Source organism: Papaver somniferum, chromosome 7 (assembly GCF_003573695.1).
Source record: "Papaver somniferum cultivar HN1 chromosome 7, ASM357369v1, whole genome shotgun sequence".
Taxonomy (NCBI): domain Eukaryota; kingdom Viridiplantae; phylum Streptophyta; class Magnoliopsida; order Ranunculales; family Papaveraceae; genus Papaver; species Papaver somniferum.
Genome location: NC_039364.1, coordinates 151403232 through 151475320, shown reverse-complemented (window position 1 = coordinate 151475320; position 72089 = coordinate 151403232). Strand labels below are relative to the sequence as shown.

General features: G+C 36.2%; 4 protein-coding genes across 10 annotated transcripts in view; 1 reads left to right on the top strand and 3 right to left on the bottom strand.

Annotated features, from left to right (window-relative positions):
* The window catches only part of LOC113298760 (dihydrolipoyllysine-residue acetyltransferase component 1 of pyruvate dehydrogenase complex, mitochondrial-like), a 7258-nt gene extending 7196 nt beyond the window's left edge, over window positions 1–62 (top strand). For all 3 annotated transcript variants that reach the window (XM_026547588.1, XM_026547589.1, XM_026547587.1), the window contains one exon: window positions 1–62. This exon is cut by the window's left edge and continues 357 nt beyond it. The gene's annotated coding sequence lies outside the window, so the exon portion shown is untranslated.
* The window catches only part of LOC113298761 (uncharacterized protein HI_0077-like), a 1495-nt gene extending 11 nt beyond the window's left edge, over window positions 1–1484 (bottom strand). The window contains exons 1-4 of the mRNA XM_026547590.1: window positions 1219–1484; window positions 1008–1127; window positions 698–928; window positions 1–516 (exon numbers count right to left, since the gene is read on the bottom strand). The exon at window positions 1–516 is cut by the window's left edge and continues 11 nt beyond it. Of these exons, the coding sequence (XP_026403375.1) occupies window positions 124–516; window positions 698–928; window positions 1008–1127; window positions 1219–1389 (915 nt within the window). The 5' untranslated portion in view covers window positions 1390–1484 and the 3' untranslated portion in view covers window positions 1–123. The remainder of the gene's footprint in view (window positions 517–697; window positions 929–1007; window positions 1128–1218) is intronic.
* A 48725-nt stretch (window positions 1485–50209) lies between these two features.
* LOC113298759 (3-phosphoinositide-dependent protein kinase 2-like) lies at window positions 50210–53797 on the bottom strand. 2 transcript variants are annotated; one of them, XM_026547585.1, is made up of 11 exons: window positions 53365–53797; window positions 53092–53272; window positions 52934–52986; window positions 52719–52820; window positions 52542–52650; window positions 52330–52408; window positions 51964–52129; window positions 51754–51882; window positions 51556–51677; window positions 50767–50986; window positions 50210–50689 (listed from the first exon to the last, which is right to left on the bottom strand). In XM_026547585.1, the coding sequence occupies exons 1-11, from the start codon at window positions 53569–53571 to the stop codon at window positions 50672–50674; spliced, it is 1386 nt and encodes a 461-aa protein (XP_026403370.1). In that variant the 5' UTR covers window positions 53572–53797; the 3' UTR covers window positions 50210–50671. The 2 variants fall into 2 exon arrangements, with proteins under 2 accessions (XP_026403370.1, XP_026403369.1); XM_026547584.1 differs by having other exon boundaries at window positions 50210–50684; window positions 53365–53793.
* A 1533-nt stretch (window positions 53798–55330) lies between these two features.
* On the bottom strand, window positions 55331–60125 carry LOC113298757 (glycosyltransferase family protein 64 protein C5-like). 4 transcript variants are annotated; one of them, XM_026547582.1, is made up of 5 exons: window positions 59326–59727; window positions 58935–59057; window positions 58624–58687; window positions 57390–57557; window positions 55331–57267 (listed from the first exon to the last, which is right to left on the bottom strand). In XM_026547582.1, exons 4-5 carry the CDS (start codon window positions 57540–57542, stop codon window positions 55585–55587), a joined length of 1836 nt encoding a protein of 611 aa, XP_026403367.1. In that variant the 5' UTR covers window positions 57543–57557; window positions 58624–58687; window positions 58935–59057; window positions 59326–59727; the 3' UTR covers window positions 55331–55584. The 4 variants fall into 4 exon arrangements, with proteins under 4 accessions (XP_026403367.1, XP_026403368.1, XP_026403365.1 ...); XM_026547583.1 differs by having other exon boundaries at window positions 58640–58687; XM_026547580.1 differs by lacking the exons at window positions 58624–58687; window positions 59326–59727 and adding an exon at window positions 59736–60125.
* Window positions 60126–72089: the final 11964 nt, after the last annotated feature.

Below are 72089 nucleotides of genomic sequence, written 5' to 3'. Positions count from 1 at the left end.
ATAAAATAAATTTATTACTCTTCTCATTTTGTAACAAAGCTAGTGCAATAAAATCAATTTTTTCATATGGATCTTGTTACATTTAGTAAACAACGCACTGAAACTTTGTAGAGACTCGAGTCATCACTCTTTAACAGCTAGAGGTTCATACCATTGAGGTCCAAATCCAGCAGCTTCCCTTGCTTTTGCATTGAAAGGAGGCTTAAGTGGTCCCCTGAAATGAGACCTAACAACTTCATGAAACCTCTGAATCACCATTTTGGTGTCACCTTCTTCTGTTTCTTGCTCTGCTTCCTGGATATCAGTTTCTCTATCCTCCACAGCTCCAGAACTTAAGCCAGTACTGAGCACCTGATCTTTACCTCTCAGGCAAAGATACTTGAACCATTTTACTCCAGCAGCACAGTGAGTTATCTCCTCCGGGTAGACAACAGTTTCTAACAAGTCTGCCGTCTGATTATCACCTCCATTGCGGAACCGGGAGATGGTTGTAGGAAGCACATCAAGTCCCCTGGCCTGGGTTGGAAAGCCAGTCAGAATTGATTTTATATTCGGTCTTTTTGCTTTTGAAAAATGCTGGTACTAGTGATTTTGAGTCATAATTTGTTTTTGAAAACTCAACTTTGTATACTGAATCAAGCAGGCTTAAGCAGGATATCAGCACCTTAAGAGGGACAAGCAAGTAAGTCAAACAAACCTCATGAACGCAATGCTCGATTGCCAAACGAGCCAAAAGATCTTTGGAAGTAGAAGTGGCAGAGTCCCAAAGCCCGTCATGAGCTGGTAAGGCTCCATAGAACGAACCCAGTTCTTCTAGACGTGCTGCAAGGAGTGTGAAATGATGACCTTCGTCCTGAGCCACCTTAACGAAATCTGTGAAGAATTCTCTCGGCATTGATTCTTGCTTACCAAAACGAGCTATAATGTCCTACACGTCAAACAGAAATCAAAGTTTACTTCCAATCTGATCAAATAAACATTAGCAACAGTAACAATTTGAATCATACCCAAGACAAATCAATTGCCCAGCTTTCAATGTGCACAAGACTGTGAACTATAGCTTGTCTACTCTGTAGACTCCCAGCTTTGCCGAGCTTCGGCATGAGACTTGGCGACACCAACTTCACCTGCACAGCAGTTTAATCAACTCGCTGAGGCATTTCATCAAACACTTAACTGAGCTGAAAACTGAATTGCAAATTTTCTGAATATGCTTACGTTGGCGAGTCTCGCTGGTCGATCTGGGACATCTAAATCAAGAGATTGATTATAGGGTTCCAGAATGGAACCTTGGAGCCATTGAGTAGCCACAGCATCTCCTAGTTTCGCTTTCTCCACTGGATCAGATGTGTTTAATACTCTTAGGGCAGCTTCAACAAGTGTTTCCATCAGTCCACTGAAACTTCTCTCGTCGCTCTGACCTAGCTGAGAACTCGTTCTTAAAATTCTCTCTCCCCCTCATGATTCTAACTCAACTTCATTGGTAGTTCAGGTCATGGGCAGTGGCGGAACCAGAAAATGAATGTTTGGGTGGCTTGAAAACAAACTGGTTGGACTTGGGCTGACTTAAGCCTAATATTTGGGCTTGATTTGTTATAACCAAACACAATTACACTACAAAATGTAATGTTTTTCTAGGGGTGAGCATAAAAACCGTAACCGCGGATTTGACCCGTATCCGTCCGCAAAATTGCGAATTTCACCCAGACCGCAAGATGTATGGGCCGGACACGGGTGGAGTTCTCAAATCCGCACGCGGTGCGGTTGCGGTTGTCTTTTAAAAACCGCGGATTACCCGCACCGTTGGGTAGTAAAGTAAAACTAGTAAGCCCATAACTCAAATTGAAAAACTTAAGATATATTTCTTGCTCTTGAAAACTTATGATTCATCTTTAGTCGCAGTTGAAAAAGTAACTTCTTAGATTTGTCACTTGGAAGGAGCACCGAGTGAAGAAATTATAATTAGATTTCCGAGATAAACTGATTAGACAAAGTTTGCTGGAGCTACAAGTGACTGACTATACTAGAGCTGTTAGTGGGCTTGGCCGAAATGGAACATTTTCTGCTCTAAAATTAGTGGGCTTGCCCTAACAAGTCCGCCGTTAATCCGCAACCGGCCCGTACAATCCGGGGATCCGCGGATGTAAAATCCGCGGGTGATTGGGCCGGTCACGGTTTGATTTTTCAAATCCGCAACTTTGACGGTTTGGTTGCGGGTGACCCCTAATCCGTAACCGTCCGTTCGTTGCACACCCCTAGTTTTTTTGGACTTTGGGCTTGCTTAAGCCAGCCCAAATCTCTACATAGATCCGCCCCTGGTCATGGGCCTAAGCCGCCTACGAACTCAAGTAGGGGTGATCAACTGTTGGGTGGATGGCTGGATGCGGATTTGGCATCACCGGCGCCACACCGAATTAATAAAAGGGAAATGCATCCTCATCCAATCCATTATCGGACGGGTTTAATATCCGCGGGTGAGCGGATGAATCGAGTATTATAGATATATAACTCCACACATGCTAGTGGAAGTGCATGATAGAAATAATCCTAAACTAAAAGTAAATTGTTTACTGTAATTCATTGATCAACACAGATCGTACATATGAACAATTGCATATCATGACCGATCAACAATATGCCTCCTAGTTAGCAAGTTTGCGAATTATCAAGAATATAAAACACAGTTTGACTAAGTTAGTCTATGTAAATGATGGTTGAGATTTACTCTCCCAATACACAAATTTATCGCTAAATTTATCGTTGTAATTTCTTCCATAAAACTATATTTAATGGCCCATTAAGGGAAATATAATTATAATAAATATAGTAAATGATTAATATAATAAATGCTTAACTAATTAGTGTTTCACACTAATTGCTGATATAATAAACGATTTATTAATTCCTCAGAATAATGTTTATTTTACTAATTACTCGTACTAATTTTTTCATTATAAATTTTTTCCTAATTAAATTAATAAATTTGTATCTTCATTAATAAATAATTTTGTTAAAAATAAAAACAATATCAATAGTTGCGGTAGTAGGTGGTAAAAGCGGTGGCGGAGATCGAATGAATCACTAACCTGATAATATTAGTAGATATTAGTTGCGGCATGGGTACTTTAAGCCCTATAAACACATAATTAACCGCTAATCTAAGGACCAAGTACAAGAGACTTGGATCTGTCCGGTAACTCATTTAACGAGTCAGTTTATGTTTTGTTTATGCAATCTCATTAAGCAGAAGGGCTATTTTGTGTTTCCTCCCTCCCAAGATCGCTAATTAGCGTTTCCTCCATAAATAAATCAAAATTAGTGTTTCCTCCCCCTCGTTACTTTTTCCGTCCACTGTCCAGTTAGCTGAGTCAGTAATGTTGCACGCGTGGTAAGGAGTTTTTTTTAACGAGCTACCCAAAATACCCTCGTGCTCACATAAAGATCATCTCCTTTCATTTCCAAATTTCAGAAAAGAGAACCTGTAATCACCCTACTGCAATCGATTTTCAATATCCGCAACATCTACAATTAAATCTTCGTCGCCATTCCAATCTCCAAATGAATCTAAACCGTATTATTCACAAAATGAATCTAATTAAACCAATCTCCAAAATCGATTATTATCTGCAATTATTATTTTGGACTGAAAAATGAGAGATAAGAACGGGGAAAAACAAAAGTGCTTAATTTTTATACCTAAATCCTTCCCTGCGATTTCAAATTCACAACAAACCCACTTTTAATCCATATCAATCTCGTAAACATTCATTAAACATCACTATTTATCCAATATTTCAACGGCTGCAAGCTTTATTTCAATAGCAACATACTCCTTCTTCACTGATTTTTAGTTCTCAAAAATTGTCCATTTTTCAATCCAATGCAAACTCAACACTCTAATCACTCTAGGATTCTCGAAGCTTCAAAAACATGCAACAATATTCTACATCTACTACCAACATCAAAGGCAACAGTTCAAATCAGTTTCATTTGAATTCTAAAATCGAAATTAAAAGTAGTGTTTTTGATGAGATAGAAACAACTAATGCGGTATAATGTTTAGTAAAGGATACTATAAACTACTGGAATGATGGATTTTGATAAGATTCGAGAGAAGAAGACGGCGGACAGAGAAGGAGAGAATAAGACGGGCTGGGAATAGAGCTGGCAAACGGGCGGGCCGGGGCTGGCTTGTTACGGGTTACACAGGTACGGGTTAACACGGGCCCAAGCTTGCGGGTCGCTATTCTTCACGGGTCGTCATTTCTTCAACCCGCGCCTGTAACGGGTAAAACTTGCGGGCTCACGGGTTAGCTGGTTTCTGGAGAGTCAACTCAGGTCAACGTCAGTCAAGGGGTCAAGTGGGAGAGAGTTAGTTGGTGTTAGTCGGCTGAATCCCCGAGTTAGTGTTCCGAGTCGCACCTGAACTGAATTCGGAAGGATTCAGTCTGTTTCTGGTTAGTTTCCGACTGTTTTTTTAACAGCTCTTCCCTGCAATCGTTCAACATCCTAAACATACATCTAGTTCACAGTTCATTCCATTAACAATAACATACTCAATCACTCCCTTCTCATCTTCCAAAACCCTCTTCAATCTATTGCACCTGCACTTGCTGTTTCTTCTCAGTTCTTCTTCACTAAATTGAACACAAGTACACAACCCATGTCTCAACATATACCAACTCCTTCTCCTCCTTCCATGATTTCTCTGAAAACTCGAATTTCACCATCTCAGCTCACCTTAATCCATTAACAATAATTTCATAACACCACAGATCCATTTCTTCAAGATTCTTCGATAACTGCTGAAACCCATCTCCAATTTCTTCAACACTGGATACCCATCACAAACAACAACATATTCAAAGATCGAAACGTAATTTCATTCTTCTCCTTGTTGTGAATCTCAAACCCTTGATAGCAGCATCTCTTATATTATTACCAATTTCTTCTTTTGTTCTTCGTATCACGACCTTCATCCCTGATTTCTTAAGCAGCACCGCCAATTTCTTCTTGAACCAATTTTTTTTTTAACATTGAGCAGCTATTGTTTTGTCCGTCAGGGAAAGAAAATAAGAAGAAAGGAGAAAAGAAGAAGACTATTGATTATCAGAGTATTAAAAATAATCAGATCTAAGAATTAATCATACAAATACAAAAATTACAGAAAAAATCGAATAAAAACTCCAATTTAACACTGAAATCCGAGTTTCTTAACCCAATAACTTAAATTGAATCACAAGTTCACAACCCTAGTCTTCTTTTTCTTTCATTAACTCAATTCTCTTCTCAATTTCATAAAACCCCAAATTCAATTGAAGCCCTAATTTCTTCTGGATTTCTCAATTCTAGTTCTTCACTGAAATTAACCCTAACTATTAGTATGATAATCTTCTTCTACATATTCTACTTTTGAAACACACCCTTAATCACTCACTTTTCACTTCCAATCCCCAACTCAGAACCCACATCAGTTAGCCGACTAAAACTCAGCCCAAAAACAGAAAGAAAAGAAAAGTGAAGAAGCAAATCCCCACATCAATTAGAGCTTAAATCCATTATTGTTAAGCTTCAATTCACACATGCAAAGATCAACAGACTCATATAAGAAAGTGTTTTCTAGGATTTTTTATTTTGAGAACGCGCAAAGAGCAGAGTGGAGAAGAAAGAAAGAAAATGAAATATTCTAGGGATTTTTTTGAGTTTTATATCATAAACGAACGACCATGATTAGATTTAGTAATCATACGGTGGAAATTATTAGGACCAGACGGGTTGACGGGTTTAATCCGCGGTTTTGCGGGTCGGGACGGGTTAGCCCGTTTTTCCACAAGCTAGCATTTCTCCAACCCTAACCCGGCTTGTTTAGACACCAGCCGAGCCGGGTGCGGGTTTTTTACGAGCCGGGCCGGATAAACCCGCGGGTTTTGGCTTGTTTGCCAGCTCTAGCTGGGAAGGAATAAGATGGAAATTAAAGAAAATAGGAGGCTATTTTGGATATTTCATTGGACACATCTTTGATTTTTCCACATGGATATCATTGCTGACTCAACTAACCGAGACTTGGACGGAAAAAGTGACGATGGGAGGAAACACTAATTTTGATTTATTTAGGGAGGAAACGCTAATTAGCGATCTTGGTAGAAGAGGAAACACAAAATATTCCATACTTTGTTGCTTCACTTTCTTATTATTAACATCCAACTACAATTACAGCTTAATGGAGACTAAGTTCCTTTAAACCAAAAGGAAAAAATAATAATTTACTGTGTTCTCTTAATCTTCTTCCACCAAAACGTACATCTCTGACCAATCAAACTACTACGATGTAATAAAATTTGAAAAAACCCTTTCTTTTTACACTGCTTCATGTATGAATTTTTGGGGTTTATATCATTTTCTTAAATTTCATTTGTTGTATATTTAGCTGAAGTATACATTTTCAAAGATAGCCTACTTGATTGTGATAATCCCATGGTTGAAATTTAGGGATGTATGTATTCTGTTATTAGCCAGATTATGAAAATTGGGCTACCGCAAGCCTCCAGGTTTTTAATATATTCACAATTTTTTGGTTTAGAAATGTGAGGTTTTCTCAAGTATCAAATTTTCCTTTGTGTTTTTTTAGACTTTAGTGGAAGTAGCATTTTGGTTTCATCTTGATAGATACACTTAAAGAGAAACTTATAGAATTATTTAGATTACACATCATAATTTGACAACCGATTGGTATTTATAAAATGATCATGTATGAACGCCACGTTATTCAGGCTTCTGTTTCAAAGTCCAGAAGGATTTGACTAGAAACTATTTTCAATTAATAATCTAACATAATTATATGTAATTTATATAACACTGGTGCTTAAATCCTAGGCAGGTACACTGGCTTACTTTCGGGGTTTATTCAACTTAAATATTAGTATAAGCATTTTACTAATTGGTGTCTCACTGATTTCTCATAATGAATGATTTATTAATTTTTCATTTCCTGTAATCAACCTAATTAATTCATAATTTCATTAATAAACAATTTTAACAAAAATTATATAAATATTTTTTGGTCAATCAACAAATTTCAATTCATTCAAATCGAAATCGTGATTACATGATCACTTACAATAATAACAAAAACATCAAAGTACAATATAATCAAAACCCTAATACAAATGAAGATATCAATTACAAGTAAATCGCGAAGAGAAAGAGCCATTATATCAAAAGACACTATTAGTGGTAGTGGAGTAAGTGGGGGTGGTAGAAGCGGTGACGGGTGTTAGTGACTGGTGGATGCGGTGGAATATAGTAGAGCAGGTAATATTAGTGCTGGTAGAAGAAATAACAGCGGTGGACGGTTTTTATGGTGGTGGATATCGATGATTAATCGTGGACAATATTAGTTTTGTGTCTATAAAACCCGGGTAGCATTGTATTGTGAAAGATATAATTGGTTATTTTTAGCATGATTGACAAAGGCATATACCAAATATTTCAAGGATGATAACATATCATATAGGAAAAAATAATCATGACCGCTGGGTCACCCAAACGGTACCCATGCTATCTTTAGTACCCGATTGTATAAAACTTGTTTTTTACTATTAAAGTAAAACAAAATGTAACAAGGAAAAAAACATGATTGAATAAATTAATTGACGATTTAATTTTGTTTAATCTAAATTTTATGAAGGACCTTTGTGATTAATTAAATTTAAAATCACGCCGAATTGCCTACGACGGGTGGACGTCACTATTGGTGGTGAAAAGGGTGGTAGTAAATCGTTTTGTAGTGGTGGAGGGTGTTGGTGAGTAACAATAGATTATGTTAATTCGTTTCGCCACATAATGGATAACATTATAGAGTTTAAGATGTGGCTGATCGACCTAATAATAAATAAACTCGGTTAGAATACATGAAAATTGAAAACAAAAAAAGAACAAAAAGAAAGAAAAAAACGCCGAAATGTCAGTACATGATAGCTACAAATGAACGACATGAGTCAAAGTCAGTATACAATTGTTTTTTTTTAATTATTGATCCCCTCTGTTACTGCACAGGTTACACCCTAGCTAGGTATTCTTTTCTTCCTATTTATTTGTTCTGTATTACAAAGAAAAGTTTCACTAAGTTAGGCAATATAAAGAGATGTCTTGATTTTTCCTCCTAATTAATATATCCATGTTTGATATCGATCCTATTAATACACGCTTTAATTGAAAAATAATGCATTACATATTCTCTTCTTTTCATCTCAAAAATCAAAATCAAAAGGTAGAAATATGGTCGACCGAAGATAAAAAACCTACCTTCTATAAAACTAAACAACTGGATTTCTCTCACACATCCAGTAGGAGAACTGGATTTAAAAACTCTAACTCCCCGCTTTTGAGTAAACAATTATCAGAAAGAAATTTAGAAGGAGAGATAGATTGCAGAGAGGAAAAACTTAAATCCAAAAACACACATCTAATCAATCTTCTTTCCATATTTTTTCAATCTTCTTCCGCCTAAACATACATCTCTGACCAATCAAACTACTATGAGGTAACACTTTTTGAGAGAATTCTTTATTTTTACACTGCTTCATGTACGAACTTTAGGGGTTCTTTTATTTAATTTCATTTGTTGTATATTTAACTGAAAGTATACATTTCCAAATATAGGGTAATTGATTACGATAATCTCATGTTTGAAACTAACGGGTGTTTTTTTTTTTTTTTAATTAACTAGATTATGAAAATTTTGCTATCGCATGACGCCAGATTTTGGGTTTCAATGTATTTGGAACTTTTTGGTCTAGAAAGGTGAGATTTTCTCAAGTACCAATAATCTTAATGATTTTGCACTCTTATTAGATTGTTATGATAATACTATTTTTGGGAGAGATGGGTTTAAAAATAGGGCATAGCTCTAATCCAGGGACCATGAGTAAGCATTGAAATTGAAAACAAGAGGAAACTTCTCTCCTCCAAATAAGATTTCATGTTGTAGAATGGCTTCATAATCAGTAATGTTATATTTTGTGCACTTGGATGAGAGAAGCAATATCTGAAATGCAAAAGGGATAGGTTCGTTTAGGAATCGACTTTTAGGAATACAAGATTTTTTTTTCAATGAGAGACAACAACTAGCTAGGATCACCATGGTGATTGGGTAATTCAGTCTCAACGTAACTAAAAAGGGAAAAATACGTGCAAGTACTAATATTTTGATTTAGCGTAAACTTGTACAATATTTTGATTTTCTTTCTCAATTTTGTACTTTACGAAGTATTAGGATGAATTTCTTTGTTCTCCACTATTTTTATATTCATTGGTAGCATTACAAAGATTTGATTGCAATGTAAAAACCAATAGCAATAGTAAGGAAGTTACTTACATGTAAAACTTTCCATTTTTTATTTGAACATATAATTGTGAATTTTAGTTTCCAAAGCGAATATTTTTCTCACATGAGCAATTATGCACATTAAACAATTTGTTTCAAAGAGATGTTATTTGGGTTAGGCGCGTGCAATACTAATCAGTTATTGATCCATGAACTTTTTTTATTGTATTAGATAGATTTTAGACTTTTGAATTGTATTTTTTAATTAGTAATGTGAATGTAACACTGACCAATTATTAATTAATCATGATGTTTGATCTATGAACTTCCTTTATACGCAGTATAAAATTCCAGACTCCATTATTGCTAACAATAAAGTGTTAGAATTTTGAATTGCATTCCCTGACATCTGAATTCCTGTTTTAATGGACTGTCTTATGGAACCACGTTTGGACTTTGGATGCTCTAATTATAACGTTCTGTTTAGATATCAAGTCGTAAGGGGCCTACAAGTGAATTTCACCACCAATTTCTAGCGCCTTTCAGCTATAATGTGTGAAATTTTTGTGGCATAATATGGAAGTCCATAGGTGAATTGAGTTACTTTTTTAACATAACATAAATGACTTGAGTTGGTTTCAGTTAAGGACTATTGATTCGGGTGTCATAATGCCCCGTTTTTCGGATTTCGTTTCAAAGTTCGAGAGGATTTGATTAGGAATCCACTAATTCTCGATAGATAATCTAACATAATCATCAAAAAATTTATATAACGCCCGTGCCGTTACGACACGAGATAAACTCTAGTACTCATATTATTCGCGAATCCGTCTGTATCTGCCGAATCCGTACTTATCGTCCTTATAACTGGAACCCCGATTTAGATTCGCGAATTTGTAGCTTAAAATGAATTATAGGCATATTTACAAATTACCGATTCATACGGTCCATAATATACTTTGCCACATCATCACTAATTATTATTATTTATTATATTTTTGACTTTTCGAATTTTATATACACTAATATGATTCCAATACCACTAACGTACATGTTATTTGATGATTGTAATGCACATATCATATGTATAGTTCATTAAATTACGGTATCTAAGGAGAGATTGAATTAAAAATAATTTTTTAACAAGTTAATATATGCCGAATTCATATCTCTAAGACGAATTATACACATACGTATACCGTTCCGTAATACTGACGAGTTCAGAACTATTGACCGAATTTAACTTTTACGGATCCGTAAAATACTCGTACATATCTCGTTCCGAACATTCACGTAGCCCAAATTGCTAGCTAGGTATGCGTTATTATTTATTCAACATTTCTCATCTCATGCTGCAAAAAATAACTCATTGGTCCCATAATAATAACATTTTTCCATTTCTACGTTTTAAAGGTAGCTTCCATTTTTGAAGGTAAATGTTGATAAGTTTAATTGTTAAAGCCAGATCAAATAGAATCATACTACTGTTTTTAATAGCTTTAAAAATGATTACTCTGAATGCAATAAGGAGATAAGTTCATGGGATGGACTCTGAAGAAAGGAAACTAATTGATATTTTTCTAATTTGCAACATTGGATATTAGTCCACCTGAACTAACTCTGCATGTCACAATCTTGCCAAATATGTTAGTTGACATAACTTTTACAGGACCGGTGTCCAACGGATGCGTGATGTATGATCCGTGTCCAACCCGTAAAAATAGCCGGTTTTAGAAATTAACTCATGTCCAATCCACTAAATCGAGGATCGGGTGTGCACCCTCTAAATTTTGGGTTGGTCCGGATGAAATTCGTGGGTATGGATGTTTTGCTCACCCCTACTAGGAAGCATGTTTTTTTATTTCTTTCTGGGTACCGCTTGTATTTTTGGGACTACTTTGTGAATTAACCATCTAATGTAAAAGGATAAGGGGCGTCCTAGAATTAAATGTCGGAACTTCGGCTTCATAAACATCATTTAATTAATTGTAACATAATGGTAACTTCCCTTATGTAACTTCCCTTATGTTAAAAGCATTCGAGACCCCAATATTAACATATTCTATAAGGTAGATAAACAACATATATACAACAATCTGATCATACTGAAATATGAATGACTTAAGTACTGGATCATAATGTATGGATCAATACATCATAGATAATTCTTTTTAAATTGAGCAACATCAATTAGAACGACATTATAATGTGATACGCATCACTATAAGTTTATAAGAAAGGAACCTAGCATCATCAATAGAAAATGAGTAGATTAAGCCTTTATTTGTCTTTATTACTGTTATTATAAACATTAAAAACTAAACTAAAACAAATCAAAACAAAAAGCTAATTCTTGTATTATCATACTTCTTCATTTGGTTTCCTGAAAGGATTACATCGTTGGCGATTAAGCACGAGGTGTATTCAAACATAATTATAGAAGCCTATTATCCTTTCATAGTTTTAATTGATGAAGTTGGTTAGGATTAATATAAAAGTTTCAAAAATGGGTTCAACTAAGAATCTTTTTATTTTCATCTTATCGGGACTTCAGTCCGTTCTTCACATACGAAAAACGACATTGTGATTTGGCTTGGAATTTTTTCATGACCCAGTTGAACCTCAAGGTTGTCTTCATATTTCATATGTATGCGAAGAAAAGACCATGGTTTGACTAGGAATTATTTTCCCGACCTAGACGAACTTCTTCATATGTGCAGAACATAGTGAGGTTGGGATGGAAATAAAATTACAACCAACCCAAACGTCGATATTTTTCTTGGTACCTAACTCTCTCTATCTAAAAACTATTGCTCTAACCTTCTAAATTTTTTTCTTTTTTTTTGGCTTAATCATAAAAAATTTATTGCTGAATATTTACAAAATTATAACAAAATGTTCATGAAAACAGGCTAAGACCAACCGTAATTATGCAAAAGGAAAAACAAGACCAAACCCAAACCCAAATCAACATAAAACATGCCTAAATCCAGCAAAACTTGAAATAAGTAACTTAAGGAAATTCAAGGCACACCGGAAAATCTAGCTGCTCACTACACACATTTATCTCCGTCTACTCATTCTTTCTCATTTCTTAACAAACTTATTAGTAGAGACGAAAATTTATACAGCTGAAAGCATTTTTAACTTTATACCACCTTGCTTGAAACCAAGGGATATTATTATTCAAGAAGAACAAAAAGCACTGCATGCGAATCAAAAGAAAAACACATATTTTGATGATACAGAACTATCTCCGACCCCCAACACAAATCAATGTTGTAGCTTCATCTATAAATCGAAAGATACACCTAAACCATCAGCAAAAACACCAAAAAAAAGTACCTTTATGATATCTTCCAACAAATCCATATCCGAACAAACCAAGATTTCCCCTAGAAGCTCGGTCATAACATATACGGACTTGGTTTCCGAGAGGGGAATCTGAAACATATCTCTATCACATATATGATGTGTACTTTCCTAATTCTGATGCCAAAGAAACTACAGAAACTGCATAATCTTCCAATCATAAACCGAGATCCTCATTCCACCTTTTGATATGCATTAACAGTATTTTATGAAATGGATGATTATTAACTTCACCATTTTTAAATTGGGCTAAACTGAATTATGCATAATCTTGTATCTCAACATATTTTCCAACCATAACTTTGAAACTAGAAAAATACTACATCTCTTTAATTACAACAGTTTGATGTTCTGTTCACTTAAGTATATCTTCAAAGGAGTGAGGATCCGTAGAACTATTCCATCCAACCATTGCTACCACAAGTGGACAAAACATGCTCAATATTATCTTAGCAATATCATCAGAAATAAACATTTAGATATAGTACTTGTTAGAGCATCGCTCGGTCGAACTCACAAGTATTGCTATCTCAAGCTTATTAGATGCATAAAGCTATACATTGATTTCTATCTATTAAGGTCAAATATCAGATTAAAGCATGATAGTTGAATATTAGATATCACTGAATAACCCTCGAGGATTGAAGATTAAACAAAAAATGAAGACATTTGCGATAATTTCATCTACAAAGAGGTATGTGCTATCCTATTTACTCATGGCATATACCGTTCTATTTTATGATATGATGTCATATGATTGTGGTAGATTTAATTTTACAAAGAAAATATTTTCAAATTAAAGTTTATCTTGGTTAAAATATCAAAATTTGATTCAAACAATGGATGTTCTTGGATCCTTAGCAATCCTAGATACAACAATTTAAGGTTCACAAACTATTTTTGTTTAAGATGATCACTTGGAAATTGTCTAAGAAAAAAGTAGATATTGTCCGGGGATATTTCAAATTTAAGAATGAGATATTTCAGAACTTCATATTACAAGGTACATATACCTAGTCAATATGAATTATATGAATAGTAGATGTTTGCAAACCCCTTTGATCTGACTTGAGGAACTGACAGAGATTTGCAAATCCAGTTAGCATACCCCTTGAGCCGGACTTTGCAAACTTCAAAGAAGTTTGCAGACTTGGTTTGCTAACCTATCCAAACCTACCTAACTCTATATAGCAGAAGATCACGAACTGTTTTATATGACTGAAAAAGCGGGGGTCTAACAACACCACCAAAAATTTCGCTTAGCAATCTGTATGGAATAACTCCGAATTACTTTCTAGAGAATCAACTAGACAGTCAAACTCAATCTAGGTAAAAGTATCTCAAGGAGTTAGTATCTCTCTCTTGTTTTGATTTACTCGAGCTAATAGAAATCAGCAAGTCTTTAATCAAATACAGGGAATAACTTGGATTGTACCAAAGACCAATATCTAAGGATCAATCAATTTAAATCAACAACCAAAGGTTGGATATTCTAATTGATGATCTAACGCACAACCTGTATTATTCAATAATAAATATAAACCAATATAATGCGAAAATTAAAATAACACAGACACCATAAATTTTGTCAACGAGGAAACCGCAAATGCAGAAAAACCCCGGGACCTAGTCCAGATTGAACACACACTGTATTAATCCGCTACAGTCACTAGCCTACTCCAAGCTAACTTCGGACTGGACTGTAGTTGAACCTCAATCAATCTCCCACTGATCCAAGGTACAGTTATGCTCCTACGCCTCTGATCCCAGCAGGAAACTGCGCATTTGATTCCCTTAGCTTATCTCACCCACAACTAAGAGTTGCTACGACCCAAAATTGCAGGCTTTGACAATAAACAAATCTGTCTCCCACAGACAAGTCTATGAAAGGATCAATCTGTCTCCCACAGATAAACTCTAAAGGTTTTGTTCCGTCTTTTGATAATAATCAAGGTGAACAGGAACCAATCGATAATCCGGTCTTATACTCCCGAAGAACAACCTAGAGTTATCAATCACCTCACAACAATATTAATTGTATGGTAGCGAAACAAGATGTTGTCGAATCACAAACAATGAGACGAAGATGTTTGTGATTACTTTTATATCTTGCCCATCGGAGATATCAATCTCAAGCCAATCAATCTGATTGTACTCGTACGATAGAAGATGCAAGATCAGATCACACAACTACGATAAAAGTAGTATCGGTCTGGCTTCACAATCCCAATGAATTCTTTAAGTCGTTAACCTGGTTTTAGAAGAAGAAAACCAAAGGTTAAAGGAGAATCGACTCTAGCATGCAAACTAGTATCACATGTAAGGTGTGGGGATTAGTTTTGCACAATACTAGATGTCTCCTTTATAAAGTCTTTCAAATTAGGGTTTGCAATCAATGTTAGCTTAGTAAAAAAGCATTCAATATTCACCGTTATATGAAAACCTGATTTAGATTCAAGCTAATATTTCTCAACCGTTAGATCGAAAACTTAGCTTGTTACACACACTTGACAATGCACGCTTCTAGGTTTGTTAACTGTACCTAAACGTATGCACTTGTTGGTTCAACAATAGTTAACCAAAAGGTTAGCCATATGAGCATTTCATATCAACCATGTTCTTCTTCACCATAACTAGTTCAAATGACTTCAAATGAACTAGTTAGAGAGTTGTTCAATTGCAAGGAAATATCATGTACTACACAAGAAACAATTGAAGCAAATATGATTTGATTCACTTGAATCGGTTCATGAACTTTTATATCCACGGTTTGCAAACTTCATTCCTTAGTCTTTTTAAAGTTTAAGTTCAGAAATCATCTTCAGATATATAACTTTCTCAAGTTCGCAGACTAGGTTCGCGGACTTAAGTTACCGGGCAGAGTTTACAAACTCCGGCAGAAATTCTCGGGTTTGAGAACTTCGTTGGTCCGCTGACTGGGTTCGCGGACTTATCTTCACGCAAGTAGTTTTTCAACTCCAGCAGAAATTCTCGGGTTTGAGAACTTCGGCAGTTCGCGGACTTGACTTACGCCATTCTCCCGGTTCTCTTGATCAACAAAGTTCGCAAACTTTGGTTCAATGAATAGGACTTATACATAAATGTGCTTCCACAACAATGCTTATGTCCACCATTGGTTATGTAATCTAAACTCTCATTTCAATCATTTAAACATTCTTAGAGGACGTTATACGGTTGTTACACTATTTCTCGTCAAAGTGATTGAAACATATCATGACTTTCTTCACTAGGTAAAGATAAACTTGATCGAAGCGAAAATCTTACCAACACATATTTCGAGATATAGATAGGCGAGGTATACTCGGCTCGAAATACCAAATGTGTATAACCCAAGTCTATATATATAGCATACGACTTCTTGTCTCAAAGAGTAGGAGATAAAGTAGATAGACTTTTGAGTGACAAATAAGTTCAAGTCTTCACATACCTTTTTGTCGAGAAGTTCCACCGGTTCCTTGAGTAGTTTTTCTTCTTGTATGATGAATCGCCATGAAGTCCTTGAGCTCAACTACACTTTCTATCCTAGTCCGTGACTTAGCTATAATAGACTAGAAATCAAGACTTATAGTTTTGATCACTAACATTGACAAACATGCTTGAGATAGCAACGCATGCGAGTTCGACCGAGCAATGCTCTAACAATCTCCCCATTTGTCAATTTCAGTGACAAAACTATCAATACATATGGAATACAAAAAAGATAAAGAAACTTTAGTAGATCCTATTCCACATGTCTAATCTTCAACATTCCTTGAAATCTTCGTCACTTCCAAGTACTCCAATGATCCCAAAGGATGTAAGTTTAGCATCACCGCTGTTGAAGATCCGTAGCTATAACAATGAGAAAGCATCGGTCTCGATCATTGTTATACAGTGTAATAGTATTATTACACAGTATCAAAGTCCAATTGTAATGCAACTTCCACAATAATACTATGATGATATGTATCACTCCCCCTTAGTCAACACTCCATCTCACTTGGAAACCACTCCCCCTTACACAATGATCCGAAAACCATATGTATTTGTAGTGTGAACTACATATTAATTCTCCCCCTTTTTGTCAATAAAATTGGTAAAGGTACAAGAACGGGATCATAATGAAATTTCCGAAAGAGACATTTCATGACTAAAGGAAAAAATACATACCAACTAATTTAGATGCAATCATAAAGCCGAAGCTAAATGCATTCATCAAAGAGTTTAAAGATACAAGATAACCCCTCTAAAATTCCACAGCCCCACACCCCTCAAGATATGACCATTAAGCACAAGTTCAAAAGAACTCTCCCCCATTTGATGTCATTCCCGAAAGAACAACAACGAGCGACCTTAATTTCAAACGAAAAGAAAGATTTTTATTGGACACCAAAAACCATGAGAATGATTTTCTATATCCAAAAACTCAATCAAATTAATCACAAGTAAGCCCATGATTAATTTAATCGGAATGCGCAATCAAATTAAACACAAAAAGTGACCAATTCAATTGATTGTGCTCAACATAAGATAACTTACGGAGCTACGACTAAGTTAACCATAAGAAAATAATTAGCTTAACCGTTCATATACTCAACACAAGAAAAACTTATGGAGTCACGAAAATACTCAACTAGATTAATTACAAGAGAACCCATAATTAATCTAATTGGAATACACAAGCAAACTAATTACAAAGGTAATAAATTTAATTGTCATTTGCTCGACATAAGAATACTTACGGAGCAATTACTAAATAACCAAACAAGATGATTAATTTATTTAGTTTAATATGCTAGACATAACATATCTCACGGAACACCAACTAAGCTAAGAAAATCAACTTGGTTGTATAATAAGATACATTACGGAGCCTCACAGTAATACAAAAATATATGGATAAGGGATGATCAATACTGCGGAATACACAAGGATTCATTCTATCTTCACTATTTGCATAACGACAATAATAGACATAATCCTTGAAAACAAAAGATTTTAACCTATCTTCCATCAAATAATTGACAATATAGGCTTAACTTTTGTATTTTCCAAAAGTCCATTCATTCTTTTACCAGTACGTGAATACGAAACACGAACGACTTTATTTTTGATAAAGTATGGGACAAAAATAGTTCACGGATGTAGACACCAATATCTCATAACAAATTTCAATATATCAAATCATAAAGATTAATACCGCAAACCATCATCCTCCAAATATTTTTAGAATTTAATACCAATAAACCTAAAAAAAAGAAGATGAAACATAATAGCTATGTGTAGTCACAATCATTGCTATTTAAGCACTAGTTATTCTTCCAAAAAAATCAAAAAGAAGACATACTAGGCAATAAATAAACTTCTATGATGCATTTCACTTACTTTGAAAATTCTTCTCATATTCCCTATATTCATCAAGATCATTTTCGATTAGATCAATCCTAGATTCAAGATTATCCATCTTTTCTTCAAGTCTTTTGGAGGAAGCTTCGAGTTCACTTTTCAGGGAATGTACTTGATCCAAGACAAGATTCATGGTTAAAGAGAGCTTATAAAATTGTGAGACTGAAGGATTCTCATCAGACAATGAGATATGCTTGTCATAACACATCTCATTATCGGAAGAATCAAAACGAATCTTCTTAGAGGGAAACATAAAAATCCATACATCACTTTCTTTGCTTGAAAGACTAGAGGAGGGCATGATAGAGAAGATAAAATGAAATGATCATCCAGAAGAGGAGAAACTTCATTTTAAAGGAATGAAGATGAAGAATTTCCAAAAAAGACCTTTTACCAAACCCTAACAGGATTCGGTTATCTCCATAAAAAGTCTTTTAAAGAGTCAGAAACCGTACATGAACAATAACGGTACAAGAGGAGAATAAACAAAAGCCAAATACTCTTAGAGAATTAACAGATACATTCCAATAGAACCCTCTCGAAAATCATGATTCTTGCCTAAGATGGATAGACGAAAGAATCATGAATAACAAGATTAAAGATCATAATCATTCCAATCCAATCCAATATAGGACTGGGATATATCTCGTGGGGGGGGGGGGGGGGGGATTATTTGTTAATCCAAGTTTTTGCTTATTCTTTATGAAAGAAGAGTTATGCACATCATTTTATTCCCTTTTAATTGCAGTTTTGAAGAACTTGATTGTTGATTTGCGCAAATCCTGCATCGTTTTAGAAATCACTTTTTGAGGGAAAAAGGATTTCACAGGAGATTTCTTCTTCTTATTCTTCTGCACACAGCGTTTAGCAGAGCAGGACTGCTTTTGATCATTCGTGCTAAGATGGTCCTGATTTTTACACAAGGAAACCGAGAGTTTTGGTAGCATCTTGTGTTTTTCTGTATCACCCTTGTTTTTAAGATGACTGGAGAGTGATACATAAACGGGTGACATTTGCTGACACCGCTTATGAGACACAGTCGGAGTTATTCGACATGTCGTATAAGAATCACGATTGTGATTTTCAGCAAAGATATTAAGAGAACAATCACAGATTTCATCCTAAGGACAATAATAAAGAGTATTCATCCATGATTTAGTTATCTTATTCACCTCAGTATTTGGACCTTTAGAAGTATAAACACTTTTACAGCACACGAGACCAGTTTCGCTAGTACAGTTTTTCTGAACTCTCTTATCCTCCTTTTTGATTGATCGAACTTCTTTTTGAGACTTTCTTTTACTTTGTCTAAGAATTTTCTTAAGATGTTGTATAAACCGGGACAATGTAGAAACAAAGCGATTCTCATTTTTCTTATCAATCAATTTAGGACAATGAGATTTTCCATCAGGAGTAGTAACATGACTACTAGACAAGTGATGTTTATCTCTTGATTTAAGTTCGCGATCGAAAATTTTAATCTTCCTGACAAGCGTATTTCGCGAAAGAGTATCAAGGTTATTTCCCTCAACGATGACATATTTTTTAGATTCGTATTTGGATGGCAGCGATCTGAGAATCTTCATCACAATTTCTCTTTCAGGAATAGTCCTACACAATGTACAAGATGCATTAACAATTTCAGACATTTTGTGATAAAATTCATCAAATGACTCTTCTTCTGCCATAAGAAGGTTTTCCCAATCGGAGTTAAGGTTTTGAAGCCTAGCTTCCTTTTCGCTGGTGTTACTTTCAAATAAAGTTTCTAAAGTATCCCAAGCACGAAGATCCTGGGTAATGGCATGCATGATGGCATTCAAACCGTCGGAGTTTTGCTTTGCAACAAGTGACTCAACAGCAGTATACGTACCGATGTTTTTAGGCATGGTAGCATTTTCAACTATAACAACGGGAACCTCGTAGCCATTAACAACATAAACCCATGATTGGAAATCACGCGATTGAAGAAAAGTACGCATGGAAATTTTCCACCATTGGTAGTTTGAGCCATCGAAGACTGGTGGTACGTTTACTGAGATAGTACAACTGTCCATAGAGTCATATGGCTACAAACACAAACTTGTAAGGTCTTAAACGTGTTTGCCTGCTCTGATACCAATTGAAAAAGCGGGGGTCTAACAATACCACCCAATATTTCGCTTAACAATCTGTATGGACTCACTACGAATTACTTTCTAGAGAATCAACTAGACAGTTAGACTCAATATAGGTAAAAGTATCTCAAGGAGTTAGTATCTCTCTATTGTTTTGATTTACTCGAGCTAATAGAAATCAGCGAGTCTTTTATCAAATACAAGGAATAACTTGGATGGTACCAAAGACCAATATCCAAGGATAAATCAATTTAAATCAACAACCAAAGGTTGGATATTCTAATTGATGATCTAACGCACAACCTGTATTATTTCAATTATAAAGATAAAACAATATAATGTGGAAATTGAAATAACACAGACACTAGAAATTTTGTTAACGAGGAAACCGAAAATGCAGAAAAACCCCGGTACCTAGTCCAGATTGAACACACACTGTATTAAACCGCTACAGACACTAGCCTACTCCAAGATAACTTCGGACTGGACTGTAGTTGAATCCCAATCAATCTTCCACTGATCCAAGGTACAGTTATGCTCCTACGCCTCTGATCCCAGCAGGATACGGCGCACTTGATTCCCTTAGCTGATCTCACCCATAATTAAGAGTTGCTACGACCCAAAATCGCAGGCTTTGACAATAAACAAATCTGTCTTCCACAGACAAGTCTATCAAAAGATCAATCTGTCTCCCACAGATAAACCCTAAAGGTTTTGTTCCGTCTTTTGATAATAATCAAGGTGAACAGGACCAATCGATAATCCAGTCTTATATTCCCGAAGAACAACCTAGATTTATCAATCACCTCACAACAATATTAATCGTATGGTAGCGAAACAAGATGTTGTGGAATCACAAACAATGAGACGAAGATGTTTGTGATTACTTTTTATATCTTTCCCATCGGAGATATCAATCTCAAGCCAATCAATCTGATTGTACTCGTACGATAGAAGATGCAAGATCAGATCACATAACTATGATAAAAGTAGTATCGGTCTGACTTCACAATCCCAATGAAGTCTTTAAGTCGTTAACCTGGTTTTAGAAGAAGAAAACCAAAGGTTAAAGGAGAATGGACTCTAGCACGCAAACTAGTATCACACGTAAGGTGTGGGAATTATTTTTGCACAATACTAGATGTCTCCTTTATAGAGTATTTCAAATTAGGGTTTGCAATCAATGTTAGATTAGTAACAAAGCATTAAATATTCACCATTATATGAAAACCTGATTTAGATTCAAGCTAATATTTCTCAACCGTTAGATCGAAAACTTAGCTTGTTACACACACTTGACAATGCACGCTTCTAGGTTTGTTAACTGTACCTAAACGTATGCACTTGTTGGTTCAACAATAGTTAACCAAAAGGTTAGCCATATGAGCATTTCATATCAACCATGTTCTTCTTCACCATAACTAGTTCAAATGACTTCAAATGAACTAGTTAGAGAGTTGTTCAATTGCAAGGAAATCTCCTGTACTACACAAGAAACAATTGAAGCAAAGATGATTTGATTCACTTGAATCGGTTCATGAACTTTTATATCCACGGTTTGCAAATTTCATTCATTAGTTTTTTTAAAGTTTAAGTTCAGAAATCATCTTCAGATATATAACTTTCTCAAGTTCGCAGACTAGGTTTGCGGACTTAAGTTACCGGGCAGAGTTTACAAACTCCGGCAGAAATTCTCGGGTTTGAGAACTTAGTCGATTCGCGGATTGGGTTCGTGGACTTAGCTTCACGCAAGTAGTTTTTCAACTCCATCAGAAATTCTCGGGTTTGAGAACTTCGGAAGTTCGCGAACTGAGTTCGCGGATTTGACTTACGCCATTCTCCCGGTTCTCTTGATCAACAAAGTTCGCAAACTTTGGTTCAAGGAATAGGACTTATACATAAATGTGTTTCCACAATAATGCTTATGTCCACCATTGGTTATGTAATCTAAACTCTCATTTCAATCATTGAAACATTCTTAGAGGACGTTATATAGTTGTTACACTATTTCTCGTCAAAGTGATTGAAACATATCATGACTTTCGTCACTAGGTAAAGATAAACTTGATCGAAGCGAAAAGCTTACCAACACATATTTCGAGATATAGATAGGCGAGGTATACTCGGCTCGAAATACCAAATGTGTATAATCCAAGTCTATATATATATATCATACGACTTCTTGTCTCAAAGAGTAGGAGATAGAGTAGATAGACTTTTGAGTGACAGATAAGTTCAAGTCTTCACATACCATTTTGTCGAGAAGTTCCACCGGTTCCTTGAGTAGTTTTTCTTCTTGTATGATGAATCTCCATGAAGTCCTTGAGCTCAACTACACTTTTTATCCTAGTCCAAGACTTAGCTATAATAGACTAGAAATCAATACTTATAGTTTTGATCACTAACACTAACAAACATGCTTGAGATAGCAACGCATGCGAGTTCGACCGAGCATTGCTCTAACAATGACTATGTTCACTTTTGCTACAACTCTCATAGACACTTCTAAGACAATTTTATTCACAAATTTACTTTGGGCTTGTGGATCATTGGTTTAGTTTTCAGTATTATTGAACATTGTTATTGCTTGTTAGTTCAAAGGCTACTTAGCCATCATGGACTATCATTATGCACAGTTCCAGAACTCCATACAATATGTAGTGCATATTCTTCTAAGTAATTTCAAGGTGGAATTTTCACATGCTTACATAAATTCCTAACTAGGAATATCATCTAAATTGATAAATTCTTTTCTTGAATATCAAGCAACCTTAGCTTGAATTAATTGTTATATGTGGCCTTGAAAAATATATAAATAAAGAGATTCTTGCAACTAGATTTTTTAATCTCCGACACTCTTGAGTCCTAGTTGCATATCTATAGTTGTCCTCTATAACCGAGGTTTTGTTATGAAACTTTTCTAGGTTACGACTCTGAAGACTTCACTTAGGAATTTGTGAAGCCCGGTCAGTGATAGATACATTTTTGTGTCTAATTTGATCTCAATTGATTATTTTGTTAGCACTCAATTGTGTACTTATTGTGTTATTTATGTGTTTGTAGGTATTTTTGGGAATCAAAAATTTGCGAGAAAAGTTGGCTCAGAAAAAGTGATAAAGGCACCCAAGAAAATTATTAAAGTCACCCTCATATTTGATAAGGAAACCCAAGGCACCCTAGTGTTAAAGGAACCCACATATTGGATATGGGGCGCTCCTTCTTCTTCATTAGTTGGACATAATTTGGCGGGAATCTTCATTTTGAACTACGTGGTTTTCTGGATCGAATTTTTACGAGATTTTCATGAAGAATCTCTTGGATTTGTACTAGGATTTGTTTAATTAATCGAACCATGGTTGGCAATGCTTTCGGAATAGAAAAATAAATAAATTTTCATATTTTTCTTATCAAAACAGGGAAAGAAATACACATGACATGGTTGAAGTAACTCTTAAGACGGAAAGGATGTTAGCTAAGGGAAAGTGTGTATGGTCTTGCGAGAGATCCAAGAGACATGAGGAGCACGAGTGCAACTGAATTTCTTGGAGGGTTACTTCGGTCTCAATTACATTCCATTCTGAAGTCTGATAGTAAGCTAGTGTCTCTAGTGGTTTATTTGTGGTGTTCAAAGATGGACTAGGTCCCAGGTTTTTCTGCCAGTGTAGTTTTCCTCGTTAACAAAATTCTGGTATCTTGTGTTTTTCTTTTCCGCAGAATACTGCATAATCTTTATGATATGAATATCATAAGTAGTACGTAATCAATTTAGATAGTTTGTCTGAGATCAAAAACAAAACTTGTTATTGTTGAATTCATATCATGAAAGATAGATTGCAATTTTAGTACTTGTTATAATTCAGATCTTAATAATTCGGGTACAACTAGATTGATCTTGGATATTTATTTTTGAGATCGTCCATATTAATCGCAGAAGAGAAAAAGGAAAACTCTGTATACAATAGGATTTTGTGGTCTTTGTTTTGACCTACTTGTGATTGTATTAGGTTTTTCCTTACAGGTTGCCGAACGAAAAGGTTAGTTACTTTTTTCATTCTCTTTGTACTCTCTCATTTCATTATCCTTTTTCATCACATTCTCTTTGTAGCACAAATAGGCAGTGACTAAATACAACCCACATTTGGGTTAAATGCAACCTAAATAGTACTTTTTTTTGTAAGTTAAAATGCAATAAAAGAACTAACTTAGGGAGTTAGTAACCCTTACATCACGATGAGTAGCCATCTATTGCTGGGCATCTATGCGACACCCTGGAATTAGATTTATCTACTTCTAGAGCATACTGAATACAAGAAAGAGGGTTGACACTCCAGTTAATAGTAGTTTTGAAGAGTTTTGCCTCCTTAGCTAGTGTGTCAGCTACATTGTTTGATGCTATAGGAATAAAATGGCAACCGTTAAAGTTGTGACAAAAAGAAAATTCATGATGCACTTCATCCATGATGGATTGGTTCTGCCAGGTGATTTGAGATGGTTCTCCATTTAGATAATCAAAAAGATTCTTACAATCTCCTTCCACACTAAATCAGATAGTTTAGTAGCCCTTGCCCATTTAGCAGCCTGAAGGAATCCTAGAGTTTCCGCTTCTTCTGGGGAAGTTACTGAGATTGGTCTTGCTCTTCCTTGAGTGAAGTCACCTGCATCATTTCTGAAAATTATTGCAAAACCTGCTGGGGTGCTACTTGAGATCCAAGCAACATCCAATATCCTAAATAAAATAGATACATTTAGTAGAGCCGCTGGACAACTTATTTTGAAAAATCGGGGGTCTTTTTTAGTAAGAAAGTTCAACCCAAACACCAAAGGATTATTAGTAAAATTATTAAAATCAAACACATAGATCTAAAAGACTCTTACCTAGATACGCCCCTCTTTGTAGATAAAACTAAAATAAATCTTTTTGAAGACATAATAGAAAAATTGGAACAAAGAATTCAAGGTTGGATAATAAATTTTTTAGATCAATCTAGTAAGATGATTCTAAATAAAGCTACCCTAGCAAGCTTGGCTAGTTATCAGATGAGCTGTTTTATACTGCCCAAAAAGATAACCAACAAAATAGATGCCATACAAAGAGATTTCTGGTGGGGTAAAGAAACAAATTACAAAGGCTATTACCCCAAATCATATTCCTGCTTATGTAAGACTATTAACAAAGGAGGCCTTGGCTTTAGAAATTCCCATAAATTCAATTTAGCCCTTATAGCTAAACTTGCTTAGAGAATTCTGAATGAACCAAAAGCACTCTGGGTATCCCAATTGAAACCAAGATATTTCAGGAAAACTTCGGCTTTCAGACCAAATATTCCTTCTTCTAGTTCTTGGATATGGAAGTGCATATATAAAGGAATAAAATTAGTAGAACAAAATATCATTTGGGAAATTGGAGATGGAATGAAAGTCAATATTTGGGAATAACTGGATACCAAAATTGACAGAAAACCTTAGACAATATAAAATTGTTCATAATTCCTTTTTAGTACTAGTTAAGGATTTAATAAATACCAATACTAAAGGGTGTAATGAATACTTAATCCATTCCCGGTTCCCCAGTCATATAGCTCAGAAAATTTGCAAAATTAGATTAGCAAGAGAAGATACTTTGAGATGGCTTCTTAATAAATCTGGTAAATTTACAGTTAAGTCTATGTACAATAAGCTAAATGAAAAAACTCTAAATAACTATAACCTAGGCCAACCTGATGTATTCTAGAAGAAACTCTGGGCTACACAAACTTCTCAAAGAATAAATTTTTATGCTTGTAAATGTTTACAGAATGCAGTATCAACCAACTATAAACTGTCTAGGTTTAAAAGAGACATTTCCCCTACTTGTTATCTTGGTTGTAATGAGGCTGAAACAATAGAACATATGTTCTTACATTGTAAGTTTGCAAAATCTGTATGGGCTACTGATCCCTGTCCTGTAGATACACATTTTGCCAGAACTACAACTTTTGTAGATGTTTTTAAAAGAATGGTTAGAGAAAGATAGCCCTTTGATTCCTATAGAGATTATAATGACCAAAATTTGGTTCATTTGGAAGGAAAGATGCAACAGAGCATTTGATGACCAACAACAAACTCATCAGCAAGTAGCCTTAGAAATACAGAGACACCTAGCTTTTTGGCATAAGGAAAACTATCTAGTCAACAAAAAGATTTGGTAACAGGAAACAATGACAATGGTATCTGGAAATTCCCATAATCATGCCATAATAACCTAAATAGTACTTTTAGAATTTTAATTTATTTTATTTTCAAAATAACTAAACACACCCCACAAAATACCTAACTCAAATCTGCCAAAAGATAACATTTTCTTTATCAACCCTAAGATTTGGTTTTAGGAATCGTTTAATCCAGTCTCCTGTCCGTTTCTTTGAACCCTAACAAAGAAAATTAATGCTTGTTAGTGGAGATTAAACAACGACATAATCAATCGATTTCTTTCATGTGACCAAACTACATTCCTCATTAATTTAGGGACAAAGTAACAATTTGAATCAAACAGTGCATAAATATGCGATTGCTATATTTTGCCCATGGGTTTTAATAATATATAATGCTAACTATTTAATTTAGTTAAGGTCACTTCACTCAACAATGTTGATCGTAGTGTAAACCCAACCAGAGATCTTAACATAATGGCATATAGTTAACGATTGATGTTAATCATCTCATATAATTGATCCTTAATCTTTTTTTTTTGAAGGAAACTAATTAATCCTTAATTATTTTATTAATTTGTTGTGTGATTTGATTGAGATTGATAGTAAGTGAATTTAGTTAATCATAAAAGAATACAATTTTTTATATCTATTTTAATTTGGTTTGTGATGGGGATGCTGAATGCGGAAGTGGGATCCGTGAGAGTCGTGGTTGTGCTGTCAGCGGAGATACTACAGTGATGGTGGTGGTGGTAGTAAAAAATAATTAGGATTGTGTTTAGCTAATTACATAATTGATGTGGTTGTATTTAGTTAGGATTGTATTTAACTTAAAAGTGGGTTGTATTTAGTCAATGCCCACAAATATTATTGACTATTTTTCAGAAATTGCTTAAAAAAAGGGTGAATACTAGGTTCCAAACCTTCTTAATCCAAGAGAGCTTAGGTATCTTCAATCTTATCCTTTGAACCGCTGAACCAACAAAATTTTTCCTAGAAATATCATGCTTGGAAGATGCGCCAAGATTAATAAACTTTTACATAGAAGTAGGAACCTACCAATTCTATTACTTATCAAATCAGAACCTTTCAAATATTTATGAGATTGAATAAAATCATCATCTGGAAAGTTATAACAAATATATCTATCAGAAACCACATATCTTCCTAAAAAAACTCAAATGCTTAGAGCCTGTTCGATACAATTTTTAAAAGCAGTTTTCAAAAATTGTTTTCCACTGTTTAAAAACATACCTTTTATTCCTTGTTTTCATTTTCTAAAAATTGTTTGGTAGGATAAAAACTGTTTTTGAAAACGAAAGAACATCAACTAAATCAGATCAAATGTAAAGACTTGTCTAAGAGATAGTGATACTAGCCATGACTCACTTGCAGTCATTCCCTCGATCTCTTACTTTGTTCTGAAAAGAAGAAGAAGAAACAAAAAAATAAAAAAGAGAAAACACATAAAACAATAATTTGTTGTTTTCATTTTTTGTTTTTGTTTTCAAATACAGAAAATAAATAGAAAACATTTTCTGAAAGTGTCTCTACCAAACGCGTTTCTCCTGTTTTTTGTTTTCTCTATTTTTAAAAACAGAAAACTATTTTTGAAAACTGTACCAAACAGGCTCTTATATACCTGATTCATTTAGTTTGATCTGAGTATCAAATATAGTTTAATACTAATGATTCACAAATAATAACATAAGAGAATTTCGGACATTAAAAAACATATAAATAAAGGACGAACCTTACTGCATAATAACCTTATTTTGTCTCTTTCCTAGCGTCGCTGTAATACTTCACGACTAGGTGCATATGTTTCTTGGCCAATAATTGCTGCACTACAACTCGATTACTCATTTCTCAATGGTCTTAGATTAGATTTCAAATTGTTTGATTTTTTTATTTTATTTTAATAATCAAAGATTTGAACAAGAGTCATATGTTCAACATTATAGTTTGTAAAACTAAACTGAAATATGAAACTAGTAGGGTTGCATGTGGTATGGTTCGAATTTGTTTTGACTGAACCAGAACCTAAATCGAAGACCTCGATTTTCATAATTTCAAAATCGATAATTACCATTACATAATTCATTTTGGTATATAACTTACCAGTTTTCGTTAACCAACAACGTTAAAGACATTTTCATTTCGTCTTTAATAAACATAATACATATCTTTACATTTTGAAAGAGAGAACACATATCCATTTTCACAATATGATACAACAGTGGGGAATACTGAACCGAAGATTAAAATTTTTCACTATGAATCTATATGAAACCCCACCATGAACGTAACACTAATCACTTTTTGGGGTAGGATTAACACTTTAGTTTTAGTTTTAGTAGTTGTAATGAGTGCTGCATAAGATATAGAAAAAACCAAACCGGGGCAAACCTATTTTTTCCTAAACCAAACGGAACCGTTAATAAAATTGTAATCAACTTAGATTATAGAAAAATCGAAATTTCTCGGGTCGGTAACAGTTTACCTTGGAAATCGAACCGAATTCATCGGTTTTAAACTGATATATGAGTAGTTAGATCTTAATAAATTAAAGTCTAATATTACCACTAACTATCAACATTTATTTTATAATGATAAATTCGGTTTATTAGTTGCATTATATGATGATAATGCTCGTCATAATAATCATTTATAGTAAAAAAAAAAGTTTGGAGCTACAGTTAAAGGCGAGATAGTACTGTAAATGGTTGCAGTCAGAGTGTATATGAGATACAAGAGATGGCTGTAGAAGATTGGCTCGAGTATGCTGTGCAATGATCTGCAGGAACTGAACTGAAATGATGCAGGTGGAGGTTATGGAGCTGTGAATGATTAATTGCAGCTGAGTACAAGGAATTGGCTGAGTTATCTAGTGGTAGATGCAGGAAATGGAACTGGTGGAATGAAAATGCAACAGTGACATAGTTGGTGGTGCTGTTATGCTACTGCAATTGACTGGCAAGTATATGCAGTTACAGATGGTGTATGAGATTTGAATTGCAGTTGAAGCAATGGGTTATGTGTTGAATGGCTGATAGAGAAGCTGCTTTAAGCTGAGCTGCAGATGAACGGTGGTGGTACAAGTTTTATGAGTAGTTGTTGCATCCAGTGTGAATGATGTTGCAGGAGAGGGCTTGTTGGTGCTAGAATAGCTTGTCAGTGTCACAAAACTGACGAGCATTTCAAGTAATATGTTTTAACTAGGAATTACCAATAGGTACCATTATAGTATTCTTAGTTAGTGGCAGGTCCACCCATTAAAGCCCACTAATCAGAGGTCCATAATTAAAAGAAAACATGAAAATGGACCAAATTTTTTAAGCCCAGGTCCTGTACACGTGTGGAACATATGAGGACGTATTTTTAAATACCGATAACACCCTTAAGTATATAAAGCAGTAACCAAATCCATTTCTTCTTCATTTCTCGATCTATTCTTCTTCTTCTTCTTCTTCTTCATTTTCTCATTTGTGGTTCGGTGAAAAGCTCCGGCTATGAAGATCTTCTGAGGTGTTGATCAATTCGTGAATTCAAAATAAGATTAATTGGTAGGTTCACTTCCTTACTGTTGGTATAGTTTAGGTTTTCATTTTTCCTTTCTTCTTCAAAAGCTAATTTTAATTTAGGTTTTTTTTCTTCTCGGATTAGAGAAATTTTTATGTTTATAGCAAAATCTAATGTTTAGGTATTAGATCTGATGTTGATTCGGTTATATTCAAAGTTTTGTCATTGTTTTTGGATTCTATCAGCGTTTTTTAATTGATTTTTGGGTTCGATCCATGAGTACGTATATGTAATACTGAAATATTTGTTTTGATTCTGAGGTATTTCGTAAGTTGATTTACCTATACTGATCTTTATTTTAAGTTTTTTATTGATTCTATCTTAATCTGAGATCCAAATCTCTTGATTTCATGGGAAAAAGAATTCAAAATTCAGATTTTAAGGTTCCGAAAAGAGGAATTAAATTCAGTTTTTTTGTGTTTATGATCTTCATGCTTGATTCGTTAATTTTTTACTTCAATTTTGGTAAAAATACTTTAGATCTAGATAGATAGTGATGTTTTATGTTCATTTCATTATTAGATCTGATGTTTTTACTCGGTTTTGTTGGTCTTTGGTTTGTTTTTAGTTTGCTTTTGTGTATTAATCATCAGTACATATATGATGTACTGAAGGTTTTTGACGAAAATAGTCTAGATATAGTTATAAAATCATGTTTTACGTTTGTTTCGTTTGTAGATCTAGAATTTTAGTTTCATTTTGTTGGCTTTTGGTTTGGTTTCAGTTTAGTTTTATGTATTAACCATCAGTACGTATATGACGTACTGATTTTTCTGTGTTTACTATGCTTCTATATGTTTGGTTTCAGTTTTTGCTTGTGTATTAAACATCAGTACGTATATGACGTACTGTTTTTATGAATCTTGATCGTAATTATTCGAATTTTTGGTTAGATTTTTTGATGGTTTTAGCTTATTTGAACTCTCAATTTGATTTTCTAGTTATTTTCTTTCTTTGTTTTCTCAAAATCATACTAATCATACTTGTTAAGAGTACTAAGAAGCTCTGTGCTGTAAGTTTTGTTGATTTGAATTGGATTGTTTTAGGAATTGTCATGATCTTCGTTGTTGTTGCAGTTTTTGAATCGTTTTTTTGGAATTGCTATTATGGATTATAGAGTGAAAATTGATAATAAATGTGCATATCTGGTGGTTCACTTGTTTCAGGTTATGCTAGATACAATAGGCCCTGAATTGCAAGTTCTTAATAAAAGTGAAAAATCGATTGCACTGAAGGCTGAATCATCGGTTGTTTTGACTCCGGATCAAGATAAAGAAGCAACTTCAGATATATTGCCAATCAATTATGATGGATTAGCAAAGGTGTGCTGAAATTTTGGTTAAATCATAGTGTAATTTCAGTTTGGGCTTGGGAATTGTTGTCACATAATTCGAATATGTTTGCGTTCTGTTGATGTATATCGTAAAATTGGAAAACAATGATTAGGAAGAAGGATGACAGTGTAGATGTTCCCTTGAACCTTCCAATTGTTGTCTTTGCGATACCTGTGTGACTATGTTATCCTAAGCTATATGATTCTGTGCAGGCAGTAGAGACACCATCTTTCTAGGTCAATACATGTTCACAGGAAGTGAAACTACATCAGTTTGGCTTGAGGTAAGGCACTGAACTCTGACATTTGGAGGATTCATCAATTCTTTTTTACAGGCAGTTGATTTTTATTTCATGAATACGCAGTACGTATAAGGCGTACTGATAGAAACTTCTTTCGATTCTGTTTTATTCAGAGTTTTGTCACTTTTTTTTGTTTGATCCATGAGTACGTATGCACAATACTGAAATATGTGCTAATTTATTTATAATTGATTCTAACAGATATGTACTTTACCTGGAAGCGGTGCAGCAGATATGTACTCGAATTGTAAGCAGCGGATATATACTCGAATTTGTAAGCAGTGCGACAGATATGTACTCAGATTTGTAAGCAGTGCGGCATATATGTACTCAAATTTGTTAGCATATATGTACTCGAATTTGTGAGCAGTGTGCCAGATATGTACTCAAATTTGTAAGCAGTGTAGACACACACGTTTGGTAGTAGGGGGTATTATGGTCATTTCTATTTTTTAATTAATTTTGGACCTTCGGATAAAAAAAAATTCTGGTTGGACCTTACTATAAATAACTATATGGGCTTTGGACCAATCAACAAATTTTCCATGTTTTAAAGGATAAGGCCGAAGGGCTCTGAATTGTGGGCTTTTTCTAGCCGAAATTAAAACAAGTTCGTATGGCTTGGATACAGATAAGGAAGAATTCTATCCTAATTGGATTATCTTTTACTTCTGCTTTGTTCTAGGGTTTAGAAACATGATAGAACTTCTTTTTCTCCTGGTTATGAACTCCATTGATATGAGTAGTTAATCTTATTATTGGTTATGGATTAATTTGATTTCACAAAGCATGCTTCTTTTATTAATAAATTAGTTTGTCTCATCATTATCGATCTTGATTCACTATATATATCGCCATGTATGATTTGAATATTTATTTAGTTGAGTGGCCAATTGATTGAACTCGTATTCACATCTAATGCTAGTTTAGGGTGTTTCATACGTAAAAGTGATGCATCTTGAATACAAGTAGCACAAATATGGTTATTGCTTGTAGTGATATATCCTAGTAATCATATGTGAACTATGACCTTTGTTAAATCAGATTAGTGCTTTTACACGTTCAGTTGCTTTGATTGGCCTGATTTCATAGAACTTAGTGCATCTAGGGAATTAAACCTGATTAGTGCTTTTACACGTTAGGTTGTTCTCTTAGGTAGAAATGTAGAATTCATATTCGCATCTTTTAATGTGTTTGTTGATGACAAGAGGAAATTAACGGGATATTCTTGCGATCAAGGTACCCTAGGGACTTTGATAATGAGAGATTAAATATCAATTCTAGTTATTATGACAAAAGCATGTTAGTGAATGAAAACGAAATCCTTAACCAATACTTTCACATATTTGAATTGTGTGCTGTATTTCTTTGTTTTGCTTTTATTTTATTTTAGTATATAAAAATCAGAAAACCCCCCATTGTTATTTATAGGAAACCGAAACAACTTGACAACCTTAGTACTCTCTGTGGGAACGATCCTTTCTTGCCCTTGCTTCATAATATATTTTGAGTAGTAAGAAAGTATAATTATTTTTGACGCCTACGACAACGTTCAAGGATTTAAGAGTTGCTTGAGATTAGCTGTTGTTAACTCTGGACCTTCCACTTCTATTTCAATCTGAAGATAACTCTAACCAAGCTTGTCTCGAATTACCACCTTCCATATTATAAATTCTGTCTGGATACCACCCTTCACTGGTTGGTACCACAAACCCCACATACGACTTAAAAGAAATTTACCCCTATCAAACACAAATGAACTAGAAGACTCCAGAAATTTAGTAAAGATGTCAGGAACCCTTGGTGGTAACTCTCTAGTACTAAGATATAGAGTTAGTAAGAACCCACGTAAACTGATTCCCGCACAAAAGATTGCACCACCATGAACCTGTACAAGCACCTTCTTGATCCCTACTACTCTTTCAAGAGATTCCTCCGAGCTGAAATGTAATGTGTGACTACAACGGAAACTGGAGTTAAGGTGTTTAAGTAAACTCATACGAATCAAAATGTAACTACCAAGATTTCCACTGAGATTATGGACCTCAGCTTTCCAGAATGGATGGCTCGTACAGTTTCATTTTACGACCAAGCTTTCCACTGAGATCAAACCCTTACAAATCCAGCTAACATTTGTCACGCTCCAGAATCCAGTTAAAACCAACTTGAATTTCCACTTCAACAGAACCACTAACCTCGACATATTGGGAACATGTGTGAAAGTAAGCAGAGGTTGTATTATCTCCATCCTTTCATAGTAATCGAACTTGGTATAGCCTATCATTGTTCGCATACCACATACAACCATTGAACAAAATACAAGGAGAGAGTACTATCCGTGGCAGAGCTTAGATATCTGAATATTTTTCTACCAAGTGGTACGATTTCTGGAAGTCACCGATGTAGAAGGACTAGTACTTGGGTGATAAAAGTATTGGGTTTGCACACTTGTGGAAACCGAGAAAAGAAGCACCAGCAGATTGTTAAACCCCTTCAAAAGAATCTGTAGCTCATGAGTTTCATCTAGAAAACCAGATGTTATCCTTAATAACTTAACCAAGAAAATTTCTGTAGGAGTATACAAGTGTTTATTCTTTTCACCCCATTCCCCAGTTGAAACCATTCTGAACTTCCACCTCAAGAACCCTACCCATAACAAGATTTTAAGAATTTGGGACACCACCAATATCAGCACTCCTGGAACTTGAACTCTGTCGAGCATATGTTGTAGTCCAATAATATTTGCATGAAGATCTGTCCTGGAGTAACCCATCTTTGCTTGATATACAAGACCCTGCAGTCTATGACTGTAAAAATATTTATGTAGAAGAGCGTGTAAAGAAACAAGACCATCCATGCTAGTAACTGTGAGAATCATCTTTTGAGCATCATAACGAAATCTAACCCAATCATTATCGGAACTCAAGAATCGTATCACTTGGGTAGATAATTCAGTTGCTTGCATATAAACTTCGTTACGAAGAATCTCAAACCCAACACCCTTGAGATGCACTATCAATAAACATCATCCAATCCAGTTCATATAATTCATTTCTTCTTACTCATGTACTTCAACAAAAAGTTCATGTGCCTTCTCAGTAATCCACATTTGAATAGATATTATATCTTGGACTACACTGCTTGCAAGTTGTTTATGATTGAAAACTGTTTCTGCTGGTTTTGGTAAATTTGGGGTGTGTGTATGAATGAGAAACAAATCTAAACCCTAAACAAATGCACTGCAGGGGAGTGCTTTTAGATTCGAGAGATCAATCTGTACAATTCTGGCCTAAACCAAGAAATGGTCGTTCCAGACTTGCTTCGGTCACAAAGTGAAGGAGATGGGGTTGATCTTTGGGAAGCAAGCGAAGAAGGTGCTGAAATTGTGAAGGTGTTGGCTATTTATGACTTGTATCGGAATGTTGAACTGGCTTGCATAATGTAAGCTATCAGTTCTGGGTGTTTTCTGGATACTGTGATGACAACACTTGGTTTTTCAGTGTTGTTTAGAAATAGGTTGGAGAACCTATCAAGTCATTTTAGCGCAATCCTCATCTCGTAGGAAGTGGAGGAAGTTAAGCGCTGGAGTAGCGGGGTCGTGTAGATGATTGTCCCACGATCACGCCTTTGCCCACTTCCCTCATCATCATTAACCGTCCATCTTTCCTGACACATTCTCGTAATGGGCGCATTGCACGCCGCACGTTGTAAACCGCCAGACCAATACCTCAGTAAGTATCCCCCAGTTTGTGAAATGTTTGATGTCTCGAATGAGCGGGTCAAGTCGTGGGACCCACCGCAAGAAATAACATACGGTGCTATTAGGTTAAATAACTAAGTTATTTATGGAATTGATATTCATAAATATCGTGCATTCTCGATGCATGTAATGCATTGCTTTTAAGCAAGCAGCTCAAAACAATCGATATGCATGAAACATCGTTGTTTTAAGGCTTGATTGAGTAAGTCGCGAACTCAACGTCTTAAAATAGCAGCACGTCCAACCATCTTCGAGTGATCTTTTGGAGGCCACATGGGTGGGCCATCATTTGGTCGATTACTCCCTGTGACAGAGTGGCAGACGACGATCATTGAGGCACTTCATTGATTGTCTAATTTTTAATCCAAGTCATCCGACCAAGCTGGCAAAGTTGGACGGGCGAGATGATTTACGACACATGTTTGCTGCCATTGAAGGAATTTAGGGTTTTTTAGAGGTGCGCAAATATACCTCTTTGGCTTGATCGAATCCAAGCGTTGGCGCTATTTTTGAGTGGGCGATCGGGCATGCGTGGAAATGGCTCACTGGCGTGCATGCCTACACCTCTCGGTCCCACAAATATTCGATATAGACCACTCAATTTGACCGGCAAAGATGAGTGGTCGTGATCGATTTGCGACAGAAATATATTTCCGCAAAGCGTTAGTTAGGGTTTAAAGGCCGTGTGACCTATCATCTTTGAGGCATGCGTTTCGAGGCACCGGGTCCCATTCTGCATAGGCCGGTCGACACACGTAAAGGTGGTCCCACGGTGATCATGTTGACATCCTTGGGACCTATTGAGTCTATATCTACACCGTTCGTTTAGGTTGGTGAATATGGATGGTCACGATCAATTTACGACAGATGTGTGTTGTCGCAAACCCTAATTAGGGTTTTGAAACAGCCACGTCCGCACGACTTTTACCAAACGGTTTTGCATGTTTTTGGCCTCCTTTGGGGAGATCGATCGTGTGGGGACAATGTTGGGATGACGGTGAATTTATGTGCATCTTCCTGATGGTCCAAAACACGATCTAAGCCATCCAAATAGACTGTCCAAGTTGGATGGTTGTGATCATTTAAGACGCTAGTGGATTTCCGCGACACAATTTAGGATTTGGAAGCATCACGCCTGCCATGGTTTGGGCGAGCGTTTCACTGCTAAATGGCCCTATCATGGACAAGTCATTCGAGCAATGGGAAAGTGGGCCGGCGGTGTGCATGTCAGCATTACCCTAATTGCTCATGTGATCATCTAACCCATCCAAGCAAGCATGTGAAGTTGGACGGTTGCGATGATTTTGAGACTGTCTTGGACAGTTCAAATTCGTTTGAGCTTCTCTTTAACCAGCGCGACTTCCCTACTTAGGGTGAGCGTTTTGATGCGCTGGGAGATGCATGGTGATGTTAGGCTGGTCAGGGCATTAGTGGGACCGCCGGTGGTCATCTCGGTGATTGCCTATTTCTGCTAAGGTTTGGCTAGGCTTGTTAAATCGTGCATCCAACTTCTGTGGCCGTGATCGTTTCTGAGACTGATATGGACAGTCTAGATTTTCCTTAAGGGAATTAAGCGTGTTCGATCGCGCCAACTTTTAATTAAAAGGTGTGCGAACGCGCTGATCTATTTGTCGGAGGATAGTGTAACCTATGTAGGTGTTTTCATGCAGGTCTCAATACTGACACTTCGGGAGATTCGTGCTACTCCATTGCGAGTGAACATTAATCGTCATGTCATGCCAATATTGAGAGTTCGGCTGGGGAATATAGCATAGGAAAACACTAGGCAGGCTATGCATTAGTGAATAATGCTGGTGTAAGATAAAATCTATAGAATATTTGGGATTGTTGCTACATGCACCACTCTGAGTAAATTTTATATACATAAATATATTGAATTGCTCAATACATATATGATCGAAGAGGCTTTAGGAACTCAACATTTTTAAATGGCTCCATTTCATTAGTGAATAACGCAACTAGGAGCTTAAATACTCATTAGGCTCTATACTAGTGAACAATTCATCTAGGAGCTTGAGTTTCAATATAATATGAAGAGCGGCATTGACACTCATCAGATTTTGATATATTCTTCAAACTCCTTGCGGAATATAGACATATCAAGGTCTATTACTTTCGATGTCGGGCCCGGTAGATATACTTTTACAATTTTCGCCCTAAACTAAAAACCACCATCAACATTAAGCCCCCTGCTTAGCACGTAACAATGAAATTATTGCGGGGTTAGCACTAGATGGTGACAGACGAAAAAAAAAACCAATAATATGAAGTAGATAGATGTTACCAGAGGTATATCGCTTGGTTTGAACTTCCTTTGCAGTCGTACTGGTGAAGCAGCTTTCAATCAGGGGCTACCAACAAATCACCGCTCTTTCTCATCAATGGTAGGAAAAAAAATCGGCATGTCCGGTCAAGTCCTTGGACCGAAACTAGATTCTCTAAATCCCGTTCATATAAGCGAGAGGAAGAAAACCTTTCCAGCTTTAAAATTTCGTCGGGTGTAAAGGGAACTTATGCTCTTTCCTGTTTTTCACGAACATCAATATCCACCCATCTTCATGTGCACCAAACAAGGTAAGTGCATCTCGTTTTCATATTCTTAATGTGAGTGAAATATCCACGTTAAATTCGATGTGATTGACTTTCTTTGTCAGCAGCGAAGCGAGTATCAACAACAACAAAGCAATCTGGGGATATTTCCGCTACTAAGCCAAGGAGGATTAGTAATTCCAAATACACGCCCAATACGGATGATGAATTCTTCGAAGTGCCTATACAATTGTTAGGACTCATCTTAATCACGTGACGATCCTTCTTCCTGGACCAGAGGGTGTAGAAGTTGTACCATCGACCTTCTCTGGAATGTATAATTTCTGTCTCCAGCCTCTCCAGTAAATTTCAAAATTTTCCGAACTCCGTTGTTCTCGATTGCAAGAGGCCTTGACTTTAAGTTGTTCTGTGGGCGCATGAGTGGTATCCTCTAGGCAAGGTGGAGGCAGTCCCCAGGAGAAATAGGTTCTGTCAGAGAGGATTGCAGGTGGCGCTCGAGCAGCTACAGTGATTTCCAATTCTTCTGATGTACGTGCATGTACATGTTTTGCTCTGTTTGACTGGATGAATTATCTGGATATCTTTGAACTAATCTTGCTCAACTTCTTTCGTAGTTTTAATGCTTTGAGAAGATGAACGCCTTGTTGGACTTACATGTATCCGGGATGACGTTGCAGGAAGAACCGAGAGGTAATGGAGGCGACCGACGGCTTTGAGGACGTGACTGCGCCCTCAACCCTCAACTTGATGCTCCTCATGTAAATCACGTGTTAATTTGGGGGTTCAACGTGTCAGTGAAGTATGCTGAATTGTACGCCCGAATATTGAAGAAATATGGACACATTTCCGTAACCAAATGTGTAGTATGATCAGGCACGCTGCTTCTGAATAAATGATCGAATATCGGAAGTATCCTCAAGACATGTGCGTAGACTTTGAATTTAATGTTTCCTGGTTATGTGAAGGGATTTCCAAAATCCCAAATTTGCATTGAGAAACTGTCTCAGGAGTTGAAGTTGAAGCAGGCTACTCTTCGGGATAAAAAGTGTTTTCTCTAAAAAAGATGAAATGTTGCTGAATGATTTCCCTTGAATCCCTTATTCTTCCCAGGACTTTTCCCTTTAGGTGTTTTGGAAAGACGAGACATTCCTTTGTGGTTTGATTTGGTTTTGAACAGGTAGGCGGCTGCTCTTGAAGATTAGAGGTTTTTGTTTTGTGAAATAAATGGTGTTTCACTGAAATCTTAACTATGAATGCAAATTGGTGTAAACATTTTGGATGAATCGTAAGTATTGTATGAAAACAAGGAAAATACTAGGGAAATGGCAATATAATGTTTCAGGAACTGACGGGAGCTATCTAGTATGTATTGCTACTCCTCCGAGCTGTCAGTACCAAGGAGTTTGAAATAGTCACCTTTTTTAATTTCAGAAACTAGGTAAGTCTCCTTCTAATTGAACTCTGTACCTCTTATCCTCGATCGAGACTTCTTCTAAACATTTAATAAAATATTGACAGGGACCAGCTTCCTCTTCACATCGCCTAGTCACAGTCGGGTTGACGATCGGATCAAGTCCCCAGTTCTTGATGAGATGAGCATTAACAGACTGGAAAAGAGGTTGTTCGAGAAAACTTACTCGTGCGTTTGAGCCTCTGGATATACGATATGGCGCTTCTGGACTTCCCTTCGTAGTCCCTGCATTAATCAACGCTTTTCCCAACTCGACATCCGTAAGATAAGCAGTGGTTAAGAGCCCTCAACCGCTTATGCCAATCATGTCTTCCAGAAGAGATTTAGGCCTAGGGAAAGCTTCATCGATCAAAGGTAGTTGCTTTCCCGATACAACACAATTTAGAGCGGCAAAGATATCTTGACGTTGTGCTTGGACAAAGAGAGAATTTCACACACATGTTCCATGGTTGACTGCGCAGTTTTGTAGACGGAGTCCTCAGAAAGCATGCAACAACTTATAATAGGAGGATGGTATTTCTACACTCCTTCAGTGCCTAGTTGAAGTTCCCCTGACTCGATCTTCTCCTGGAAGATGTGCTTCAATTTGTTGTAGTCACTGGTAAAATGGTTGATAAACCTACGGAAGCGGCAGTACTTGGGATCTTCCATTTCTTTTTTAGTTGGAGGACGTTTGACACGAGGTATCTTGATGAAGTCATCTTGATGAAGTCATCTTGTATCCAGACCTCCAAGAGTTTAATCACCTTTTCCATTGGAAAGGGAAAATCTGGGAATGGTGGAGTCTCATTTGTCCTATATGAAATGGGAGTCGGACGCTTAGATTGTTAATTATTCCCCGGATGCTTTCTCTTTCCACCCCCACGAGTGATTAATTGGAGGTTGGGTCTTTCATTGGAAGGACACCTGCTTTCCTGAACATCTTTATGAGTTTCTTCATTATGGGAAGGTTCAGATCGACTGGGTAAAGCAGCAGCGGATCTCTTAGCAGCTTCTGATGCAATATGGGAATTGTTACTTTCCAAGAAGGACGCACATAATGAAATCACCTTTTCATTGCGAGGACTCTGATGAGATCGTGCTAAATCCCACGAGTCTTATTTCTGAGTTTGAGGAAGCATCTCTCGATCTTCATGAGCAGACAAGTTAGGTTGGTGGCTACTTTTCCATTCAACACGATCATAGGCTTCATCTTCCTCACCAGGAATATGTATATGAATCTTGGAAGAAGGACTACTACCATCAGTATTGATCCAAAATGGATTGTTGGTGGCATTTCCTTCAGTATGAATGCGTGTTGATTCCTTCGATAGCTGATCCGTGAGGACTTTCAAGAGCGCAAATATTCCTTCATGCGTATTGACAATAGTAGCTTGATTCCTGACAATATCATTCAGGATTTTTATCAAATCATGAATAGTTGTTAAATATCGAGACTCCATAGCCACGACAAGGGTTTTGAACGAAAGAAAGGATTCATGAATAGCATGTGAAGTATTGTCAGTGCTGGAAGAAGTAAAATTGGGATTGAGGGTTTCTTAACCATTCCTAAGATCAATCGTATTGAGAATTTTAGGAAATTGAAAACAGGATAGGGAAAATGATTTTTTGCAACCGAGAGACCAATCTCCCACTATGGTCGCCAATTGTTTATGGGTGAAAACTGTTTCTGCTGGTTTTGGTAAATTTTATGTGTGTGTGAATGAGAAACGAATCTAAACCCTAAACAAATGAACTGCACGGGAGTGCTTTTATATTCGAGAGATCAATCTGTACAATTCTGGCCTAAACCAAGAAATGGTCGTTCCAGACTTGCTTCGGTCACAAAGTGAAGGAGATGGGGTTGATCTTAGGGAAGGAAGATGTTGAGATTGTGAAGGTGTTGGCTGTTTATGACTTGTATCAGAATGTTGAACCGACATGCATAATGTAATCTATCAGTTCTGGGTGTTTTTTGGATAGTGTGATGACAACACTTGGTTTTTCTGTGTTGTTTGGAAATAGGTTAGAGAACCTATTTATACAAGTCATTTGAGCACAATCCTCATCTCGTAGAAAGTGTAGGAAGTTGAGTGATGGAGTAGCGGGGTCGTGTAGATGATTGTCCCACGATCACGCCTTTTCCCACTTCCCTCATCATCATTCACCGTCCATCTTTCGTGACACGTCCTCGTAATAGGCGCGTTGCACGCCGCACGCTGTAAACCCCAGACCAATACCCCAGTAAGTATCCCCCAGTTTGTGGAATGTTTGATGTCTCGAATGAGCGGGTCAAGTCGTGGGACCCACTACAAGAAATAGCATATGGTGCTATTAGGTTAAATAACTAAGTTATTTATGGAATTGATATTCATAAATATCGTGCATTCTCGATGCATGTAATGCATCGCTTTTAAACAAACAGCTCAAAACAATCGATATGCATGAAGCATCGCTGTTTTAAAGCTTGATTGAGTAAGTCGCAAACTAAGCGTCTTAAAATGGCAGCACGTCCAACCATCTTCGAGTGATCGTTTGGAGGCCACATGGATGGGCCATCATTTGGTCGATCACTCCCTGTGACAGAGTGGCAGACGACGATCATTGAGGCACTTCATTGATTGCCTAATTTTTAATCCAAGCCATCCGACCAAGCTGGCAAAGTGGGACGGACGAGATGATTTACGACACATGTTTGCTTCCGGTGAAGGAATTTAGGGTTTTTTAGAGGTGCGCCAACATCCCTCTTTGGCTTGATCGAATCCAAGCATTCGCGTTATTTTTGAGTGGGCCGATCGGGCATGCGTGGAGACGGCTCACTGGCATGCATGCCTACATATCTCGGTCCCACAAAGATTCGATCTAGTCCACTCAATTTGACCGGAAAATATGAGTGGTCGTGATCGATTGGCGACAGAAATATATTGCCGCAAAGCGTTAGTTAGGGTTTAAAGGCCGTGTGACCTGTCACCCTTGGGGCATGCGTTTCGAGGCACTAGGTCCCATTCTGCATAGGCCGTTCGTTCACACGTAAAGGTGGGCCCACGGTGATCATGTTGACATCCTTGGGACCTATTGATTCTATATATACACCATTTGTTTAGGCTGGTGAAGATGGATGGTCACGATCAATTTACGACAGATGTGTGTTGCCGCAAACCCTAATTAGGGTTTTGAAACAGCCACGTCCGCACGACTTTGACCAAACGGCTTTGCATGTTGTTGGCCTCCTTTGGGGAGATCGATCGTGTGGGGACAATGTTGGGATGATGGTGAACTTATGTGCACCTTCGTGATGGTCCAAAACACGATCTAAGCCATCAAAATAGACTGTCCAAGTTGGATGGTTGTGATCGATTTAAGACGCTAGTGGATTTTCGCGACCCAATTTAGGGTTTGGAAGCATCATGCCTGCCATGGTTTGGGCGAGCGTTTCACTGCTCAATGGCCCTACCATGGACAAGTCGTTCAAGCAAGGGGAAAGTGGGGCCGGCGGTGTGCATGTCAGCATTCCCCTAATTGCTCCTGTGATCATCTAATCCGTCCAAGCTAGAGCTGGAAAACAGGCGAGACGGGGCTGGCTTGTGACCAACCCGCGGGTTACGGGTTAATACAAGCCTAAGCTTGCGGGTTGAAATTCTTCACGGGTGGTCATTTATCCGACCCGCGCTCGTCCCGGGTAAAGCTTGCGCGTTCACGGGTGCTCACGGGTTAACTGGTTTTTGTTGAGTCAACTCGCCAGAAATCGAAAATTACATAAACAGAAATTGAAAAATACATATACATCCAACAAAACTATTATAGTACATGCATTTCAAACAACAACAAACCCCGATTCCATGTTTATCTTCGTCTGCAGATCTGTAGACAACCACCGGTAGCAACAGCTTCACCAATTAACTGGCTGTGGACGAGGCAATGAAACTTTCCTAGAATTCAACCAGACTCGAGTTTAAATCAGTACACTTGAAACCCATTCTTCCTTGTTCATCTAAATTTCATCTTTAATTAGTTTTCAAAGCAAACCATCTAACCCAAAATCCATTTCATAATTGCCGTGTGATGTGGAATAGAGTAGAGTATACAAGCTCCTCTGTGTGGAGTCCTTACAAGCAGTTGAAGTGCATGCGGTGGTATTACCATTGCAGGCTTAATCCTTCATTTAGGACCTCAATTCTTGCGGAGTATATATATATCAATTGAATACAGAGCTTCTCAATTTCCATCATTAGTTCTTTTCAATATGCATCAAACCCCTTCCTCGTTGACATCTGAGAGATTGATCAAGAAATTAAGAGATATAATCTCGATTAGACATGATAAGTTAGAGAATTAAATCAAATTGCATTGTTCGTGGTGCGTTGAACATTTAAAGTAGATTTTGACCTAACTTGAAGCAATCGATCGAGAACAGACTCAACTCGGAAATGCAAATGGATAAACATCAAACCAAATCAATGGGTAATACAAATTAAAGCGCCGTATTTTTGAATATGATGAGTTACTTCCAATCAAAATTAAAGATAGAACAGTTTTAGATCTTAAAATAAGAAAGTGTTTCTTTTTGAAATTTTTTATCGATTAACTAACGAGATTGCAATCAAGTTAGGATGCTAGAGTGGGAAAGACTTATCTTTCCAACCGTGATTTCACTTGAACCCAATTTCAGTAACACCAATATCAATTCCACCAACACAAATCCCTAACTTTCATTTTCTGCCATCTTCAATTACGTATGCAAACCACATACAACCACCATGAACAACACCCATGGAACTCATCTCCAGTTCCGTCTCAATTTGATGCCAGCAGCTTGGAGAAGAACAAATTTCAGATCCCCTTTTCTCTTCATCAGATAGAAACGAAGCTACATGGTTAGGAAATAACAATTACTAGAAGAAGAAAATAAAGAAGAAAACAAATAGGAAGACACGTAACAAGCTACGTGTTTCACAGTACGGGAAATGGAATTACGGGTTTAAGGGCCAGCCGCGGGTTTCACAGTACGGGCCGGGTTAACCCGTTTCTTCACAAGCCACTAATTATACAACCCGCGCCCATCTTGTCTAGTTACTATCCGGGATGGGTGCGGGTTTTCACAGGACGGGACGGGCCAACCCGCGGGTTTTGGCTTGGTTTGCCAGCTCTAGTCCAAGCAAGCATGCGAAGTTGGACGGTTGCGATGATTTTGAGACTTCCTTGTACAATTCAAATTCGTTTGAGCTTCTCTTTTACTAGCGCGATTTCCCTACTTAGGTTTAGCGTTTTGATGCGCTGGGAGATGCATGGTAATGTTCGGCTGGTCAGGGCATTAGTGGGCCTGCCGGTGGTCGTCGCGGTGATTGCCTATTTCTGCCAAGGTTTGGCTAGGCTTGTTAAATCGTGCAGCCAACTTGGGTGGCCGTGATCGTTTTTGAGACTGATATGGACAGTCTAGATTTTCCTTAAGGGAATTAAGCGTGTTCGATCGCGCCAACTTTTATTTAAAAGGTGTGCGAACACGCTGATCTCTTTGTAAGAGGGTGGTGTAGCCTATGTGGGTGTTTTCATGCATGTCTCAATACTGACACTTCGGGAGATTCATGCTACTCCGTTGCGAGTGAATATTAATCGTCATGTCTTGCCAATATTGAGAGTTCGGCTGGGGAATATAGCATAGGAAAACACTAAGCAGGCTATGCATTAGTGAATAATGTTGGTGTAAGATAAAATTTATAGAATATTTGGGATTGTTGCTACATGCACCATTCTGAGTAAATATTATATACATAAATATATTGAATTGTTCAATACATATATGATCGAAGAGGCTTTAGGAACTCAACATTTTTAAATGGCTCCATTTCATTAGTGAATAACGCAACTAGGAGCTTAAATACTCATTAGGCTCTATACTAGTGAACAATTCATCTAGGAGCTTGAGTTTCAATATAATATGAAGAGCGGCATTGACACTCATCAGATTTTGATATATTCTTCAAACTCCTTGCGGAATATAGACATATCAAGGTCTATTACTTTCGATGTCGGGCCCGGTAGATATACTTTTACAATTTTCGCCCTAAACTAAAAACCACCATCAACATTAAGCCCCCTGCTTAGCACGTAACAATGAAATTATTGCGGGGTTAGCACTAGATGGTGACAGACGAAAAAAAAAACCAATAATATGAAGTAGATAGATGTTACCAGAGGTATATCGCTTGGTTTGAACTTCCTTTGCAGTCGTACTGGTGAAGCAGCTTTCAATCAGGGGCTACCAACAAATCACCGCTCTTTCTCATCAATGGTAGGAAAAAAAATCGGCATGTCCGGTCAAGTCCTTGGACCGAAACTAGATTCTCTAAATCCCGTTCATATAAGCGAGAGGAAGAAAACCTTTCCAGCTTTAAAATTTCGTCGGGTGTAAAGGGAACTTATGCTCTTTCCTGTTTTTCACGAACATCAATATCCACCCATCTTCATGTGCACCAAACAAGGTAAGTGCATCTCGTTTTCATATTCTTAATGTGAGTGAAATATCCACGTTAAATTCGATGTGATTGACTTTCTTTGTCAGCAGCGAAGCGAGTATCAACAACAACAAAGCAATCTGGGAGCTTAAATACTCATTAGGCTCTATACTAGTGAACAATTCATCTAGGAGCTTGAGTTTCAATACAATATGAAGAGCGGCATAAGCACTCATCAGATTTTGATATATTCTTCAAATTCCTTGCGGAATATAGACATATCAAGGTCTATTACTTCCGATGTCGGGTCCGGTAGATATACTTTTACAATTTTCACCCTAAACTAAAAACCACCATCAACACAAGCATACAAGCCCACACATAATCATTCATTTCTATGTGATGATCAAGATTATTGCTGGGTATGCAAGCTTCTTTAAGAAATTGATCAAAACAAAGACCCAATGATCTAAAATGTAGAACCAAAACCTGATCAAGCAACCCATAGTTTTCCCGCAAAAGAAAAAATGGTTTTCCCCACATATAAATTATCTGATCATAGCATTTATGAGCATTAAGAATTTCACCCGTTGGTACCCGTCGAAGTATCAATACACGGTAAGTTATACACAATAAGTATCTCCTGAGTTCAAATGTTTTCCCAGGATCAACTACTTTACCGATAAGATTTAAACCGGGGTATGAAGATTTTTTACGAAACAACTGTTGACTGATAAAAATTTTGCTCTTGAAACTCACAACATCCTTTTGAAGCATTTTACCAAACACCAGCCAAGCAGAGCTAGAAACACAACCCTTAGCGAACAAACAAGCAATTCGATCAGAATACATCGAATCTGACCAGTACCCATGTTCACAAACCAGCTCATTAGCATATTTCAAATCATACTCATCCAATAAAATTAGAGTTGACCCATTAAAATTAACCAAGAAGGAAGTAAGCATATCAAAACTGAACTTAGAATTACCTCTAACATAATCAGGATACCTTTCAATAGCTAAACAATCTTTACAACGATCAAATAGAACTCGATAATAACTAGAAAGAAGAGAAAAACACTCCTTGCAGTTCAGTTTGTTGTAGTTGTTGTTGAGTTTCTCTGAATGCTCGCAATACCCCAACTCGATTCCAATTTGAGAACCTTTGATATCAACCCCATTACCCAAATCACTGATGTGATTTTCTTCTTCTGACTCTAAACTTAGGAAATCCTCTTTTTCTTCAAAGAAAAATGACAGAATCAAGTTGCAGCCGACATAGTCATTTTCTCTTTGTGTTGTTGATGGAGTTGAAGAGTTCTGAGTCAGATCCTTCACTGAGTCTGAATTATCTGAAATTAGTTCTAAAACATCATCAATTTATCCTCAAATAAAAACGAAGGAACAATAAACTCTAAATCGAGAGATTCTTCTTCAATACCCATGGAAATGGATTTGATCCTTCGAGATTCAACATCAAAGAGAACCTGATTAGTGGAAGATTGAGAATCAGAACTACAATTTAGGTCGCTAACTTGATTTGTATCTGTAGAATCTTCTTCTTCTTCCAATGAGGTTGATGATTTTTTGCTGGAATCGATGACCAACTCTGAATTAATAAAGTCTCCTACCAATTCTTCGTTGTGAATTACATCCTGCATCTTCGTTATTTCTGCAACCTCAGCAACTTCGATTGAAGTTTCCTCCGGTGTTGGTACTTGGTTTAATTTTCTAGTGTGAAGCATTATCTTCCTCTCTCCATGATTGATGAGGTACAACAAATTTAGGAGATTCTGGTTCCGATTTGGTGAATTATTTCCCAATTCAATTAAGTAATCCGATCGAAGATTAATTAGTTCACAATTTACACTCATTACAGCACTAAAATCATCCATGATCAATCCAAGGAAAGACCATATCTGGTACCACTTGTAGTGATCTACACTACAAAATGGATAATCATGCTCGATCTACAGGATCTACACTGTGACATTGAAGGGTAAAACCTCAGAAGAGAAATAAGAACACATCAACAATAATTATATTCGATAGTCTTCGATTACAGGATCTCAACGCGTATAAAGTAATTGGACTATTGCACTGGCACATGCCACCCGTATGACTCCTACTAGTACATTTACTAAATAACATCCTATCTGCCCTTAGTAAGTGGTCATCCCATAACTGGGACATGACAAAGCATAACTTTGCGTGCCTCTAATTGAGTACTTTCATGCATATCTTAATCCCGTCACTTCGGAAAATTCATGCTACTCAGTTGCAAGCGAACATTAATTTTCATGTCATGCCAACATTAAGAGTTCCACTGGGGAACATAGCATAGAATAAATACTCAATATACCATGCATTAGTGAGTAATGCAGGCGGAAGATAAAATTTACAGAATATTTGGGATTGTTGCTACACGCACCATTCGGGATAAATTTCATATATAAATATACTGAATTGCTCGATACATACGTAAGTAAAGAGACCTGGGCACTCATCACTTTTAAATGGCTCAGTTTCTTTGCAGAATAACGACACATTAAATACAGGGTTTTACAATTTTAGCCCTGAACTAAAAACCACCATCAACATGTAGAAAAACACAAAATAGACTCAGTTGTACACAGGTGTCAACATATGACTACCACCCATTTCTATAATAGACTCACACACTCGGTTAAATACTAAAGAAATTTTTTCCCTCCTCTTCCTCAAAAATAATAAGAAAATAAATAATATAGTAGTTGTTACATGTTTCTTGCTCAGATTGGTCCCTTTGGACTAGTATGAACAAGGTTTTTCTTTTTCTTTTTTATATTAGTATAATTAATCGAAAAAATGTTTTAATATTGTTTTGGGCGTCTTTTGATACATTTTTTTGCCGTGATGGGACAATTTTTCTTCGTCCTTGTGAGACTAATTTCTTCAAACTATGATGACTGGTTTTTGGCTTGTTATTCTCGATCCAAAAACATCAACGATTCCAGATGGCATCGCTTGAAATCCATATCCAAGCAGGCATCCGAGTTCGATTTTGATGTACACGAATACAAGCAAAATAGTCCTTTCAGTTAGGAGCATCACTTACCAACAAGAAGACAATCAAATTAACTAGTCAGACTTGTTCCAGTTTACTCCATCATTCATACCTTCTAATATAAGAAATTTTGGCATCTTTGCAATTTATTGGTCCTTATCTTCGCAGTTTACCTGTAATTAATATTTGAAATAATACTTCCTCTTTTTTTTTTCTTTTTTTTTCTGACCTTTATTCCATTTTTATCGGTTTTAAAATTGTGTCCAACTTTCATTTGTAGTCATATTTTTTCAATAAAGTTTTAAATATATTCATACATCTTTTATACTCATAAATTCATTTTAAACTGATTCAATTCAAAACCTTAAAGAATATTTGTATATTTAGGAAATGTGTGTCTTTCTTGTTTATCCTTCATTGCTTTAAGAAAAAACTATTTTTTGCTGGAAAAGTTAAACTCCTTATAAAAGTTTATATTTTATATCCTAGAACATTTTTTCCTTTACTTCTTTGGTAAAGTTCCCGAAACTTTAGTATCATTTTTATTTCGTATTTAAAATCCTCATGGCAATTTAAGGTTGGTTTAATAGTAATCTTTTTATTAAAGTAGAATAGGAAAATAATATTAGGGGTATTTTAGTAAAATTTAATGTTCTGCTTGATATTATGACGATGTCCAGTCAGACTATAACAACAACAAGAACAAAAAACGAAGGAAGTATTAAGATTTCTTGTATTCTAATGTCTTTGTTATTTTTAATTTAGATAAATTGAAATATTTTGGTTGTCCAAAAAAGAAAAAAGAAAAAAAATAACTAGAAATTGTATTTGTTTCTGGTAAACTTCATCACCTTTACCCCTACCATGGAGGTTTTTAATAAAAACAACTTTTACCATGAAATAGAATCACATTTGACTTTTTTTTTTTTTTTTTTTTTTTGTGTGTGTGGATATCCTGTATCTCTTGTTCTCTTGATATAGTCATTTTTCGGTTAAAGAAACTCACATTTGACCCTCCCACCTGTGTAAAAACATAAAGATCATGTTTTATACTAATGGTTTCCCACCAATTGGCTTATATTTTCGTTATTGAGATATTAGCACAAAACTCATGCCTAAAACTTCCTGACCAAAGAAGAAAGTAATAGTTTTAAATATTCCGTGTATTCTATTAGGAAAATAGTGAGTCTTATTCGAATGCAATGAGACTCACCAAAAAAATATATTTTATGTGTCTAAGACCTAGGAAGTTGTCGGGGAGATTTTCTCCGCAATTTTCCTATACAAATTTACGTACTTTTTTCTAGATGGTATACAAATACAATTAAAGTCAAACAATACGAACTTGAGAGTTTTTTTTAGTATGAAATTTTCATATACTGGCTATTGAATTTATTTTACAACACGAAAATGAGCGAAACCATCTCTATATAGAACAAGTCTCTGGAAAAACGATATGACAGGGGCTTCTTGTTGTGATAAAAATTTCACGAAGAAAGCTTTCAACATAGAACTTATAATGATCTAAAAGTGTGGTGGGAATTTCGTTGAAGCTGCTCTTCCTCTTTAGTCTCTTCTTCATATTACAACTTCTTTTTTCCGATAATACGGTTCTTTTTGGATAAACTTCGACTCTACATGCTTTTATATACGATATACGATAACTAAATGTGTTTAATTTGAAACTATGAGTAGACACTCATCGTTTTTGAAGGCCCTCGATAGCTTCCTTCCACTGCCATGCTCTTTGCTTTGCATCCTCAAAGCACATTACCTTTTTTGGCTGAACTTTTTTGGAAATAGTAATTCAGAAAGACAGAATGCAAAAACAAACAAGAAAAGTAGAAATCAAATATGGAACCTACCGTGGTAATCTTGAAATTTGTAGGACTTGTAACTACTATACTGAGGTCATTTTGGTTGTCCATCCCATATGTATTCACCTTCTGCGTCTTTGCAGGGTCCACGCAGACCAACTTTGGTTTATCCGTTAGAATTAGCTGCACTTTCCTACTGGTCAATTTCTGTAGTTTTTTTAATGTTGAGATCATCACAACACACTCCCCAGGATCCAGGAATTGTTGCCTGTTATTAGAATCATAAAACAAAACATAGTTAACATGAATACATATAAATAACAAAATATTTTGTTTGGTAAAATTTATAGATAATTATAAATTGATAAATGATTATGAAATAATCATTTTCATGTTAAATTTTTACCAGCATTTTTTTCTTCAGATAATTGATTATCTTAGAAAAATGCTTTCGAAAAGGATAATGAAGAGTAATGATATAAGATACTTCTTTATCCAATTCAATTTTATTAAAGAAAATAATTGATTATGACAAAAAAAGTTCAATTTTTTTCATAAAAATAATGGATTCTTTAAATTTGATTAAAATTATCAATTATTATAATAGTTAATCCACTATGAGATGCATAATGAATTATAGGCCGATAATCCATTGTAATTGATCCCAATTTTCAGGTGTGTATTCTCTAAACAAACAGAACTGAAAACTGGATCCCAAGAAATAATAAAGATACGAATTTCCAGGAGAAAGTAACAGATCAATGTGAAATACTATGCATCAATTTGAGTTTTTTTTTCTTTTGTTTTTTGATTCAAAGATTCAGTTCATAAAAATACCATCTTGAGTCAAAGGAATCAATAGAAGCAAGCCTAGGTACAGGACCAGATGCTTCAGAAGATCTGGTGCTACCATTCCCGTCATGTGCATGGTAAAGCTCATGTCCCTCAGTTGCACCTGTCTGCAGCCGAGCAAAAAAAGATATATTAGGTGTACGCTTCTATCTAGCAATATAAAAAACTTTGTAGCATATTCACCTCTAAAGCAAGTTTAGGAGGGGTTTGAGATCTTATGTTATCCCAGTCAACTCCACTAAAGAACGGATGTATCTTGAGTGCGACATAACCTTGAGGTCCAGCGCCTAGTCTCTGAGCCGGATCTGTATGCTGCATTGAAGTTGCAATGCTTCCAGGTTAAAAAGTCAAAGGAACACAATTGTTAAGTAAATTTCTGAAGTTTGGAATTACCAGTAACTTATCGATAAGGTCTTTCGCTTCTTCTGAAAAATAATCAGGAAATATGAGATCCCTGGCTATAATTTTTTGAAATATTAACCATTCGCTTGCGTCTTTGAATGGAGAAGATCCGGAAAGCATCTGATATAAGGTGCAACCCAATGCCCATATATCGTTTCTGTATCAGTATATTTTAATTACATGAAGAAAATAAGTTGTCTTTTACAATACAAGACTAGATGCAGAACAGGAGTAGAGGCACTCGGCAAAGCTCATGCCACATTTTCATGCACAAATTCACATATGAAGGATATGTAGCTTGAAGTCATTGCTTCGGATAAAAAATTAACTTCACACGAGATGAAAATTGCCCCTTACCCAAATGTTGCAGGAGAAGAATTAAGCACTTCTGGAGGAACATATGCAGCAGTTCCCACAAATGTACAAGCTTTGTCGTCTGAGGGAAAGCAATGTGGATACTAACATTTTCAGTAAATAATTTTTTTTTAAAGTTGTAACGAGAATATGCTACAATGAACATTGCGAGAATGAAACCAGACAGTCCGCAAGCAAAGTAATGGCAACCTAACCTGATGGTAAAGTAGGTAAAAAAGAAACTTGGCTATCTTTTGTAGGTTTTACACTACCAAAATCAGCGACTTTAATATGTCCTTCCGCGGTAAGTAGCAAGTTCTCTGGCTGGGATCGGAAGAACAATGTTAGAAAGATAAAGCTTTTGTCATTTGTTATAAATAACTTCGATATACCTTAATATCCCGATGAATCAATCCAATGTTATGAATGTATTCAAGAGCATTAACAACTTCCGCCGCATAGAAACGAGCTTCATCTTCTGTCAGACGACCTTTCTGTGCCAATGCAAATAGAATCGAATAAACACACTTGATAAGCCAAGCATTACATTATATATTAAAGACCCATATAGAGTACTCAAAAGACAATACATTCTAGATTTACTCACCCTAGTAATTTGATCGAAAAGCTCTCCACCTTCACAAGATTCAAGTGCCATATCTTCACAATAACAATCAACAAGAACAACGTTAAATAACCAAAATCGACGTGGATCGATACGTTAAGGAAATGAACACACAAATGGGTAAAGCCAGAAATACCTACACAAAGATTGGGAATCCTGAAACGTGAAGAACAGCCGGACGATCCCAGGATGATCCAACTGATCAAGAACAACGCGTTCTAACTTCACTAACGATGTTTTATTTTCTTTGGTGATAAATTTTTTATCCATTATCTTCAATGCGTATACAATTCCAGTATCTTTCTTCCTTGCCCTCACAACCTGTAATACAGAAATAATGTGCAACAAAGAATTACAAATGAGGATTATAGCAAATGAGAAACCAAAAATGGGTTTGAGACAAAATGAGAAACCTTTGAATAAGAACCAACACCATAGATTTTCCCCAACTGGAAGTCTTGAATAGTAAATTGTTCTTGCGGAGCTCGAAAAGCGAAGCTTTTGGTTCTTTGAACAGAGCGAGCATCAGGGTTATTCTGAGCAGAAGAAGGTTTATTAGATTCAGAATCCTTATCCATTTCTTTTCCTGCTTCAACTCCAGCAGCATCATCAACTTTCATCTCTACCTATTGTATCTATCTGATAGTACCAAATTTCTTTATTGAATTTTCTTGAAAGAATGAAGAGAAACTTCTTCTTTTTGGGGGGTTGAGGATAATACGGCCTTCAATGATGAAAGGGTCAAACAAGAAGAAGCCATTTTTTTGATAATTATGATTCCATTTTCTTTGGTTTCACTGATAAAGCGATAAAAAAGCTTGGGCTTACAACTCAGCCTTTTCCTACACAGAAAGAGTGGAGATCGTGTCGGTAGTTAAAATTAGTTAAGCATATAACCGTTAAAAGACTACAAAATTATGGATTTTAGCACCCACCACTCTTCACATTTTATATATAATTTGAGTGGAAATTGCTGGCCTCACATTGAAAGTTAGACCAAAAACTCGAATTCTAGAGTTCCTGAACCACGACCAATAAGAATCAAGAATTGACGTAGCAAAATATAATGGATAAGTAAATGAGCGCTGAATCATGCTCTTCCTGGGCCACGACCAATAAGAATCAAGCATTGACGTAGCAAAATAAAATGGATAAGTAAATGAGCGTCGAATCATGCTCTTGGCCCCCGACCAATAAGAAACAAGGATTGACATAGCACAATAGAATGGGTGGGTAAATGAGCGTCGAATCATGCTCTTCGTGGACCACGACCAATAAGAATCAAGGATTGACGTAGCACAATAGAACGGGTGGGTAAATGAGCGTCGAATCATGCTCTTGGCCCCCGACCAATAAGAATCAAGAATTGACGTAGCAAAATAGAATGAGTAGGTAAATGAGCGCCGAATCACTTTCAATATACATAACCTATTTTTTACATAAAACCTATACGCTTACATGGATTAATTATCTTTGGGACAACCAATTTGAACCCGTGCAACGCACGGGCGCACATCTAGTTATTCGAAAAAGGAAGGATGAATTGAACTTTGTTTTCCCCCAAAATTTTAAGCAGTCAAGGATCTAGAGTTAGACCAAAAGTTCGAATTCTAGAGTTCCTGGACCACGACCAATAAGAATCAAGGATTGACGTAGCAAAATATAATGGATAAGTAAATGAGCGCTGAATCATGCTCTTCCTGGGCCATGACCAATAAGAATCAAGCATTGACGTAGCAAAATAAAATGGATAAGTAAATGAGCGCCGAATCATGCTCTTGGCCCCCGACCAATAAGAAACAAGGATTGACATAGCACAATAGAATGGGTGGGTAAATGAGCGTCGAATCATGCTCTTCGTGGGCCACGACCAATAAGAATCAAGGATTGACGTAGCACAATAGAACGGGTGGGTAAATGAGCGTCGAATCATGCTCTTGGCCCCCGACCAATAAGAATCAAGAATTGACGTAGCAAAATAGAATGAGTAGGTAAATGAGCGCCGAATCACTTTCAATATACATAACCTATTTTTTACATAAAACCTATACGTTTACATGGATTAATTACCTTTGGGACAACCAATTTGAACCCGTGCAACGCACGGGCGCACATCTAGTTATTCGAAAAAGGAAGGATGAATTGAACTTTGTTTTTCCCCCAAAATTTTAAGCAGTCAAGGATCTAGTTCCTAGACCTTGTCCATGTCTATTATGTACGGTTCGAATAAATTTTGAACATGGGATATGTGAAGCCTGAGATGAAGATGCATGTATCCAATTGGAGATATTAGGTAGATGATATCGATTGTTTTATGCGGTGGTAGAATCATTGATCATCTTTTAAGAAATTATTTATAGATCAGAGGACATGAAACGATTTTGGTGAATGCCAGTATCACTTAAAAATAATAAAACCCATTCCAAAAAGGGTGTACAGAACCAAGGAACCCTGACCACTTTGCTGAATCCTTCAGTTGATCTTTTCGTTTCAAGAGCTGAACAATTTGATTTTTGGACTTGCACATTTCTGTTCCTATCAATATTTAACAAGGATACAAACTATGCTTTCAAGGAATATACAATAATGAATGTCGACCCTATCAAGGAACGCGAAAAACAGATGCCGCTTCCCTATACATCCCAACCATCTTTCCTACCTTTGAAAGCCCATTTCCTACCCAAGCTTCCATATAACTGTGAAAACTCCAAAAGGCAGTTCGTTCTGAATTGATAATGAACTTGTGTATTCCGGCTTATTGCCGCGCTAGAGAATTTAGACGTATCGATCGCCCAAGCAGGTTTAACATACTCCACTGCTCGAGATGAACTACTAGCATTTGCATACAAGAAGTTCAAAAGCAGATCTTCACAATTAAAATATTTATCAACAAAATCTCTACCTTCTTTGGCTTCTTCGCTCCAATACCTCTGAAATGCTACCCTGTGGTCGATGAATGCTGCCCCAGTTAATATCATGTTATATCCATGGTGCTTCCGGGCATATTTTCCATCTCTATATTCCAATGGGCTTCCATCTATGAGCCGAGGATAGAACCCAACTATCCTATCTGGGTGTTGCCTCCATGCTAGGAATCCTCGCTCAATATCATCACATGTCATCATGATATCATCATCAAGTTCAAGAACAGACTTGGTCATTATAAGAGGATCTATCTTGAAACGATTGTTCAAGGAGTTCTGCTGTTCTACTCTGATTCTAACTGGCACAGCAGAGTTTAGCTCACTAATGTTAGGAGGCTGGCCTTTGTTCCATACAATAACAATCTCCCTCACAGACGAACACTTGGAGTAATGCTTCACATACATTTTCAGATTCCACAACCTCGCATCATATGTCATTGTCAGTAATGTGAACTGAGAAAAGTGGCCCTCCAGTGGGTAAGCTTCTTCTGCACCACTACCACCGTAAGTGTAGTTAACACCATAGCAGACTAGTGCAACCGCTGTTACAAATACTAAAATGAACAACAATCTTCCGTAGCAAGTATCACCCTTCATTCTACATCTGGCAAACGAAACCATTCTGTTCAACCTGGTACTGATGCGACTCAGTTTGAATAACCACGAATCAGGACGCACCCAACTTGAGATTGTATCACTTCTCTTTCCGAAGCTCTGGGAGGACCAGCAAATTGGTAACACGCAATTGATAGCTCCAACCATAAGTCCAACAAGAATAACTAGGGCAGACGCAACTGCAAAATCCATAGAACCAATTAAGAGTCTATGACCAACTTCACCTGAAGGAACCCGATCACCATCCATCACCCCGACCCATTCACCGGTAGTTAACTGCTGTACGTCTAGGCTATGATAACGAGCACCATTCCAAGCATTTCTGCCTTTTCCAGACTCTTCTATACCTAATGGGACTTCCACTTCTCTGTACTCATTCTTCGTGAGAACCTCCACCTTGAAAGAACGGACCCGACGCCCGTATGTTTCACCACAATCTTGGCCCAAGCGGTAAAGGTTTCCCTCATAGACAAATGGCCTGCCTCCATTCCGAGCTCCGTAGCTCCGATCAGTGTTGTAAATTGGATTCTGGTCGTGTGGTTGCCATGGACCCATCGGTGACTTACTATACCAGATTTCCAGTTGACCATTCTTCTTAGTCCCATAACCACTGTGATCTGATCCGAAAAGCCAGTAATTACCATTGTAATTTATGAGGAAGGCATCTATAATGGGCTTATTCATAATAACCTTGTGCAGTGTCCACTGCAAGGGGAAATCCAGCGCTCTGTAGAGACGAAGATCCCCTTTCTTGTTGCTTTCAGGCATCATGTATATCTGTGTCACAACGGAGTAAAACAAAAGCCAAGAAGTATTGAGAAGTGAGCCTCAACTAGAGGCCAATTAGAAAAGTCAATCCCCTTTAAAACAATAATAAATGTGAACAAGCAAACCCTTACATGGCCTTGGTAGTCAAATACATATGGATAAGATAGATGACAGTCTTCATCCAAAGCGGTACCCAACTGCTGCCATGTAGCACCTTTATCCATACTCTTTGCCACGGCGATGTCCCCTTGGAAAGTAATGGAGTTCTTGCTTTCATAAAACATATAAAGTACGTCATCCTACAATACAAAACCAGTATGAGTTACTGTAGAGGATATCATGAGTCCATTGAGAGGCATGGCTTAAGCCAATGAAGTCGTCCAAGTCATACCATGGTTTATCAAAACAAATACATAAAAGAGCAAAGAGCTTTTTATAAACTAAAGAAGCTCATACAAACATGTGGCCATGTAATCAGGTGTAGTATAACAAAGCTCCAATGAGGTTTCAGGGGCTGGCCCAAGTAATCCTTTTATTTTATTTGTGACAGCAACAGGCAGAGTCATTTTGCCAAAATGACCACAAACAAGGGCTGAGGCCATGAGGGATCTTAAAACAACTACAGCCTAGTTTTCCAAGCAAACAACGGACAAAATAAATGGAAACTAACTTAGACAAGTCAAAAATTAGACCAATTGGATTCACAATATTTTTAGTTCTTGTTCTTTGGTGATGAAGGCCAACAGGTTGGCAACTTCCTCTTGCAGTACTAGTAGCCCTTCGAAAGCTGACTAGTGACACCCTTTATTTCCATCTGGTTTGAAATCTATGCACAACTCGATTATCATGGTTTGAAATCTATATTAGGATCACAGCTCATTAACTATATTTCGACCTCTTGGGAGTTTCCCTGAAACTAACTAACGTCATATACCAATTTAAGTAACGAAATACAAGGTAAGCGTACTTAGAAAAACAACACAAGAGGGTAAAGGTGGCATTGTTGAAAAGAAGCTCAACCAAAGGAGACAAAATGCCTATTCTACAGAATATGAAATTATGAACTGAGAATATCCAAGCAACTATGTACCTTGCTAGGCTAACCTAAAAGCTCAAGAGACGGTCACACTAATAATTATCGGAAAAACCCGGAAGTAATCAACAAAGCAGTAGCAAATAGCAAATCAACTGTTCATCAATTACAAACCAATCTACTTGAAGAACTGAAATCTCCAGAGTTTAGTTTGTACCACTCCCAAAACCCTTAGGACTTCACCAAGTGAAGCAATACCATTCCCCACAAATTCCCTTGTTATCTTGTCATAAAATGCAGAGATGTAACAGTTGAACACACAATGGGATTACCTATCCTTAAAAATACCTTCTCACTTGTTCAAAGCGGAAAAACACCAAAGCAATTCCAACTCGCCTGCATGCATTGGCAAACACTCATATAGGATGATAACAATACAGATGTCTATCCATTACGGTGGTGAAGTTTCTGGACATTAAACTTAAGTACTTAATACCCAATACCCGAGCTTGAAACTCGATTGCGTCCTAATTCATACGGATCGATCAAAAATATATATATACATAAACTAATTCCATAAAAAAGTAATAATCAGTTAAGAAATTAACAAGAACGGAATTCAGTAAATATAAATAAAAATTACCTGAATATAGATAAAAGGATCGGCAACAAAATTACTAGGGTAACCAGCATTTGTAGCAGACGCACAAGTGAGAACTGGATTAGCCACTGGCCAAGCGGCAGTCTCATTTTTCCAAATATTTGCCTGTTTTTCATACCAAAAAATGTAAGGAACTGTCAGCCGAGAAACATTAGATAGACGCATTTTTAGCAAACAGTTTATATGCATGACATGGATGTGCACAATTTTGTAACCTGACCAACAAATTTTATCTATGAAAAAGACATAGATGCATTTCAGCAAACAGTTTATATATACATGATGAAGAAGGCATCTCAAGAGAAAGGAGATGAGTCAGATGAGCATCAAATTCCTAATCCTACATAGGAAGTTAAGTCAGAAATTTGATCACCTTCAACTAAATCCAGTCAACACCAGACGACATAAATTTTCTCTCTTGTTATTACGAAGTAGCTGGTAGCAGTGTACCCTTACGACCCCGGAAAGGCTTTGTGGCTCTCTCTAGTCGTGATGCTCCGATTCAAGGTATTGTTTAGTCTACGCGCGGAATCTAGCTTCCTATTAGTTTTCCTTATCATATCGGTTTTGTTTTCCTTTTTTTTTTACCATTTGATAGTAAAAATGTAAGACAGGTGCATGTTTACTTCACAACCGTAACTTTTAGTTCTACATCACAAATTATTCTTTGCCTCCATTTCGCATGTCATATCAGTGTCGTATCTTCGAACAAGAAATCGGCCTTATTGCAAAGTTCGCTTTTAAAAACTTAAAAAACTGTAAAAACAAAAGGAAGAAACTCACATGTTCAATGGGTTTCAAAGAAAAAGGAGATTCCCCGTAGAAAACACCAATGGACCATGATCCTTCATTATCTCGACGACAGCCTAATAAAGGTATATCATGTCTTTGATATGGAGAAAAAGCAAGCCAGATATATATAGTAACGATGGAACCGAAGATTATGAAAGAAGAAAGAAGAAATGGAAATGTTTGTTGTGTTAATAAAAAACAGTGATGTAATTTCATTTCGAAGAAAAGAAATGAAGGGTTTTCGGTTTTTTCTATTAACCGGCTATGGGTTCCATTTCCATTTCTTGTCCCCCATCATCATCATCAGCTTAACATCCTCTGTTTGTGCCAGTAGTTTCTAATAAAAATTGAATGAAGAAGAAGAAGAAGTCGTTCTAATTATAAGTCTTATGATTCCATTTTCTTTGATTTTTTTTTTCTTTTTTTCTGATCATGCGAAAAAAAAGGTTGAGCTTCCATTTGCTTACATCTCACATTCTAATGGCAGTTAAAAAGACCACATTTTCTAGGATTTTAAACCCCCTTATTTATATGGGCAGCCCAATCATTCTACACCAATCTCGAGGAGTGCTGAGGCAACGACCACACATGTTGTCAAGACCCTGGTTGCAGTGCCGTCGTCTAACGTTTTAGAGGCTCGGGGCGAGCGTTCAGAAAAGGGTCTTTTTTCTCTTGTAAATATGGGATCATTTTCCATCATAGGATTTCTTAACTGACCATTTTCTACTAAAATGTATCCTGGCCTTGTATCAAGATTATTCCAAGCCGCCAAATTAATAATATTCAGTGTCTGGCCGAGTTTGTGCTTGTTCATTACCTAATAAATACAATCACAAATAAATTAGCTAGAAACATAGTTTTGGTCAATGTAGTGAAAAACTACGGTCTACAACAAATATGACATAATAATACATTTGAGAAAGGAAGTAAAATAACTTTTGTTGTTACTCAATTAGCTATAATTCATGTTCATATACCATAATACAGGCATAACACAAAAACTTTTGAAATAGATGTCAAAACACATAATCACGGAAAATTCAATGAAAATATTACCTTCAACAGGAAGCCCTTCAGTTTTGTGTTCTTGTTTTTCATTTCTTTCGACGATAACATTACCAATTTAGAGAGTCAAAAGATCTTTCTTTTCTCTTCCTCTCCTTCATTTTTACCAGACTTACACTTGGGAAGCATTTTGACAAGATTCTTTACCTGCGCAAAATTTAAACAGCACAAACATGCAATTAGTGATTAAATAGACTGCCCACATCTATAAACAACCTTTGAAACATGCAAGTATGATCATGTTTAGCAATCTTAATGAGAATACATAGCTCAGAGGATGGATCAGCACCTTTCATGTTTGATTTTAAGTTTAAGATTTCTCGAATACATATAATAATGTCAAGTTTCTTCAAACTACCCCACCCCAAGCCGAATTGATTAGAAATGTTTTCGAATTTTTAACACGCTTTTTAGGGTAAAGGAACAAATACTTCAATTAAGTCCATTAATGTAAAATGCAACATCAACTATCCAAATAAGCTAGGGAAATATCAAAGATACACACCTACAACCTCAGTAATCCAGAGACAATTTTGTGCCCAGATATTCACGAAATCTAGCTGAGTTGTTCTTCCTCTTTATTTTTTCACGACCACATGACACGTCTTTGGAAAGATATCTAACCCAAATATATATGTAGGTTGTGAAAAAGAATTTTGGGCCCCTCAGAATATTGGGCCTAGGGCGGTCGACCATTTCGCCCCATGCCAAAGACGACCCTGCCTGGTTGTATTACCTTAGTTAATGGGTTAAGTGTAAGGGAAGACCCGTTGCTATGGGCATCCCGTCGTTACTATTTAGTTAGCTTGTATTCAGTTTTTGTGAGAGTTAGTAAGACAGAAAAAGTTATTGAATCTAAATCTCCTTTATCTTCTTCTTCGAATTGTTTTTGTGTCGTTGTAATGTTGATCGTTACAATTGGTATCACAACACTCAATCTGAGTGTCCTGTAAACAATGGTGAACCAATTCTTTTTATGATTTACATAAGAAGTTTAATGCCCTCACCAAGAGTCATGAAGAAGTTCTCCGGAATTTTTCTTATGAATCTCAAGATAACATTAATAAGTCAATAAACGTAGAAGTAGAATCAATGGAGGAGAGGATACTAGACAAGCTGGAAACTTATGATGGGTTGTTACATACACCTCATGGTTTTCATTTTCAAGATAGATATGCAGGAGGTAGCAATGGTGGAGGTAATCGTCAAATTTTAAATCAATTCTCTAATTTTCATAAACCTAAGGTTGAATTTCCAAAGTTTGATGGTACTAACCCTAGATCTTGGATGACAAAGTGCAAAAATATTTTTCAATTACATGTAATGGATGAGGAACAGAAGATGATGTTGACGTCTCTATATTTAGAAGGAAAAGCATATGTGTGGTTTCAGGATTATCAAGAAGGTCGGGAAAAATTGTTTGGAGGGAGTTTGCTACTGATATCAACTTCAAATTTCAAGAGTGGGGACATGATGATATAGTAGGAGAGTTCAATAAGTTGATTCAGGAAGGTACTGTTCTTTGAAGAATTGAAAGCTCTCATGTTGGATAAAAATAAACATCTTATAAAAGAGTATTTTACATCCAGTTTTGTGAGCAGACTGAAGGAAGAATCAAGGCTCGCGGTACAAATGTTCTCTCCAAATAGTCTCAAAAAGGATGTACTTAGTTAGAATGCAGGAAGCCATACTGGATAAGACTGTGAAGAAGGCTAAGTGTATTCCTACGCTACCACCTATTTTCCATCTACGGTAGCAGCACCACTAGAAGCTTTGTGACATCATCAAAAACGTTCTCCATCACCAAGAGGAAACACTAGTCCTAGGTTACCGCCAATTAGAAGGCTAACTTATGTTGAAATGAGAATTCGACGTGAGAAGGGAATGTGTTACAATTGCGACGATGTATACAAATAAGGACATAGGTGCGCCAGACAACAATTATTTATGTTGGTAGGTGACAATGGAGAGCGTTGATACATAAAAGTGGATACCCCTTAGCAGGGCTAGGGGTCCCTAGAGAAGACATAAACCCATTAGCTAAATATGGGGACTTAGGGACTAGATCTCAGGCCCAAAATAGCATATCCATGGAGTATGAAGGATGAGGAAGGAATTAGTAGAGAAGCAATAGGTTATGTTAGGAGGAATGAAAATAATGGTAAATAAGGAGGGGCGTATGACATGTGGAACAATGTCATGAGAAGAAGGATTTTTGGGAAAGCCTATAAAAGGAAGAACATAGTACAATGGAAAGCAAGCTCTCTCTCATATTATTCTAAGAAAAAGTGTTGTCATTATTGTGATGACTAGGACGTGGAGGACCTATTGTTAGAGCACTGCTTGGTCGAACTCGCCAGCGTTGCCATCTCAAGCTTGTTTGTCAAGTTTAGTTGTCAAATCTATAAGTCTTGATTTCTAGTCTACTTATAACTATGTCTCAGATTAGGATAGAATGTGTAGCTGAGATTTAGACTTCACGGCGTTCATCGATTGAAGACGAAGATCTACTAAGGCGAGGTTGGAGGAACTTCATCAACAAAAGGTATGTGGAGACTTGAACTCATCTATCACTCAGAAGTCTATTCTATTCTATCTCATATTGAGACTAAGTCATATAGCTATATAGACTTTAACATTATACACATTTGATATTTCAAGATAAATTTAACTCGCTTATATCTTTCTCGAAATATGTATCGGAAATATTTTGCTTTAACTACGTTCATCATTACTCTTGATGAAAGTTAAAAGATAATCATGTGAAAATCGACTTGTAACATCTTACATGATTTGTGTGAGACAGTCATTTGATGTAGACTAGGAATGTTTCGTATTGATCATTCGATCACTTGAAAATTGCTTATAAGCTAATAGTTTGTGTGAGACATCTATTGTCATCTTCTAAGAATGTTTCAATGATTGAAATGGGAGTTTACAACAATTAATCATTGTATGGATATAGCACAGTATGCATACCCGTATGCAAACTGTTGTAAGAATGATTCAGGTTCGGGAAACAAGTATGCGTACCCGTACGCAAACGGTTTTTACTGTGAAAGTCCGGGAACTAAGTTTGCGCATCCGTTTGAAAACTGTTTCACCTGAATGCGATCTGGAACAACAGTATGCGTACCCGTTTGCGAACTATCGGAAAAGATCAAATCCGGAACGACAGTATGCATACCCGTCTGCGAACTGTCGGAAAGGATTAAGTCCGGAACTTAAGTTTGCGTACCCGTTTTCAAACTTATGTGGTTAAGTTCTAAAATCGGTTAAGTATGATTTCATACTCATGAAAAAATACATTTATATATTAAGGAATGCAATCTTTGCAAACCGTGGCTAAAATGTTCATGAACTGATTTTTTTGAATCAATCTGATTTCGCTTCAATTGTGTCTTGTATACTTCTATGAGAATATAAACATTTGAAAAACTCTATGAGTAACACAATTAGATTCATTTGATTATCATTTGGTCTAGAAGTGTTAAGATGAACATGGTTAAGGCAAAAGTATTCATATGGCTAATTTCGGTTAACTGTTATTGAGCCAACTCAATATACACGTTTAGGTACAGTTACCCATATCTAAATGAAGGTATATTTCGTTTGTGTGTAACAAGCTAAGACCATATAATGGTGGAAATATTTTAGCTTGAATCTTAAATCAGGTTTCATCTAACGGTGAAAATTGATTGCTTTGTTCTAAATTTATCAAACTATGAGTTGAAGACTATATAAGGGAGAACTCTAGCAACTAGGAAATCTAATCCCCACACCTAATGTGTGATACCAGTTGTGACTAGAGTCGATTCTCGTTTAACCTAGGTTTTTCCTAAAACCATTATAGGTTAACGACTTGAAGACTTCATTGGGATTCTGAAGCCAGGCCCAACTATTTTCTGTAGTTGCGTGTTCTGATCTTACTTGTTCTATCATATTGAGTATTATCTTCTCTAAGATTTTCTCGATATTTATCTCCGATAGGTAAGATATAAAAAGTAATCAAAAATCTCCTCGTCTCATTTTTTATGATTCCACTATTGTTCTACTACCATATAATTAAGTTATTGTGAGGTAGTTAATATTTCTAGGCTGTTCTTCGGGAATATAAGACCGGATTACCAATTGGTTCCTGTTCACCTTGATTTATCAAAAGACGGAACAAAAACTACGTAGGTATTTCTGTGGGAGACATATTTATCTATCAGAATAGACTTTTCTGTGGGAGATATATTTGTTTATCAAGTCTTCGACTTTGGGTCGTAGCAACTCTTAGTTGTGGGTGAGATCATCTAAGGGAATCAAGTGCGTGGAGTCATGCTGGGATTCATAGGCGTAAGGAACACGACTGTACCTTAATCAGTGTGAGATTGGTTAGGGCTCAACTACATTTCAGTCCGAAGTTAACTTGTAGTAGGCTATAGTCTGTAGCGGCTTAATACAGTATGATGTTCAAATCTGGACTAGGTCTCGGGGTTTTTCTGCATTTGTGGTTTCCTCGTTAACAAAACTTTTGGTGTCTGTGTTATTTCTTTTCCGCATTATATTTGTTTATATAATTGAAATATCACAGTTTGTGCGTAGTTCAATCGATTGGTAAATCCAACCTTTGGTTGTTGATTTAAATTGATTGACACTTGAACATTGTTTGGTACCGTTCAAGTTGTTTCTCATAATAATCAGGCTCACGGATTCTATTTGTTCGATTTGCTGATTACATTGAGAAACAGAGATATAACTCTTGGATATATTTTACTTGATTGAGTCTGACTGTATAGTTGATTCTCTTGGAATTATATTGGAGTTAGTCCATACATATTGCCTAAACTAAATATTGGGTGTGGTTGTTAGACCCCAAATTTTTCACAATGCATTCATTGCAGCAGCAAATGGAAGAAAATGGTTCTATGAATTTCTTATCTTAAAGCAAATGGCGAGTTGTAACTGCTTCATCCTAAGTTTGATGGAACCCTATGCTCTCTTATAATCTTGGTTTTATTGCAATGGTGAAGCTCAAGCCTATTTAGTTCAAGTTAATTATAACATTTATTTGAAATTGTCTTTCATTTTTAAAAATCAAGGTACTTTTCAACGAGGAAGCAAATTTCGAGACATTGTAATCAGACTTCTCTTGGTACAAGTTTTAATGAAGAAGCAAATATTTGTTTTTTGCTTGTGTCTTATTACTGTCTGCACAAAGTAATAGTGAGAATATGTTTTGAACTGTCCAGATTTAAGAACACAACAATATGATAAATTGACGTTGCCTTTAGTTTTTCTGTATTCTTCCACAACAAATTTTGAGAGGGGGTACGGATATCAAAAATTTTAAAGTAACTTAAGAATTTTCACGATGGACAAATTATAACCAATAAGGTTTGCTTGATTATCAAAAGACTACCTCAAAATTCTCACAATACACTATGCGGAAAGAAAAAAGTAGAAGAGGAAGAAAAAAGAAAGAAAGTATCATCCCGAAAAGGTTATAATAAATCCCCATACAAAATAAAAGTTTATTTGATGATAAAAGTTTGAGAATATCAAAAAGAAGAAGAATAGAAAGTGGCGCCAACAAATAATGCTCGCAACCATTTTTCCGTAATTCAATGAAATTTCTTTTTAAAACTTTTTCATTAATAATACCTAATATAATTCGTCTACCAAAAGAATCCCGATTAGTCATGTAATCAACATTTTTTTTTCGACATCTCAAATCCCCCATCAGTTACAAAATCTTTTTCATTCGTGTGCATTTTCAAGAATGTCATCATTGATTTATCCATCGATCACTTATACCTTTTGCATCTCAAATTCTCACCTCTTTTTACATTTTTCTTTTTCTCTCTCAGATTTATTTTTATGTCTCCCTTAGATTCGCAAAATTTATAACCATAAATACAACTGAAATAGAGAAATGCCTCCCTCTATACCAAATTGACCACCATAAGACCACCATAAAAAGAAAGTTCCCCTCTAAACTCTTCGGGAACCATTATTACCCAAAATAAGACAAAGTCCGATTCTTCAAATTTCAAAAACAAATTTTAATCTTGACAAGATACGAAACAAAAAAGATGAGAAATAGTACTATTAAAAAATATATATATTGAACATCAAACTACATTACTCTAATAAAAAAAATACTACACAAGGAATATGTTTGTGTCATGTGCATCGTCGGTACATGTTTCCGATTGTCCTCTAAAATTCCTCAACGAGACGGCGCTCCTCATGTGAGAAATAACTCTAACCTTTACCGGCCACCTTGTCTCCCCTATTTCTGTCAAAGTTCTGGTGAGTTCATTATAACGTGCTAAACAACGGTTTTTTTTTCAATAGGATGTCGTTGTTCTTTCCCAAGGCTACCAACTTATAAGGCGGCCACCATATATTCGAAGGCTCTTCCACGATAATGCTCCTCTTAAGTTACCAATTCCATTCTACACCGGTTGCCCGTGCATGAATAGCATTAACGGAAATGGGTGCCCAAAAATCAATCCGGAGATCATAAATATCGTGAATTTTGTAAAATAAAAGGCGATCTCCAGACAAGACCATTCCAAGTCTTGGAGTATTGAAACCACCATTCTCATAAATATGATGCGGGGGAGGCGAATGTGACTGGAATGTCTCATTGTCCAAATTGAAAGATACTATCTGAATATTGTCATAAAAATAATGATTTATCCAAAAAATACAACCATGTGCGTCCACACCTGAATCCCAAAAAATAAAAGGAAAATCTTCAATGTTCCTCCATCCCATGTTGTCGCCTAGAGTGTGTATGTCCACTTTAACGTCCACTTGAATTCGAGCTACTTTGTATTCACCGGTATGTTTACAATAGCCGAAACCCCCTATGACGTATAGTCGATCCTAACTAATTTGTGGCGTTGGTGTTGGATCGCATATTTGTGGCAGATGGAGGTTCTCACCCGTTGTTGGATTCATAATATAAATAGGATCTTGTATGTCATGGTGTCAAACATAAAAACATACCAGACCATTACAAGATCCAACGATTGGGTGTGACATGTTTTCATCATAGGATTGGATAAAATTCCGGGTACCATTGTTTCCAAATAACATCGGATAGAAATCTCCCATCATCGTATAGTAATCTTCCTCCTCAATTTGTTCTCTGTAGAAGAGTTTATATAGACATCCAATGGATGCAATATGTGTCCCCACACAACACACCTGTTGGAATTTTCACGTTTTTTGGTGTTTCAAAATCTATTCGGTTAATGTACCCCGTAATACGAAGGGGTGCGAACCATTACACCGTTTGACCAACGGTCGCATCCTTAATCAGCATGCCTTCTTTAAAAATTCATGATCCAAACAAGAAACGGATTTTCACGTGTTTGTGTGAGATTTATTCCAGTTTATCAACATTCTATTTATGTGTCCTTTGCAAATTTAAAAATTAGGATAGTATATTAATCTTTTGAAGACAAGAAATTAGGGTTATGACCATAGTATATTAATCTTTTAAAGAAAAAAAATGATCCCAATACATATTGTTATTTCCAATCATAGTTGTAATTTATGGTGTTGACCAATATACGAAAGCCATAAGAGAATTTGGGCATGGTTATAGCGCTTGGTTGGAGGGAATTGTTGCGCATGGCTTTGTGTTTACGCAATTTTTTCGTGCTATTTTTCCGTTTTTAGATAAATCATATATATACTAAAATCAATATGGTGTTGTACGCGCATATGAGCATATATTTATCGATATGGATTTTTTCGTATATAGATAAATCATATATATACTAAAATCTAGGGATGCACATGGTTCGGTTCGGTACGGTTTTTGGCTAAAAAATAACCGAAACCAAAGTACCCGGTTTTCCAATATTGGAAACCGATGAAACCATTTAGCCTATCCAGTTTCATTCGGTTTTGAACCTTCCGGTTTCGGTATAAAACTAGTCGGTTTTTGGTTAACCGACTGGTTTGAAATTTTAGTGTTATTTCTGTCAGTTGTACAAACCTGACAGACAACGTTTTCTAAACCTGTCATAAAATTGTTATTTACACATGATTTTAAACACATTAGATGTTCTTCCAACACAAATTAAAATAAAAAACAACTAAATTGCGAAGAGTCTAATTTCTCTCTAGTTACAAAAGAAAAATTCAAACACCATAAGTTCATAACTGGTTGTTCCTTATGAAGATTTTGCATCTCTTTATATGGGCAATCAAACCAGCAGTCCCATTCTTCATAGGACCAACATGTAATCTTGTGTTACAGTACCGACACATAGCATGTTTTGAAGGTGGTTCTTCCCTAACGAAGTGATCCCATATTGCATCCCTAATTTGACGATGCCTACCAAGTGGTGTTGCCGCGTTTTCCATGGAAAGTTTAATAGTACCCGCACATAAGTGGAACAAACAACATATCAAAAATGCAACCACCACATATCAAAATGCAGCAACTATAATTTCATTATTCAATATTGTAGATAATCAAGAATCCCACACATCAAGAACACTATGTTGGCAAGAACATACCCCATATAGCTCAGTTGGAAATGTTTTTCATTTCCTTTTTAATTCCCAAATATTATAATTTTAGTCACCCACACATATATATGTAGTTCATATTCCAGATTTTACTTAGAACCCATTAATATTATGCCATACATCAACACAAATCTTATACTAACAGTACACAATTTTAAAAATAAAATTGAACCAAAGGAAATCAAGCCTCATACTAACAGTACACAAATCTCATACAATCAAGCCCCCGAACCAATGAAAATCACATAAGAGAAAATTATTCATTCAACTGAATAAATCTAACATTAGATTTACCCAATCATTCTTCCGTAATCCCCTTTTCACTTTTAAGTCAACCTAAATTGGTACCACAAAATCCTAATTTTCAGATTTGTAGCATCGAACCTAACTAATAATTTCATAAATAATTCAAATCTAATGCTTATAAAAAAGATCCACATTTCTTTTGTTCTACAGATGGAGAAAAACCTTACCAGTGAACCCTGAAATCAAAAACCAATAATATCAAAATCTCTAAACATACAGTTGAATTAAAATAATGATGAAGGAAAAAATGAGAATAGATTTGGGTAACAGAGATTTACCTTTTTTGTTGTAGAGATGGAGAAAAAGTTTAACAATGAACCTTGAAATCAAAAAGCCCTGAAATCAGTAAAACCCCTAAACATGCAGTTGATAAAAAAAATCAAGAAGAGATTGAGTGAATAAGTACCCTTTTCATTATAAATATAGAAGAAGAAGAGGAAAAAGTAGGTGGATCTGAATCTGATGATGGGTGAGATGGCGGAGGTGACTAACTGTGAAGAAGAAGAAGAAAGGAGAAGAGAAGAAAGGAGGATAGAAAAAATGGGTAAGGCTGCTGCTGGTCAATGGTGAATGAAGAGATAATGAATGACTCATATACCTAAATCCAATGGATACGATTAAACATAACAAATCAACAACTAATATCTAGTGATATTCGGTTTCTCGGTTAATACGGTACGGTTTTGGACAGAAACAGGATATGTCGGTTTCCTGGAACTGACAACCTAAACCTAAACCTAAACCGTTGGATTCGGTTTCACTTCGGTTCGGTTAATATTTCAACGGTTTCGGTTTGGTACACGGTTTAGGTTCGGTTTTGTGCATCCTTACTAAAATCAATATGGTGTTGTACGCGTATATGAGCATATATTTATCGATATGGAAACTGTTATATTCTATTTACTTGAAAGTGATATGCGGAATACAACTAAATTAGGTAATTGGAGATAATGCTCCTAACCTAAATTTTTTTTAGGGTTTTTCTAATATATATAATATATATTATTAAAGAGGTCGTACAAACCACACCAGCATAAAAGATAGAAAAATGAGTTCCAATAAGAACAATACCGAGAGGATTAGAACAATTCCAAAGATAGTTATGGCTGTACCAAGAAAGCTAAGGATCACCATAACTATTGATGGCGTGTGTAAGGTTCCAGGCATGCCCTTGTTAGCTGAATTTCAATCTCATGTTGACAATCTTACTCTTCCTGCTTCTGCTTCTGTTGAAATGGATGGTGTCCATGCTCCCATTCCTTCGAATGAGCCTGTTGGTGAAACTGTGTCTGGCACACCAGAAATACCCAGGGAGACACCTCTAGAAGAAAATTTACTTGAAGTTCCAGCACCGCCTACTAACGCTGCAACACGAGTACCAGATCCAGATGTGATGGTTTTAGTTGAGCAAATTATCAAAGAAACTTTCGAATAATGTGGTTTTTGTTTTTAGAAATTATTTATTTTGGTAAATTTTTTAAGAAAAATTATTTAGGATGTTGGTATTATTTTGCTTCGTTTAGTTTTAGAATGAATAATATAGAAATATTGGTTCTCTAATATATGCTCATTGTGTTCAAATTCTTTGCTTGATATTTGTTTGTTAATCAATCAATTTTAATTTACTCGTCGACTCAACACAATTCAGTTTTCCGTAATATACCTTATATAACATAACATAAGCCCTTATGATAGTTATCATATTTTAATTTTAATTTTAGACACAACCAAAATGGAAGAAATAGAGCAATAATTTATGGAAATACTGGACCACAAGGGATCTTGGCGCCAATGCTAAATTTGGGTCAAGCCAACCCAATGTGACAGACATTTTAGAAACAATAAATAATCTTCTCTATATTGGTATTTGGCAAAACAGAAGGAGAGGAGTACCAAAAAGATCTATCTTTTCTTTTGCATGTACCCAAAAAAGCAACAAGATACTCATTAACAAGATACTCATTATGGATACCTAGATTTTTTTCTTTTGCATGTGCACAAAAAATAAGATACTCATTGTGATTGCGTAGATCAGTGGAAGTGAAATATGAGAAACTGAAGCGTAATGATGATTGAAAAAAGCAGTAGCGTGGTGATTGACAAAATACTTCTATCAAAGGAAAGTATATACTACACAAGGTCTGGTAACACACATAACCCTATCAGTAACCCTGTTAAGAGCAAATTACTCCATACAATCAACCACTTTTATCTAAGGTAATATATATATATATATATATTTACAAATAATATGGTCCCAAATTTTACCAAAAATAAAATGTTAATAAATTCAAAAAAAAAGGCTTTATTGCTCCGATCAAAGATACTGCTACATTTAAGAATAATACTTGTTTAGGTAGTCAAAAGTGTGAGAAGCATATAGTTAGGTTATTTTATTTCTCTGCTTTATAACTTGTTACCAAAAAAAGT

What these genes read in the sequence shown, in the direction of transcription:
- LOC113298759 (XM_026547584.1), bottom strand. Translation starts at nt 53,571, where the DNA reads ATGAAAGTTGATGATGCTGCTGGAGTTGAAGCAGGAAAAGAAATGGAT. An exon ending in TCTTCTCCTGCAACATTTGG is followed by an intron (nt 52,130 to 52,329) that starts GTAAGGGGCAAT and finishes ATACTGATACAG; the next exon opens with AAACGATATATGGGCATTGG. An exon ending in GATTCCTTTGACTCAAGATG is followed by an intron (nt 50,987 to 51,555) that starts GTATTTTTATGA and finishes TTCTAATAACAG; the next exon opens with GCAACAATTCCTGGATCCTG.
- LOC113298757 (XM_026547580.1), bottom strand. Translation starts at nt 59,960, where the DNA reads ATGAAATTACATCACTGTTTTTTATTAACACAACAAACATTTCCATTT. An exon ending in CTTTGAAACCCATTGAACAT is followed by an intron (nt 59,058 to 59,735) that starts GTGAGTTTCTTC and finishes TATGAAAAACAG; the next exon opens with GCAAATATTTGGAAAAATGA. An exon ending in TATTTGACTACCAAGGCCAT is followed by an intron (nt 57,268 to 57,389) that starts GTAAGGGTTTGC and finishes GTTGTGACACAG; the next exon opens with ATATACATGATGCCTGAAAG.